This window comes from Pyrus communis, chromosome 12 (genome assembly GCF_963583255.1).
Source record: "Pyrus communis chromosome 12, drPyrComm1.1, whole genome shotgun sequence".
NCBI classification, from domain to species: domain Eukaryota; kingdom Viridiplantae; phylum Streptophyta; class Magnoliopsida; order Rosales; family Rosaceae; genus Pyrus; species Pyrus communis.
The window spans coordinates 3,219,945-3,292,033 of record NC_084814.1 but is presented as its reverse complement, the minus strand read 5'-3'; the positions used below and the strand labels follow the sequence as shown (position 1 = coordinate 3,292,033).

Genomic DNA, 72,089 nt, shown 5'->3' with positions numbered 1-72,089 from the left:
TGAGTCAACACTCTCAATCACACTATTATGGTATTGTTACTTTATGTCAAACCCCTAATGTGATTATCCTAATTTATATGATTGAATTGAGACGTATAAGAATGCCTTCCTTTATTCCGCTCGATTCTTCGACCGAAGATCCCGAATCATATCTTCTAGTATTTTTGCTATCATACTGAGTTTATTGATTCCATGTTGTACATTCAAATGTCTCTAAGAATAAGTTAGCAACCCCCAACAATGCAAGGAACACATCCAAGATGGAATTTGGTCATGTCTTATTGTCAATTTATCAATAACATATCCTTAAGACAACTATAATGTCTCAGGTTAAAGGATCACTTGCATTATTCCGCCTTGTAAAGTTACTTGTTGACATGTATGTAGAAATCCATGCAAGTACTCTAGTTTTATTGTGTTCAATGAACTCATTGCATTGATGAGTACTTACATACTTCCCTAGTGCCTCTACATGAATGATTTAAGGCAAGCTATCCTTCGTATTGAAGCAGATATAATATAGACTGGCATATCTAGATTGTCAGTACCCCTTTGACAATCCTATGACCAGGAACCCTTTAGGACATTATGGTCAAAGAAAGAAGTTCTCAGTAGTATAATCTCTTTAGATTGGTTTCTTCATGAATCCATTGTCTGTGGATTCACTATTTGGACGTGTACTGATTAATTGAGATAGTCATAATTATTGGTCTTCCCCGTTGGTTGTATTAGCCATAATGAATCATTATGACATTATTCTGAAAGGCTTCTTCTCAAGTTGACTTTCAAGGCATATCTCCAACACAAGTTGAGCCAAAGAATCTCGATGACAGAGCACCACTATGAGAATGAAAGATGACCACCCTTAAACGACCACTCATAGCCTTGGGTTGTCTATTAATAAAAAGAAACGAGAGAAAAACTTAAAAGTACTTTCTGACAGCTCAAGACAATTGGTAAACCTGACATGAACATAAGTTTTTGAAGGGACATAAATACTGTCAAACCTAGCACTCGAGTAAAGTACGTACTTTTAACCACTCTTTAACAAAAGCTACACTCATTACGCATTAACCCGAAAAATCATGCAGGTAGCTCTGTGTAAATGCCACTTCCTCTCCACGTGTCGAGTAGATAATGAAGAAATAGCTTATAGGTTGTCTTTACACGTTCGATGTTTTAAATGACAGGGTGGTGAGATAAATAAGAGCCTAGGACTTCTGTGGCTTACTTAGGTCATATATAAAAGGGCTGAGTACCCCTAATAAGCGGTCGGATTCACAAGAACAAAATTCCATTACATTGTCTTCAAAGTTATTGTAATCCACATCAAATATATATAACCACCACAGTGGATGTAACCCAATTTTTAAAAGTGAACCACTTAAATCCTTTTTGCTCATAATCTAGTTTTATATCGCGAGCCACCAAGGGTAAACCTACTGGTTTTTGTTGACATCCTAATTTTGAGCGTTTATGTAAGAAATGCATACTATTTGATTGCATTTTCTACCTGGTTGAGCATTTTTCGTACTGAGCCATCATTTATGCTCCGAGTATTATTACGAGCAGAAGATAGAAGAAGAAGGGTTTGTCTAGTCCTCGAGAAGGCTTAATTTGGGCTTTTACTAAAATTTGATTTTTAACTTAAATTTGTATGTGGGCTTTCTGCTGAATGGGGAGGCAATGGCAATTTTTTGGTAAGTAAACTGAAACTTTGAATTCTGACAGAAATGGGTAAGAAAAGTTGGCTACCGTTTGGGGCATGGGCTGGAAATTTATTTTTAGGGTTTGCTCGCTGGGCTAGCTTCGAGCGGTTGGGCTTTAATTGTTTGGCATGTTCTCTTTTCGCTTGTGCCCTTATGATTTAATAAAAGTTTATTATGTGTTTCTCATTAAATTTGTTTTGTTAAGTTTTTTTTAATAAAGCTCTCTAATTTTTTTCTTTAAAGTTCTGAAATGAAATTAGTGTGTAAGCTCAGGTAACAAGCCAAGTAGCAGACTTTACTGGGAAGTGTTCTGAAGCAGGACTCCACACCAATCCATATTCAACAGAGATTCGGTGCAAGGCAATATCAGAAATTTTGTACAGAATATTTAAATATTTGTCTTTCATCAAAAAACTATTATCAATAAAGTAATCCACATGTCAATTCCAATGATATTTTTCCTTTGATGTTAATCAAGCAAACAATCCATCTGATGAGAATGAAGACATAATATAGTATGAAAAATATGATAAGTATAGCGTTACTCTTCTTTTAATTACGCTTGCAGAAATTGCCAATTAAAAGAAACTTATATTCCTTAATCAAAAGAAAAATCAGCTTAATTATATTATATATTTCCGCATGAGCATTCAAGCCATAATCATTTAGTAACTTAACATAATGGCAATTGCACGATAGTTGGGGTTCACTTCACAATATTTCTCATAATAGGAATTCATAATTTTTTAGGTTATCACTAAAAGATGAAATCTGCAAAAAATCATAGAAATCAGAAGCCGTTTAGTTATCAAATTCTCAGGGCTGTCTATGAGATTTTGGGAGCTCTGTGCGAAATTTATAAAAGGGACCCTCCTTAAGATAGTTTTAAGTTTTAAAAAAGTATGACAATATATTGATACTAGAAAACATTCACTTAAATTAAAACAAAGTCACTTAGTACTACAGTTTGGTGGTATTTCTCCTCACTTTTAAGTGAGAGGTCTTATATTCAATTCTCACCAAAGGTTAATTTAAATCACGTTATTGTTAGCTCACTCCCCCAGCCTCTTAGTATAGATAATATCATTTGTTCAAAAAATAAAAAATAAAAACAAAATTTAGCACTCACTGATTGCATATTTATAAAAATCCTTAATGATAAGTAAAAAGAGCTACAAACTTATCATTCACTAAATAATCAAAAGCAGATTTATCTTAAACAACCAAACATGAAAAAAAAAAAAATCAAACCTGTAACTTTAAAGTTTCACTTGAGTGTATAACGTTATTATATAATAAAAGTAAGAAACTGCCGCATTTCAGGATGTTATTATTGACACTCAAAATATCTCATTGTACTCCAAGTTTTTGTATTTAGAAAGAAAAAAAAAACTCTTATAAGGAGTGCACAATGCGGTTTAAAGTGCTAATAAAAGCAATTCTTTTAAATATAGAACATTATTACATGATGTTAGATGGCAAAAATTTAGAGACCCTGTGTGACTGCACCTTTCACTCCCCCTCAACGCCTCCTCTGCAAATTGTGACTTGATAAATTGACGAATATAATGTTGTGGATAAACATTGAAATGTTCACAATAATAGCTAAACAACTAAGCGATTTCAAGTTTGAGTGTGTTTTTTTTTTTTTTTTTTTTTTTCGAATGGTTCCAATCTTGAGATTTTATTGTGGAGAAGGCCGAAATAAGTATTTAGCGTTGTGTTAAATTATTAACTAGTTAGCGTTTGAATGCTACTGATATTTCTATATCCAAAAGATCTTCATGCGTCAGAATGATGTTAGGCAAAGAAGGCTGTAACCAATTACCAATCTAATAATAACCCACAAGCGTGAAGAATATATAAAGGCTCCAAGCAAAGTGAGATGGATTGGTCCCATCCATCAGTTCTACAGTGAGATTTACGTGCACACACTACCTAAGCTAATTAAGCTAGCTAGTAACAAAAACAAATAATGCGGCACAGGTTTTGTGTCATTTGGATCGAGCGCAGCAAGCTAACTCAGACAAGGTCAACGGTATCTTCGATCTCATTGCTCAGACAAGGCCAACTTTAAGAATTAAGAGGGACGAGGAAGCCCCATTTTATTAAATTTGAAGTGTTGTAATTCACATGCCATTCATTGTGGATGATCACCTATTTCACTACTAGTTCACTGTTCATCCCATCACAACTTTGTCTAAAGCTTTGTCTATAAAATGGATGAGAAGGAGAGCAAAGATACATAGATAGACGTATAGCTGAAAAGTGAGAAAAGAAATAAGGAAGAAGAGAGGAAGAGGAGAGAAGCCACAAGGCTCATGGCAGAGAGAAGAAAAAGAGAGGAGAGAATAGAGAGAGTTATCTTTGTAATCTTATTACTTCAGATTATAAATGAAAGCATCACTGCTGCTCCGATGACGTATTCCAGTCACACTGATTGTAGAGGAACCTCGTAAATTTTGTGTCTTATTTATTTATTCCACTGCACACACCGTCGATTTTATAACATGAAGGAAAATTTAAAATTATAAACAAAACGTACAGGCACCAAACCATAACCTGATGTTATAACGACCAATCACATAGCTCAATTTTTTGGTCTAGTTCATGAACATCCTTATTTTTTAAATAAAATCCAAAACATATTTAATTAAAACATGTCAATTCAGCCTAATAAATCAATGTAATTAAAATTAATAATTAATAATCATCATACTAGTTAATTTTGCTAGAACTACCATAGTAGTGTGTCCTCTTAAGTTCTAACTAAACCCAACAGTGAAATTAAATAATGAATTAATTAACTTTAAAAACCATGAGTGACACCTAAGAACATTTGATGGCTAGATTAGTAGAAGTGTACGCGAACTAATCGTGATACTCTTTCGAACCTTGATTTTAGTTACAATTCAATTCGGTTTTTCCATATCTTGTCCAAGATTTATGTAATATGAAATAATAAGAAATCACATATAGATACCTATAATCACCATTATGCATCTCATATTAAAATCTTTATTACAAACTATTAAGTTCTAGGTTTAATGTTTGCCTTCCCTTGTCAAAAATTGCAAATATTACCACACATGCTCATAATTTAGAGTTAGGATACGATGTTGATCTGAGATTTCTACTGGGATTGAACTTGTCAAAGCACCAGCCTTATACACTACAAAAGGTTTTGAATCATACATTTGCATTTGCATATCAAGCTTATTTTTCCAGATTCCTTTTGTTTAGTGCAGTTGTCTAGTTAGAAATTTCATCTGTTATCCAGCTGTCTAGGCATGCAAATTAAGACAGCCCACATGGGCCATCTGACACTTTTTCTCGAAAATGCATTTTTAGCCTTAGATCTTTCCAAATTGATTTTACACATGACATGTCACTTTTCATCCCCTCTTTTTGTCTAAAACGCATCCCTCTTTATAAAGTCATTCTAGGGTTCATTTGTTGCTGAGGTTTGAGATTGGAAAAGTTTTTTAGTGTTTTATTTTTATCTCTATATCAGATCTCATACGAGCATCAAGCATATCTTATAGGTAATGTTATTCACTGAATAATTCTAAACCTATCCTTGAATTTGCTTGCTTAAATTTGTTTTATATGCTCATTTGTTTTGGCTAGGAGTTTTACATTTTAGAAAAGAGTTGATTTCAGCTTTAAGCTACCTATTGTGTTCTTACTTGAAAACCATACCCACAAATTCACACTCATACACTAAATACCCATATCATTGCATATTAGGGTAGCATTGTTTTTGTGATTTTGATTTCTATTTCAGGTCAAGTTTTTCCAAGTTTCAAATATGTGAACTTGCCTGTTTTGGATTCTCATCGGTTTCATCTTTCAAGTGTTTGACTGGTGAAACTGACTAGACATCGAATCCAAATTTGCATATCATTGTCATATCATCTTATGCATAGTTTGTGTATTGGTCTCGATGCCACAAGGTGAAGAGTTTAGGAGGAGCTGCCATTTTGTGAAGACTGGAGACAACACTATTTCGGTGCCACAAAGTGAAGAGCTCAGAAGGAGCTACCACTTTGTGAAGACCAAAGGAATCCATCTTGTGTAAGGTAAGGTTGCACAAGGGTAAAGCTGCTACGTAGATATGGATCTAGGAATTGAGCTTGTGTGGTCTTTGTAACAACCTTGATTATACTCGTGGATTGGACTCAGTGGAGAGTCCTCGGTTTTTTAACCCAGAGGTGGTTTTTTCAGGCCAAAAAACTTCCTTGTGTTCAATACTATACATAGCATTCTTTATGAACAAATAACCATTGCTAGAGAAAAGCATTGTAGAGTTTGCTAGTATTGACACGTTGTTAACCAAGTAAACATAACTCAAGAATCAAGGCTAAAACATAACTAAAGATCATACTGTCTTGTTTTAACTTTATAAGTTTGCTTGGTTTATATGCTTGTGGGCACCTAACAATCTGTACTCAGTTGACTAGTAGGTTTGACTAGTTAGTACAGTTGATTTCAAAGTTTACACTGCATATTATGAGCAATGAACTGAATTGGTGTTGACTAGGATAACTTGTAGTGAACTAAGTTTGATTCATAGATTTACATTTGTTTAACTGATACGAATCTGTACTTAGTTGAATGGTGAGCTTGACTAGTCAATCCATCATGTTTTAATTCATAATTGCTTTGTCATTGTTGTTTGTATAATGAACTGATATGTACATGTGTTCAAGCATATGGATTATTGTCGTGAAACTAATCTGGACAGACTCTGATTAGTTGAACCTATTGGCCAATTATGTTTTACTCCTGCAATTGCACTTTGTATCACTACCTAACTTGTAACTAGTTGACTAGCTCATTTGACTAGTCTACTGTGCAAAGTTAAATTTTTATTTGCAGGAGATTCCGCCTAGTACCCGATTTCACAAACATAGCTTAATCAACAAATACTATGTGTATAAAGCCAAACACCACACTATGGGGCCCTGCAAAGCACAAAGGGCCTTGAGGTGGAACCAAAGTTCATATCTATAAACATAAGATTCTATGATGCCTCAGGTATAAGAACTATTTGAGTACTGCAACCAGAAGCTTTGTCACAATTGAGTCTTTGGCATGTGGTAAGCATCCATATGTTTAAACTTCTTCATTAGTCAATAATCAATTAACTTGTTTAATAGACAAGCACATGTATATCCACCATATATCTAACGTGCGTAGCACAAGACCATGCTAACCCTTATGTGATAATAAACCGGTATTTCGAGACAATCAATATCCAGTTGACTTTCCAAATGACTAGGAACTTTGTTAAGGGCTAGGTGATGATGGAATATAAGTCTCTCTACTCTAACCTCGTTCAAGAAAAATTGTCCATACCTTAATTCCTATGGACTCATTCATAGAATATTATCTCTATAATATAGAGTCAAACTCAAGAATGAATAACATATAATTAACTAATATAAAGTAGTTACATAATATTTAATATTTAAAATGACTTGGGGGGCACAACTCCAACAAATCTTTCATAAACCCACTTCATTGTCGTTCTGCAAGAACTTTGGTCGATATATGTTTCATCATTCTCAACTTAGATTTAAGAATAGCAAAGAAGACTATCATGATAGTGACAAGAATGGTTGCGATCTCATGAGTACCCATAAAACTAAAAATATTTGCTTACATTCAAAACTGAGACCAAAAATATAAGTTTCTAAGAAAATAACAAGGATACTACACAATTTTTCAAAATTGGCAAGGAAGTTGTTTTATTATTTACTAATGTTCATACTACCAGCAAAAATATTAATGTGTTAGAACTTAAAGTAATAAGGTGAAGTCAATTCATTGAAATTTTATTCAAACTCATGAAATGTTCCACACATATTTAGCTAGGAAGCAATATAGTTCATCTTCTAATAGGAAGAAGAAACATGTGCGATCCTAGATAGAACACAGTGATTCCAAAGTTGTTGACCCCTTGCCAAAGCCTTAGGTCTTCTGATTCTAGAGCTCCCCTCAAGGGTCCAGTTCAAAAAAGTATCCTGACATTTTTTTCTCAGTGCCACAATAGCCCGACAACTTTTGTCACTAATCGCCCGTCCATAGAAAATGTAGTTATATGCATCCCAAGTATACTTTGTGGAGAAATATTTTTTGCACAGCCAAAACCTTGCCATCAATTTCCTCCAATATTGGAAATTTGTTGCTCACCAAAACCAAAATTACCATAATCCCAAATATGTTTATTCCGTCCATGCTTCAAAGAAGAGTAACTTTTTATTTTCTCAAAGAATGATCTATTTGGTGGTGTTGAAGTTTAAGGCATGGGGCTCTATACTTATAAAACATGAAGTGAATATACGAGTCATTCTAAAATAAAAAATGCATTTGCCTTTAAAACTATGTAAACAACATATTGAACTGCTATGAGATAGTAAATACAAGAGTTTGAAATTTTGGTATTTATGTGGTGTGATAAAAATAATGGACTGGGGAAATAAATTACTTAAATTTCAACTATCACAAAATACATGCTATGTGTCACAATATTACTTCATTACCGACTAATTTTTGCAGTGAAAAGGTGAAAAATATTTTTACTTTTATATGATAATGACAAATGGTTATGAAATTTATTAATAAGTGAAGAATTGTTCAAATACAATCAAATAAGTAAATAAGAACCCTTTTTAGAAACTTATTTTAGCACAAATATTATATCATGCCCTTATTTAACTTCTTACACGTGGAATGTAGCATTTTCCATCAATTTAACATGATCATTAAGATATATTTTCTTTTTGTTTATTCAAAATACATATATAAAAAATAATCAAGATATGAATAACTATGAAATGAATGGATTTTACGAATTTTAGTATGTACATCTACATATAACATCCTTTTTTTTTATGAATTTTAGTATTCGAGATGAATAATGGACCTAGAGAAAGAGTGGAAGTTAGTGCACTCTTTGCCTAATAGAAAGAGTGGAGAAGGAGATGGATTTTCACGCTTAATTTCAAGCCTGATAGAGCATGAACTTCTCTCTAAGAAAAAGCTTTTCTTTATTCTGGTTGCTTTAATTTTTCAAAGGCATGCATCACTTATAGAGAGATGAGTGGATGAGTGAATATATAGAAGTTTGTGTCATGACAAAAAGCCATCTCCCTCAACAAGTTTCGGCCAAAATAGGTTAATGGGTAATTTGGACCAATTTTGAACTTTAAGATATCTTGTAACTTAAAGTAAACACCTAATAGGCTCATGCCTATGAGCTTGGCTAATCCCAAAGCTATTTAGGGGGTCCATTTAAGAATTACGATGCCTAAACATTAATATGTTGAACATTTTCAAGAAGATTTTGAAAGAGAAGAAAATGGAAAATGAGGGGTGGAAAAGCACTTTGGTGCTTATCTAGAAGAATAAGGGTGGCATACAAAGTTGCATGAGCTATAAAGTTATTAAGTTAATGAGGCATATAATGAAGCTTGGAAGAAAGTAACTGAGCATAGACTTAGGCAAGAGACATGTATGGAGGCAATCTATCTTTTCGAGAGATCAATGGAACGATATAGTGATATGCAAAAAGATTTGCATATGGTCTTTATAGATTTGGAAAAAATACATATAATAGGGTCCCAAGATAAATTATTTGGAGGATTCTATAGAAAAAAGATTATGAGCAACATATATCTAGGCAATGAAGGATATGTATGATGGAGTAAAGACTGCAATAAAAACTCATAAAGGACAAATTGAAAGATTTCTCATAACCATACGGTTACACCAAGGCTCATCTTTAAGTCATACCTTTGTGCATTGGTAATGAACGAGTTAACCTGATATATTCAAGATAATATCATTTGTTGTATGCTTTTTTCACATGATATAATGTTGATAGATGAAACGCAAAAGAGATTAAATATGAAGCTTAACATTTGGCTTGAAGTGTTGGAATTTAAAGGTTTTCGCTTAAGTAGGTCAAAGATAGGGTATATGGAGTGCAAGTTCAGTGGGATGGAGGTTCAAATAAGATAGAGGTGAGGATTGGAGATCAGGAAGTACCGAAGAGTAAACCATTTTGTTATCTTGGATCTATAGTGCAAAAGAAGTGGATGGAGATCTCAACCATAGAATACAAGCTAGCTAGATGGATGAAGTGAAAGGGTGCATTGAATGTGTTGTGCAACAGACTTATGCCACTAAAGCTCAATGATGAATTTTATAGGACGACTATAAAGCTAGCAATGCTTTGGCGCACAAAATATTGGCAATCAAGCATCAACAAGTGCAAAAAAAGACTGCAGCAGAAATGAGAATTGCGTTGTGGGATAGGTCGTCGCACGAGAAAAGGTAGGATTAAGAATGAAGATATTCGAGGTAAAATAGGAGTGGCCACAATTGAAGATAAAAAGAGAAAAAAACAGTTAAGGGGGTTTAAACATGTAAACCGAAGACCTACAAATGCTCCAGTTAGAATATGCGATAATGAGATGGGGCTAATGTAAAACAAAGGCCTGAATGGATTGAAGAGGAAATGGACAGTCGAAAGACAAGATGATGCAGTGGGAATTTACAAATTTGGAGTCCGAGCTCCAATTTGGGCCCATGATACCTTTTCGAAAAAGGGAACGACATCATAGTTTAAACTCACAACTTTTATGTAATTTAAGTGGAATTTTAGCCATTTGAGGCTATTTCTGCCTCGAAAACGTTTAATTCTATTATAAAAATCGAAAGTTTAAGTTGCCTTTCAATTAATGTGGATTCATGTCATTTCAATTTCCTTTTAATTTGCTAAGCTTTTGAGTTGCACAACAGAGTTGTAAATGAATGGTTGATATTATCATTTTAACACATCATTATCAATTCAATGTTAAATCAAGTTATCCTTTGGTACTTCTATCAAACTGGTATATTCCAGAAACTTTGGTTCTTCAAGTAATTACGCTTGCAATCATTTTGCTTCATGTTATGTTAGAGGCTTATGGCAAAAGAGTAGAGAAAGATGTAGGAACATTTGGAAATAGACTCTAAGAAAAGACATGGAATACTTTGAACTAACATAAGACTTGGCGCAAAATCGAGTGCAACAACGTACTAAGATTCATACAATCAACCACACTTAGTAGAATATGGTTTTGTTTGTATTAATGCTCCACACCTATTAAACTAATGAAGCAACTCTATATTTTTGACATGGAAACAAAGCGGATTGACTATGTGGCCACAGTTTCACCTAAATTAGGACCATAATGAATTGAAACCCCCAAAATCCCAAATTGGTACCACACATTGATAGAACGAATAAAATCAAATAGGATAACTGATGTAGAATTGGAGTTAAAAATCAGAATACGTATATCAATATAAAAAGAAAGGATATAAATTTATTAATTGAAAAGAAAGAATGTCATGATGATTGCAAACCAGAAGACTATATAGTGACTAAATTATTCTTAAAGAATTACATAACATCCTATTTATAGAGAACCAACTCTAGCCCTTAATAGGCAAAGAAACGAAACAGGTGGGACTATGATTTTCTAAGGTTGAGTAAGGCTAATTGGGATACAGTTACCTCAGAAGTCTAGTCATGGACTCAACGGTTCTGAGTAGAGCTAGACTAACGAAGCAGTGGTTCCACCATCACTCTGTTCTAGGGCAATGGGCTAAGTTTGAGTGACTTCGCTAGAATGACCATGCTTGTTCCACAAGACAAGGGATCTGCTTCGGTATAGAATAAGCCAGATTTCGATAAGTCTTGGAGTTCCTACAATCTAGTTATTAGTGTGTACCACAAGTAATCATACTCCTGAAGATGATGTAATATTTACTTCTAGATATCCTCTAGGATTGTCTTGGCTTCGAACAAGGATTCTATCCTAAAAAGGTCTCTCCTGGTTGGTATAAATACATCATTCTAAGCTTCGTCTTTGGTAACCCAGTATCTGTACTCTGATTCTCTTACCCACTACTTGAGGCTTATAGTTGCTTACTAACTTGACTATCAGAGAGCCTTTGGCCAACATATCCCTTCTCTGGTCTTAGGCTTACTCACGATTGTTTTCTATTTGATAAGTTACTCAGATTTGTGCATCTAAACCACTAACGGCAGTGCGCAAATTTGGCTCATTTCTGGAGTAATGGAGACGTTTCGGATTCGAATGCATATATCGAACTAAGGATGAGAAAAACTTGTATTGTACCTGAAATAACTATGAAAAAATATTTTTTGTTTCTTGTCATGCCTCGTTTCTTGGGCCAGGGAATTTAAGGTTTGCAACGCGATGCTAAGATAGGATTTCATCCTTAGTTCCAATTGCATGTCCATCCCCAGTGAATCTTAAACAAAAGTTCTTTAGAGACTTGGTCGCTTGCATATGGGTTGAAAATACTTTTAGAATCCTTTTGTCAGACCTTATGTGTCGGACCTGAGCGTTTTTTATCGGACTACCTTGGCTAACTTGGCTAAAGAATTTTAGCATATCGGAGCCTCTTCGAAATAAAGTTCCTCTCATGGATGCCTAGTTTGGATGCCCTTTTCAGACCTGCTAACCACATGGTGTTGTAGAACACACTTAATTGAGTATGTTGATCCGAGATAGAAGTAGTTGTACTTGGGGTTAGAGTTCAAAGCCACCTTCAGATGATTTCCGGATCTGCCTTTTGATAATTGCCTTGAATAGCGTAGAGCCTAGGTTTGACTGATATAACCCACAACTTTACTAGTTGCGTAATCTTTCCAGAGACCGAATGGTGCATTGGACTTCCGAGTCAGGGCGCCATGTGCTCATGCTCGTAGCTCGCGGAATCGTACTTATTACGACTCAAACCTTTCAAGCTGGTGACAGAACAATATGGAATGAGCTAAAAGAGACTCATCTGACAGTGTTACTTTGAACTTTTAAACTTGCAATCACGTAAGTTTTCAAAGTTTGTGCTTTGTTCGAGTGAGTGAGGTATATGCATCGCCGAAAAAAGGAAAGAAACAAACATTGAGCATAAGATAAACAAACTTCAAAATCTTTTATTGAAAAAGGAAATAGGGTTGTTTGACAACAGGGTGTCATTGAATCTATGAAGGATTACCTATATATCTCCGAGAAGGAGAATCAAATCACATGTGTTGTTCTAAGAAATGATGATACAATATAGGAATTAGATTAGGCATCATCTTTGACGATAAGCCTATTGTGGGGCGTTAGGAAATGAGTTCTCCATGGACTTGTCTTCGCGTAGATGGTAGCGTTGCGATTGAGTCTGGAATGGACGGCCTACATATCTAGGGAAAGGAATCAAACCGCGTGTAGTTTGGAAGGTGCGTCTAAGGGTATTATAGCTTAAGCTTAGCGATGTTCCATTGTTCTGTAATCGAAGTCTCACCCATGCATTGCAAATAATAAGTTCCTTTATCTCCTACTCCTATGATCTTGTATGGAATACAAGTCTCTCTTCCTTAACCTCGTTTAAGAAATCTTTTCCATACCATAGGTCCTATGGACTCATTCATAGTATATTATCTCTATAATATAAAGTCAAACGCATGAACGAATAAAACTTGCACTTTTATATAATTAACTAATATAGAGTAGTTATATATCTAAAACTAAAAAAGACTTTTAGCGCACAAGTCGAACAAATCTTTCATAAAGCTATTTCTTTGTCATTCTGCAAGAATTTTGGTCGATAGATGTTTCGTCATTCTCAACTTAGATTTAAGAATAGCTAAAAAGATTATAATGATAGTGACAAGAATGGTCGCGATCTCAAGAGTGGACACAAAACCGAAAATAGTTGCTTACATTCAAAACTGAGATGAAAAATATAAGTTTCTTAAAAAAAATAAAAATAAAAAAATAAAAAAAAGGATACATCAATAGGATTGTTGTTGCAATAACGGAATATAAAACCTAGTTAAAGTTTAAAATGTATAAATTGATCTATTTGAGGTAATATTGCTCAATTTTTCAAAATTGGCGAGGAAGTTAAAGTAATAATGTGTTAGAAGTTAAAGAAATAATGTGCTAAAAGATAAAGTAATAACATGAGGTCATTTTAATGCATTAAAAAATGCATTAAAAGTTTATTCAAACTCATAAAATATTCCACACATATTTAGCTAGGGAACAATATAGTTCATCTTCTAACAGGAAGAAGATACCGGTGTGATGCTATTTAGAACACAATGATTCCAAAGGTTTTGAACCCTTGCCAAAGTCTTAGATCTTCTAATTTCATAACATTTTTTTTTTTCGACAACTTTTGTTACTAATTGTCCTTCCATTGAAAATATAGTTGTATGCATCTCAAGCATACTTTATGGAGAAATGTTTTTTCCACTTAGCCAAAACCTTGCCATCTGTTGCCTCTAATATTGGAAATTTGTTACTCACAAAAAAAAAATAAAAAATAAAAAAAATAAAAAATTTACCATAATCCCAAAAGATGTTTATTCTGGCCATGCTTCAAAGAATGAGTAACTTTTGATTTTCTCAAAGAATGATCTATTTGATGGAGTTGAAGTTTAAGGCATGGGGCTCTATACTTATAAGGCATGAAGTGAAAGTACAAGTCATTCTAAAATAAAAAACGCATTTGTCTTTAAGTCTATGTAAGCAATATATTGAACTGCTATGAAATTGTAAATATTAGAGTTTCAAATCTTGGTATTGTTGTGGTGTGATAAAAATAACCAACTGGTGAAATGAATTATTTAAATTTTAACTATGACAAACAACTTGTTATATGCCACAATATTACTTCATTAACAACTAATTTTTTGCAGTGAAAAGGTGATAACTATTTTTACTTTTACATGATAATGACAAAATAATATGATTATGAAATTTATTAATATTCTTGATGTGATACCATCCGCCACAAAATTTATTTCACGAAACACATGAACCCAAGAGATACATTCAAGGGAGCTGGCAATATTCTTGTTGTCCTCAATTATATTCATCACCCGCCAAGGAACACTACTCATGCCCTGCACTGCATCAATAACAAGTTTTGAGTCACCCTTCACCAAGATCTTCCAAAAGCCTCTACTCCTTGCAATCCAAAGGGCATCCCTGAGCACAAGACATTCTACGACATTGATGGTAGTTTCGCATTTGGCTCTAGCAATCACCGGTTCTCCGTTTTCATTCCTTATGAAAAATCCCGCAACCGCTGCTGAGTTTTTAACAGAGCCATACGAATTCTAAAATGTATATCTATATATAACATCTTCTTTTTTTTTTTTTTTTTTTTTTTTAATTCACAGTTGTATCACAAAGAAAGTTTTGGTCAAAAGAGGCAAAACCTCTTTGCCTATCCGTACACATTTTATTTTCTTTCTGACACTAGTCATATTCACATCTCTTAGCGTGGTTGTGATGTAACAATTCATCGCATTTTGTCTTTCTTTTCGTTCATAACAATATCTTTATAAGTAGATGACTCTTAATTATCCTGACAGAAAATAATCATATTTATTCATATTTTAGTAATAATCTGATCCTCACTAATTTTCCTTCTTAACAAGTAACCATCGTTCTACTAAAAATATATCTCCATAAAATTGAACGTCAAATTAATATTAAAGATCCCACGGTAAAGGGGCACACATTCATTCGAAAAAATAAATGTTAATATGTACATGTTATGGGTTTGAACCATATAGAATGTAGACAAAATTTTTTTTTTTTCTGAGTATATATAATTTTTTTTTTATTTTAAATTCAGTTATTATATATTCTCAAGTTTTTTAAAAAGAAAAAAAGCTCGAATGGCAAGTGGTGGTTGCTCTAACGGTTAAGGCTTTCCTTTTCAACCCATTGTAATTTTTAATTTAATACTCTCCTAAGTTTAGTGTTTAGTGTAAAATATTACTTCTAACATAAAAATTAGAATTAAAAAAAAAAAAAAAAAAAAAAAGCTATGCATGGATAATATATTTGTCAAACATAATGTATATGAAGATTTGATCGAAGTCTTGGGCCGATAGACAATTTCATGATACATCCAAACAGTGCAAGATAGATCGGATTGGGTACTCAGTCACGTATGTAATATGGAACGACTGGAAGTATGGTTGGAGTTTTCTAGCTATTGTGTTGCCTACACGAGAATGAGCTTCTTCATCTTTCGATTTCTTATCTCTGATTTGAGAAGAGATTTAGACACATAAGTACACTGTCTTCTGCTTCTCCGAGTCTTCTCAAACAAGAGTTGTACTGACTGTGCATTCCAACAATGCTAAGTATTGGTACAAGTCTTCTCTGTTGATCAGCTTGGACAACAACGACAGACTAGATAAGTACTCCTTCCGCATTGTGAAAGCATTCTCATTCATCGGTCCAAAGTAGACTTTGTTCTTCTTGATGGCAGTGAAAATGATGGCTTACACATTCGTTTGGCTTTGAATCTCCTTCACGTCCAAGGGGACTTAAAGCATCAGTTCTTTCGATAGACCAATTAAATTAAAACATGTCAAATTGGTCAAAATCATAAATTCAATATAATTAACAACAACTTATATCTAATCATCATCCTAGTTAATGTTGCAAATACTACTATAGGTGTGTGACCTCTTAGGTTGTCACTAAATCTGACAATAAAATTAAATAATTAATTAATTAACTCCACAAACCATGAGTGACATCTAAAGACATTTCATGGCTACCCAATTGAGTAAAAGCATACACAAACTAATCATGATACAATTTCCAAGCTTGATTGTTGTTAAAATGCAATTCGGTTCATCCATATCTCGTTCAAGATTACGTGATATGGAATAATATCAAATCACATGTAAATATCTATAATCACCATTATGCATATCATGTTAAAGCAGCTATCACAAATATAGCTTGATGAACAAGTACTTTGCGCTTAGGTTTCTCATTGCGCATTCATGTACCTCCATACTTATACACATAAAACCAAACAACACACTATAGGACCCAACGAATCATTGAGGGCCTTTAGGTGAAATTATAATTCACATCTATAAATATAATGCCTCAAGGATGAGATCTATTTGCATACTACAACCAAACGCTTGGTCACATTTGAGTCTTTGACATGTGGTAAGCGTCCATACATTTAAACTTGTTCGGCAGTCAATAATCAGTTAACTCGCTCAATAGACAAGCACTCATATATTCACCATGTGTCCAAGACACATAGCACGAGGCCATCCTAACATTTATAGGATATTTTACTGGCTAGTCCGGATATCAATGTCCAATTGACTTTCCAAACTTTGTTTGAGGGCTAAGTGATATTGGATACAAGTCTCTATGTCCTAACATCATTTAAGACATTGTTCCATACCTTAAGTCCTTTGGACTTATTCATAATATATTATCTCTATAATATAAAGTCAAAGTCATGAATGATAAAACTTGTGCTTTTATATAATTCATTGTCGTTTTGCAAGAATTTTGATCGATAGATGTTTCCTCTTTTCAACGTAGATTTACAAATAGCTAAGAAGACTACAATGATAATCACAAAAATGGTCACAATCTCATGAGTAGCCATAAAACCAAAAATAGTTGCTTACATTGAAAACTGAGACGAAAAATACAAGTTTCTACAAAAATAACCAAGATATATCAGTAGGGATTGTTATTGCAACAATGGCATATGAAATGTGGATAAGGGTTAAAAAGTATAAATTGATCAATTTGGGGTAACATTGCTCGAATTTTTCAAAATTATCGAGGAAGTTGTTTTAATATTTTTTATCGTTCATTTTACCAACAAAAAATATTAATGCATTAGAAGTTAAAGTAATATGGTGAAGTCATTTTAATGCAATGAAATTTTATTCAAACTCATGAAATATTCCACACATATTTAACTAGGGAGCAATATAGTTCATCTTCTAATAGGAAGAAGAAGCAGGTGCGATAGTAGTGAGAACACAATGATTCCAAAGTTGTTTACCCCTTGCCAAAGCCTTAGATCTTCTGATTTCAGAGCTCCCCTCAAGAGTCCAACTCAAAAAAGTATCATGACATTTTTTTCCCACCGCCACAATAGCCCGACAGCTTTTGTCACTAATCGGTCGTCCGTGGAAAATGTAGTTGTATGCATCCCATGCATACTTTATGGAGAAATGTTTTTTGCACTTAGCCAAAACCTTGTAATCTGTTGCCTCCAATGTTGGAAATGTGCTACCCACCAAAAACAAAACTACCACAATTGGAAAGATGTTTATTTCGGCCATGCTTCAAAGAATGAGTAACTTTTTATTTCGAAAAGAATGATCTATTTAATGGAGTTGAAGTTTAAGACATGGGGATCGATACTTATAAGGCATAAAGTAAAAGTATGAGTCATTATAAAAATAAAATAAAAACGTAATTGCCCTTAAAACTATGTAAGCAACACATTGAACTGCTATGGGATTGTAAATACGAGAGTTTCAAATTTTGGTATTTATGTAGTATGTTAAAAATAACGGACTAGGGAAATAAATTGTTAAATTTCAACTATTACTTGTTATGTGTCACAATATTATTTTATTATCAACTAATTTTTGCAGTGAAAAAGTGATTTTTTTTTTACTTTTATATGATAATGACAAAGTAATATGATTATGACATTTATTAATAAGTGAAGAATTGTTCAAATACAATAGAATAAATAAATGAGCACCCCTTTTAAAAGCACAAATTATATCACACCCTAATTAACTTCCTACACATGAACTGTAACGTTTTCCATCAATTTAAGTGTTGGATCATTAAAAAGACCTTTTATTTTTGTTTATTCAGCCTACATATACAAGATAAAAAATAATCAAGATGTGAGTAAGTGTGAAAAGAATAGATTTCATGAATTTTAGTATGTATTGCTATATATATATATATTTATAATGTTTTCTATTTTTAATACATACAAATCTACATAAGAGGAGTGTGAGTAGGCTAAGCCTCATAATGGGCTAGCCCTAGTAATTTGGGTGGAATTCGCCTTTGGCGAGAATTAAATCTAAGACATTTTACTTACACATAGAAAGGAATATTACTAAACCGTAACACTAAGTGGCAACTAGATATAACATCTTGAATCAAAAGTTAAATTGGAGATGACCTAGAATAATTTGAAGTAAAATTGCTCTCTCTCTTGAGAATCATGCTTGGGATTTCAAAAATTTAACATTTACTAACATACATGACAAGATCCAATAAATTAACGTACCTCTTAATATAGTAACCAGTGGCTAAGGTTATCTCAAATAAATTTAACTTTCTCGATTCAGATCTCAATGGTTGATGTATCCACATGTTTCATTTTTCAAAATCAAAACCTATTACGGTTTGGTGGTATTCCTCTTCACTTAGAAGTGAAAGGTCTTAGGTTCGAATATCGTTAATAACGAATTCGATACCAAATCAGGCTGACCATTGTGTAGCTTAACCAAAGTCATGGATCACTAATAAAGAGATGAAGAAGGGAGGGAGGGAGAGAGTTGAGAGACAATTGGAGTTGGGAAAGAAGGGTGAGGATGGATAGGTTAGTAGGGAGTGGGCCCAATTTTTTATATATAAATTGTTTTTAATTTTAGATGGATAAAGTTGACTGCCACATCAATAAAAATATAGACTTTTGTATTTGCCACATCATCACATAACGGTCAAACTAACAGTTTGATTACTGGTTGTATCATATTGAAATAAAACAATAAGTAATGTATATGAATGAAATGTTTTAAAGATGTTGTATGAGATTGCAATTGCACCCAAACTTAAGGTGGTAAAATGTAATTTACCCAAATAGAAAATATCGTCACTTGCTTTGCATTGGAACTTCCTAGGCCATTGCACTGACGGATTGGAAATATTAAATGTAAAGTGATTTTCACACTTGTTTTTTTTGTACAACGATATATTTTACATTAAACGGAAGGGGAGTTTGGTTAAAACACATAATGAGCAACCTAATTTGGTATCGAATTCGCCATTCATGATATTCAAACCTAGGACCTCTCACTTACAAGTGAAGAGAAATACCACCAGACCATAGTACTGAGTGGCTTTCACAATTTTTTTGGCTTCTAATATTCTTATTTTTATTTCTAAATCATTGGATTGAATGAATCATATAGAATCGGCGATGAATAAATATAAGTGTGTAAGAGACTACAAAGAGTGGTTTTTTTTTTGGGTAAATTACATTTTACCCTCTTAGGTTTGGGGTCGAATTCAATTTCTTACAACATCTTTAAAACATTTCAATTTCATACATTTACTTATCATTTTATTACTTAACGGTTCACTTAATGGATTTTTTTAACAGATGTATGAAATTGAAATAAAAGAATACATAAATGTATGAAATTGAAATATTTTAAAGATGTTGGCAGGAATTGAAATCGACCCCAAACCTGATGGGGTAAAATATAATTTACCCTTTTTTCATATTAAAATTCTATGATTTGCTTTTCTTTTGACGATACTTGATTCTTAATTCAAGAGTTTTCTATAATTAAGGAGAATAACTTTAGATTATAAGTCCAAGACAGGGATAGGCAAAACACCCATGAATATGGATAATCGCATTTGATTATGGGTAACTGTTTACTTGTTGTGAACCCATTTAACCATTTGCTTTAATATTTGTGTTAAAAAAAATAATTGAGAACCCTAAAACCTATTCGACGAGCTCTCTCATCGCGGCTCCTCTCTCTGTCATCGATGCCCCCTCTCTTTCATCTCCGCCAAAACAGTTTCGTAGTTTTGATGCCCACTTCTAGTCGTAGGTATAACTTCTTCAGCTGTCCATTCTAGTCAACATGTTGAATTTGAGTAATCAAGACTCAGACTACAGAAAGAATAAGACAAACGAAATTGCTCGTACTAGTTAAATACTAGATCCCAGTTTAAACTGGACAATATACTATCTGTTTGGAATCATTCATTCCAAGTTCATGGATAATGAACAACAAAAAGAGGCAATCAACACTACTCTATCAAAACAACCAACATGAAAGTTGCCTGATGTTTGATAAGTCATTATATAGAATATTTGATGTTTTAATCGATCCATTTCTCAAATAGAAATTGTATATCGGCACCATTTGATGTTTCAGTGAATGGTTTAGTTTACCTAAATAGGTGTTAAAAGCTATTGGTTGCTACTTTACATCAAAACTGCAATTCTCACGCATACATATGCATTGCTTGCTCAAGTAATACAATTATACAATTTGAATATACACGCTCAAGTAATGAGAGGTCTTCTGTTAAGCACCTAATTAATCCTTAAAAAAATATATTATATTACCTTCATTGATAATAGCTAAAAATATCATCCGTAAATTATTATTTCAATTTCCTGAATGGTACGAGGACTTAAAGGTCTGAAATAGACAAATGCATGTTTAATTTACATATTACTACGTTCAATTGTCATAAATATAAAATTCTCACAAATTTCTTTTTTAATTTTCAACTTGTTAAAAAACAGGTAAACAGGTTAAAAAATTGGGTAAACAAGCATGCAATTATGATTAAATGAGTACACAATTATGGGTGTAGTTAACCATTTATAAACGGTTATGGGTATGAGTATACCCGTTTATGCCCATCGGGTAATGGTTACGCAGAAGGGCTTAAACAGTTATGAATAAATAACCACGGTTATCCCCTCACCATAACCGTTGCCCATCCTTAGTCCAAGATTCATGCTAAATGTCAAGGTGTGTCATAGCTCATAAGCAATTCATTCATCATGCATCTGCTAATGGTGAAAGTGGGTTGTGAAGGAAGAGATTGATAGATGAGTAGAAGCATGGATTAATTCAAGGTAGGGAATTCCCACAAAATTGTTTTAACAGAAGCAATAAGAGTGTTTTTTTACAACGAACGAGTAGAAGATAGACCCGGCAGTTTCTGACACGACAACTAATCAGATCATTATCGGGTAACCTGTTAATAACGGGTTCTTAACGAGTATACACACGGGTAACACATGGCTAACCCGTTTCGACCCGTTGAGAAAAAAATTATTTTGATAATTTTAAAGTTTAATTACTAAAAGATTTATTATAAAATACAATAGCCATATTAATATATACAATATATTCTATATTAAATGTATAGTTTTGTATTATTATTCTATATAAGTTAAGTTTTAGTCATTATTTATTTTTATTATGAGAGGTCCTTATTATCATTACTAGGATAAATTTTACTTAACATGTTGTTGTCCAAAATTAAAATAAACTAGGATAGTATTTGTATAGGCAAGAACTAAGAAGACATACATACAAGTATGAAAAATGTGAAAGAATATATGAACACTCATGATTCATCATTACTCCTCCACGAGTAGATAATAGTTACACTTACATTATCATTTAGATTTTTAAAATCCTCCAAACCCTCATGAATAATGTTTTTTATTTGAGGGAAAAATTAATAAAATTAATAATAATTATTGTAGAAGTGTAAAAAAATGTTAAAAAAAATATACAATTACTCATAGTATGAAAAATGTGAAAGAATATATAAACACTCGTGATTCATCATTATTCCTCCACGAGTAGATAATGGTTACACTTACATTATCGTTTAGATTTTTAAAATCCTCCAAACCCTCATGAATAATGTTTTTTATTTGAGGGAAAAATTAATAAAACTAATAATAATTATTGTAGAAGTGTAAAAAATGTTAAAAAATATATATATAATCACTCATATTAACAAGCTTTACAACTTTCATGAAGCAGTCAGCTTCGAAATCCAACACTATAATCCACAAACCTTAAATTTATATTTAACCGTCGATTGTCATTTACGCTTATTCTTTTTACTGAATTTAATTTTTTATTTTCCTTTTTGAAAACATGATCATCTGGCGGATGTAAGAAGATGAACGATTCAGATCTTTGATATCACATTTCGATATTTACAATTAACTGAAATATGAGTCGATGTCATATAGTTTGTAGAAACTTTATAAACATCAAGCAATATTTTCACTAACCGTAAAACTCTAAATATAATATCAACGATCCAAACCGTTAATCTTCCTGCATCCTCTAATAGATCATGTTTTCAAAAAGAAAATCTAAAAAAACAAAAACAAAATTTGATGAGAACTATGAAACGTAAATGTAACAATCAACGGTTAAATTTTGATATATGATTTATATGATTATAGTGGCGAATTTCGAAGTTAAGCTCCTCATGAAAGTTGTAAAGCTTGTCATTACGAGCGTTTATATTTTTTTTTTTCTATATTTGTTACACTTCTACATTAATTAAAAAACTATTAAAGACTTTACTTAAATAACAGCCGTAAGATAAATGAAAGTAAATCTGTATCGTTGGATTCTATTTCACTTATATTATTAGAACTTTTTGGATGAAAAACCCCCTTCTCTATTCCAATATTTTTCAATTTTACCATTTGATCAAAACAAAAGCCCTAATCCCTTTCTTTCTCCCCACTCATGTAACCCTCTTTCCCAATCCCGCCATCTGTTTTTCCTAGCCCTTCTCTCCTGCCGTATGTATAGCTCCTCAGGTAGCCACTCTCAGTCTCTCTTTTCTTCTCCCTCATGCAATGGACGGAATCATCCTTGCCATCTCTGGTCGTCTCTACGTCTCCGCAATTTACTTGGCATCCCACTTCACCGTGGAGGTCATCAACGTTGATTATATGCCGGTCTACAGTGGCTTGGATGTTGTTCTCACCAACAAGGTCCCTCTGCATGAACAAAAAGGTCCTCACCTTCTTCCACCCACTCACTTTTTTATTTTGTTTTTGAAAAAGAAACAAAATTTCAATTGGGAATTTTGATTGTGGAAATGGGTTGGTGCATATAAAATGTCGAAGTGGCTCATCATCTGCTGGGAACTGTAAGCCCAAATGTTGAGTTCGCAGCGAAAGAGTTTCGGGACTTTGCCATTCTTGTAAGCAAATCCAATTCTTTTTTTTTTTGTATTTATGGTGGTTTTCGCTGTTGTTTCATGTATGTGTATTTAGATACCCGTTGTATGTACTTGGATGAAAATTTTACTTTGCCTCTTTATTTGGCTATTTACTTGGATGAAAAATATTTCCTGAATAAGTTCAATTTTTGCTTTTTCATTTTAAATTCCCTTACTGCTTTAATCAATCTCCACAAGAACAAAGTTTTACTGTACTTAGAATTGCCTGATGATGTTGATTTAGATTCATTGTGGGGAGCGAATTTAGAGGTTAAAAAAGGAAGAGGATATGGATTTTGGGAAGCCTAGGATGGGGATGCGTTTTTATGTTTTGGATTTAACAATATGGTATGTGTATACTTATTTAGTATTATGTTTTTTGTTTGATTATTTATTGGTTTAAAATATATTTTTCTTAACGGGTAATGAGTAACGGATCTGGTCATATTACCTGTTAATATTATCGAGTCAATTTCAGGTCGGGTCATTTTACCTGTTTATTTTAACAGGTGTTACACAACACGACCCGTTAAGATATCGGGTATGACATGAAAACGACACGAACACAGAAAACACAACATGAATGCCAGGTCTAGTAAAAGAGGTAAGATGGGTACATATTTTTAGTGAACAATTTCACGATCTGGAGATGATTCGCACAAAGCATCAATGATTGTAAACCCCTATATGGTTACCATAAGAGACCACTAGAAATAAGAGTATGTCAGAGCAGATTTATCACTAACGATGATAAACACGACAAACCTAGCACTGAGACCCTCACAAAAACCATTGCAAATAGCAATGTTAGAGCAGGGTCCTTCTAAACTTATTAAAATAATATATAGTTCCCGAAAAGAAGGGCCCAGAACGAGCCCACTAAAGGATAAGAAGATCAAGGCATTGAGATTGCAACTTGAAGGGAAATAAAGAGATTTAACAAGGGATTTCTAGTAACTAGGAAACACGTACAATCAAAATTAACATACATTTGCAACAGAAGCAATAAAAATTAAAGCTATATTCATGCAAACCCCTTTCCAAAAACATAGTTTTCGTTTTAGTGTGACAAAGAGTTGTGTTGAAAAACAAATAGAGGAATTTGGATCTAGACTTTGATCCAATTCAAGAGTTCCACTAACTTATTTGCTCCTTGAACTCCCTCCTCTTAGCTTCCTCCACCTTGAAATTTCTTGGTTCTCCTTGAGCTACAAAAGTCTCTAAAGATCTAGATCCATCAGTTTAGTGAGATGGATGATTGAAATAACCCAAGAGATAAGAGAAGACTAGTTCTTTAATTGTATTAGCGTACAATCGTTTTAGGTTCTCATTAGAGAGACAGTGAGGTGATTGATGTTAGTATAGTTAATTAGTACTCATACTATCACTTAGTGAATTCAAACATATTGTTAATTCTCCCTTATATTGACAACTACGTATTTAATCATCAAGAGGGACCCATAAGCCATGAGTGGCATCTAACCATGTGTCATGGCTACTCAAGCTAATGTAGAATTGACCTGAGAACCTATTCAGTTAGAATTACAATGTAATTCAATCTTTCTCTTTGTCAACACTCTCAATCACACTATTAGGGTATTGTTACTTTATGTTAAACCCCTAATGTGATTATCCTAATTTATATGATTCAATTGAGACGTATAAGAATGCCTTCCTTTATTACGCTGGATTCTTCGACCAAAGATCCCGAATCATATCTTGTAGTATTTTTGCTATCATACTGAGTTTATTGATTCCATGTTGTACATGCATATGTCTCTGAGAATAAGTTAGCAACCCCCAACAATGCAAAGAACACATCCAAGATGGAATTTGGTCATGTCTCACTGTCAATTTATCAATAACGTATCCTCAAGATAACTATGATGTCTCAGGTTAAAGGATCACTTGCATTATTCCGACTTGTAAAGTTACTTGCTTGACATGTATGTAGAAATCCATGCAAGTACTCTCGTTTTATTGTGTTCAATGAAATCCTTGCATCGATGAGTACTTACATACTTCCCTAGTTTCTCTACACGAATGATTTGAGACTAGCTATCCTTCATATTGAAGCAAATATAATATAGATTGGCATATCTAGATTGTCAGTACCCCTTGACAATCCTATGACCAGGAACCTTTTAGGACATTATGGTCATAGATAGAAGGTCTCTGTAGTATAATCTCTTTAGATTGGTTTCTTCATGAATCCATTATCTGTGGATTCACTATTTGGACGTGTACTGATTAATTGAGATAGTCATAATTATTGGTCTTACCCGTTGGTTGTATTAGCCATAATGAATCATTATGACATTATCCTGAAAGGCTTCTTCTCAAGATTGACTTTCAAGGCATATCTCCAACACAAGTTGACCCAAAGAATCTCGATGACAGAGCACCACTACGAGAATGAAAGACGACCGCCCTCAAAAGACCACTCATAGCCCTGGGTTGTCTATTAATAAGAAGAAACGAGAGAAAAACTTAAAAGTGCTTTCTGACAACTCAAGACAGTTGGTAAACTTGACATGAACATAAGTTTTTGAAGGGACATAGATAATGTCAAACCTAACACTCGAGTAAAGTACTTTTAACCACTCTCTAACGAAAGTTGCACTCATTACACGTTGACCCAAAAAATCATGCAGGTAGCTCTGTGTAAATGTCACTTCCTCTCCACGTGTCGAGTCAATTGAAGAAATAGCTTATAGGTTGTCTTTACACTTTCGATGTATTAAATGACAAGGTGGTGAGATAAATAAGAGCCCAGGACTTCTGAGGCTCACTTAGGTTCTATATAAAAGGGCAGAGTACCCCTAATAAGTTGTCGGATTCACAAGAACAAAATTCCATTACATTGTCTTCAAAGCTATTGTAATCCACATCAAATATATATAACCACCACAGTGGATGTAACCCAATTTTTAAAAGTGAACCACTTAAATCCTTTTACTCATAATCTAGTTTTACATAGGGAGCCACCAAAGGTTAACCTACTGGTTTTTGTTGACCTCCTAATTTTGAGCGTTAATGTAAGAAATGCATACTATTTGATTGCATTTTCTACCTGGTTGAGCATTTTTCGTACTGAGCCATCATATACACTCCGAGTATTATTACGAGCAGGAGATAGAAGGAGAAAGTTTTGTCTAGTCCTCGAAAAGGCTTAATTTGGGCTTTAACTAAAATTTGATTTGTATGTGGGCTTTCTGTTGAATGAGGAGGCAATTGCAATTTTTGGTAAGTAAACTGAAACTTTGAATTCTGACAGAAATGGGTAAGAAAAGTTGGCTACCGTTTGGGGCATGGGCTGGAAATTTATTTTTGGGGTTTGCTCGCTGGGCTAGCTTCCAGCGGTTGGGCTTTAATTGTTTGGCATGTCTCTTTTAGCTTGTGCCCTTATTATTTAATAAAAGTTTATTATGTGTTTTTCATTAAATTTGTTTTGTTACGTTTTTTTTAATAAAGCTCTAATTTTTTCTTTAAAGTTCTGAAATGAAATTAGTGTGTAAGTTCAGGTAACAAGCCAAGTAGCAGACTTTACTGGGAAGTGTTCTGAAGCAAGACTCCACACCACTTCATATTCAACATAGATTCGGTGCAAGGCAATATCAGAAATTTTGTACAGAATATTTAAATATTTGTCTTTCATCAAAGAACTATTATCAATAAAGTAATCCACATGTCAATTCCAATGATATTTTTCTTTTGATGTTAATCAAGCAAACAATCCATCTGATGAGAATGAAGACATAATATAGTATGAAAAAATGTTGAATATAGCATTACTCTTGTTTTAATTACTCTTGCACAAATTGCCAATTAAAAGAAACTTATATTCCTTAATCAAAAGAAAAATAAGCTTAATTATATTATATATTTCCGCACGAGCATTCAAGCCATAATCATTTAGTAACTTAACATAATGGCACTTGCACGATAGTTGGGGTTCACTTCACAATATTTCTCATAATAGGAAACCAACAATTTTTTAGGTTATCATTGAAAGATGAAATCTGCAAAAATTCACAGAAATCAGAAGCTGTTTAGTTATCAAATTGTTAGGGCCGTCTATGAAATTTTAGGAGCTCTGTGCGAAATTTGTAAAAGGGGCCCTCCTTAAGATAGTTTTAAGTTTTAAAAAAGTATGACAATATATTGATACTAGAAAACATTCACTTAAATTAAAACAAAGTCACTTAGTACTACGGTCACATTATTGTTAGCCCACTCCCGCAGCCTCTTAGCGTAGATAATATCGTTTGCTCAAAAAATAAAAAATAAAAGCAAACTTTAGCACTCACTGGTTGCATATTTATAAATATCTTTAATGATAAGTAAAAAGAGCTACAAACATAATCTTCGCTAAATAATCAAAAACAGATTTATCATAAACAACCAAATATGAAGAAAAAAAAACATCAAATCTCTAACTTTAAAGTTTCACTTGAATGTATAACGTTATTATATAATATAATTAAGAAACTGCCGCATTTCATGGTATTATTATTGACACTTAAGATATCTCATTGTACTCCAAGTTTTTATATTTCGGAAGAAAAAAAAAATACTCTTATAAGGAGTGCACAATGCAGTTTAAAGTGTTAATAAAAGCAATTTTTTTTTTAAATATAGAACATTATTACATGATGTTAGATGGCAAATATTTAGGGGCCCCTTCAAATTTGAGGTCTTGTGCGACTGCACCTTTCGCTCCCCCTCAACGCCCCCTCTGCAAATTGTGACTTGATAAATTGACGTATATAATGTTGTGGATAAACCATGAAATGTTCACAATAATAGCTAAACAACTAAGCGATTTCAAGTTTGAGTGTGTTTTTTTATAAAAACGATCTATGAATGATGATTTAAAAACTGAACGGTTCTTTTTTATTTTTTTTTTCAACGAATGGTTCCAATCTTGAGATTTTATTGTGGAGAAGGCCAAAATAAGTATTTAGCGTTGTGTTAAATTATTAACTATTTAGCGTTTGAACGTTGCTGACATTTCTATATCTAGAAGATCTTCATGCGTCAGAATGATGTAGGGCAAAGAAGGCTGTAACCAATTACCAATCTAATAAGCCACAAGCGTGAAGAATATATAAAGGCTCCACTAGCCAAGCAAAGTGAGATGGATTGGTCCCATCCATCAATTCTACAGTGAGATTTAGGTGCACACACTATCTAAGCTAATTAAGCTAGCTAGTAACAAAAACAAATAATGCGGCACAGCTTTTGTGTCATTTGGATCGAGCTCAGCTAGCTAGCTCGGACAAGGTCAACGATATCTTCGATCTCATTGCTGTGCTGCACTTGCTCACCACCATATCAGCTAGCTAGCTCAGACAAGGCCAACGATATCTTCGATCTCATTGCTGTGCTGCACTTGCTCACCACCATGCACTGTATGTATAACTTTACCTGCTACTTAGGTCATTGTTTTACATCATTGCATGCCATCTACGAACAAGTTGTTAGGGTCACAACTAAAAGTAAATCTAAATACGCTTCGATCGGTAAACCTTGTTAGCAAGTCCGATTCCAACATCAGGTTTTGTTAATTATGATTGTTAAGCTGTTACTTAGCGCTTAAGCTAGCTTGATTCATTTCAGCTAATTCTATTCTTCTTCGGTAAACAACATTAGCAATCAAGTTGTTGAATACACGGCCATATTTCAAACATGGCTTTAAAAATAACACACAAATATTCTGTTGATACTTATAGCCAACTTCATGCCATATTTCAGTTTTAGCATGTATATTGGTTTGAAAAGGGTTTCAATGAATTAGCTGGATTTATAATTAGGTTCCCATCCCTCTTTTTGCTACTGCATTGATTAAAATCCTATATCTTTTCAATTTTTGATCAAGGTCCTTGGGTATTAATAACATCATTAATTATTTCAATAATAAATACTTTTTATTTTTAAATATATTCCCTTAGTGTTAAAAATGTTACAATTAGTATATTTATATTTATGACTAAATTTTTTATCTTATATTTTTATTTTTAGTTTGTACCCATTTTTAATTTGCAATCCTTTTTTAATTTGTACCAATTTTCTTTTCAGTTTTAATTTGTACCCATATATTAATTTGTACCAATTTTCTTTTCAGTTTTAATTTGTACCCATATATTAATTTCTTTTTGTGCCCATATTTTTTAAAGTTTTATTTGTATTTGTGTTCATGTGTTTACGGTCACGTGACATTGTATAATTAATAAATGATAGAAAAATTACATATGGCATATTTATGTTTTATGGCTAAACTTTGTATCATATATTTATATTTTTAGTTTGTACCAACTTTTAATTTGCAACCTTTTTTTAAATTTGTAGTATTTTCTTTTTAGTTTTTATTTGTACCCATGTATTAATTTCTTTTTGCTCCCATATATTTTAAAATTTCATTTGTACTCATAATTTTTTAAACTTTTATTTGGACCCTAATTTATTTATAATGTACCCATTCTTCTTTATTAATGTACCACTTTGTTATATGTGAAATGTACCAATTTTTTTTTTTTTAAATATACCAATTTTTTTAACACTATGGATATATTCTTTTGCCATTTATTATTTCTTATTGTTACATAGTTTTTATCCATTTATTCAATCAAAACGTTTGAATTTTTTTATTGTAGCCGTTTATAATACTATTATAATGAGAGATTTTAAATTTATAGGATTATAAAACTCATAAAATATCAAACAATTAATGCCAAAACTATAAAAATACAAATATTAATGAGGTGTACAAAGTTAAGGGACTTTGATCAAACTTTGAATACTATTAAGGTTTTAGTCAAAGAGTGTTAGGGACTAGGGACCGCATCCAAAATATTATATATATATATATATATATATATATATATATAGATAAGGAAATTTTTATTTTTTGAAGGTAGCTAGATAAGGAATTAGGTCCCTATACAATCTTCAGCTTAACAAAAATGCTTGATTGAGTGAACATATAAATGTATATGGGTGACAGCAAACGATACTAGTGGGCGGGTCTGCTAGTGTAGTGAGTGTCTATACTTTATAATGGACCACCTTCTTTAGGTCACCCCAAATTCTCTCGATCTGCATGTGCTTCAACCACCCTGTGCTCAGCAGAGACGCGCTATAAGACCCTATCTCATTCCTATATATACCTGCCCTCTCTTCTCTTGCATTGTACTCCATTGTTGTTCATTCAGCTGCATTATTCCAATGACTACTCAAAATGCTCGTTCTTTTGTTTTCTTTGTGTTATTGGGTATGGGGATATGTTCTGCAGCTAGAACACTCCTAAATTATGAAGAGCCTGTCCACGTGCCTGCTGTCAACTATGGGGCAGGCCATGGCATTGGGGGCGGTGTTGGATCAGGGTATGGCAGCGGTGCTGGAGGTTATGGTGGCGGAGGAGGTGCAGGAAGTGGTGGTGGCTATGGAGCTGTAGGAGAGCATGGTGCTACTGGATATGGAGGTGGTAGTGGTGGTGGAGAAGGCGGTGGTGTTGCCTACGGACATGCTGGTGGACATGGTGGTGGCGGCGGTGGAGGCAGTGGTGGTGGTGGTGCATATGGTGTCGGGGGCTCAGGAGGGTATGGAAGTGGGGGTGGTGAAGGTGGTGGGGCTGGCTACGGCACTGGTGGAGAACATGGGGCTGGTGGTGGTGGAGGAGGAGGTGCCGGTGGTGGCAGAGGATCCGGATATGCTGGAGAGCATGGCGGTAGTTATGGAGGAGGAGAAGGTGGTGGTGCAGGTGGAGGTTATGGCGCTGGTGGAGAACATGGTGGAGGATATGGCGGTGGCGGTGGCCATGGTGGTGGTGCTGGAGGAGGTTATGCTGCTGGAGGTGCAAGTGGAGGAGGATATGGGAGCGGTGGAGGAGCTGGAGGTGGAGTTGGTGGTGGTGGTGGTGGCTATGCAGGTGGTGGTGGTGGTGGTGGAGGTTCTGGTGGCGGCAGCGGCTATGGTGGAGCTCATGGAGGAGGAGGTGGGGGTGGTGAAGGTGGTGGTCATGGCGGTTATGTTCCTTGAAATTACCTTCACTTCTTTGTCACTAAAGATTTGTATCACCTTACCTTATAAAGCTATTAATAGTAGTAAATGGGAAAACAAAATAAGGTAAACATAACGGTAAGGGGATATGTATTACTTTGAGCGTATTACGAATCCCAGTTGTATGCTACCAAAAAGGTTGTATCTATTCATGATATATGAGGATTCTTGATGACTGTTCTTCGAAATATAATAAGCCATGTTCTTTTTTTTAAGATTTGCCTTGCAGAGATATTAATTAAATTTAAATATTGATAAACTTTAACGTGGAAGATGAATCAAGTCATGAATAAATTTTATATTTTTATATTTTTATATTTTCATAAAAGTTTTATTTATAAATTAAGTTCCTTTGCCATTTCAGTTTAGTTTTACTAGTCTAATCAAGATTGATTTTGTTTCTAATTATTGGTTTAGCTTTGTACTTTATTTTTCTATAAATACCTCCTTATGAAAAAACTAACTAAATAAAGTGTTAGTGTGTGAAAACTTATATCCAAAATTTTCAAATACTATGTTAGAACTAAATTGTCCCCTCTAACCAACTAGTATTATGGTCTAGTGATATTTCTTCATTTGTAAGTGAGATGTTTGGCTCACATGTCAATTTCGTATTATATTTGTATTGAATTCGATACTTAATTACCGGCTGGCCCATTAATGTGATCTGATATCTCCCTCCACTTAAAGAAAAATATCCCCATCACTTTCCTCTTAGAGTAGAATACCGTTGTATAAATAAAATGCCTCTCACATCTCTCACTCTGAACCACCACTATCCCACCCATTTTATTCATGTTCTTCCAAGCTCCATGTAAAAGCCATTTAAATCCCCCCCTCCATTGGTTTCCTCCAAACTTGCTTCTCCTTTGCTACTTCCGCGTCTTGTTGCTTCCAAACATGGCTACAATCTTTCAAAAATTTAAGGGATGTATATGGTACCAGCTACAAATAGAAACTCTTATTTGATCACTAATTACTACAGTCTAATGATATTTTTCTCTACTAATAAGTAAAATGTTTTAGGTTCTACTTACATGAATGGTAAATTTGAACCAAATTATTATAGTTTGCTCATTGTGATTGAGCACATTCCCCACCATCTGGTGCAAGTATATTGTTGCATTAAAAATATATATAGTAAAACAGCTGTCATGTTTATTTAACATTACAATTGAAGTGTCCAGAAGTGCCCTAATAGGCCAACTTCGATTCAAGGATAGGCCTTAAAAATAAAAAAAAATTAAAAAAAGGAGGTGCTGGAATAAAAACACTTAAAGTTGGTTTTTGAACAAATAATTTATCTACACTGAGAGAAAGGAGAATGTGATAGGTTTAGCCTCATAATGGGTTAGTATTAATGTGATTCAAATTTGCTTTTTGCGAAAATCAAACCTAAAATCTCTCACTTACAAGTGAAAAAGAATATTACTAGATTGTAACACTAAGTGGCAAAACACTTAAGTTGATTAGCTCAAATAGAAATTTTTAAGATGTGAAATGTCTGCAAAACCCTTCCATATAAATCCTCTGTGCCGCCTTCATCAACTCATTTGCTCTACAACTCACTCTCTCTCCTTTGTTTTTCTTTTTTCGCTCTGCTTCTTTTCCATTCTCTTTTGTGCATCAAAATCAGCTTCAACGAGTGTCATGACAACCCCAGATCTCACGACAAATTCTAACTTTCCTTTTCCCTATTTCTCCGAGTGGGACATTGCGAACCGCCGTATCTAAAGTCACATGAGTCAAACTCGATCTCTCTGCAAATCTCACTCTCTCGCAGAGTAGGACTCGATCTCAACTCGTTCCAATTCGATCTTTTGCCAATCTGAGTTTGTTCTACCTTTGTGAATCATTCTTGTTGTGTCTGAAAGTAACCCATTGTTATCCTCTTGCTTGAACAATATCAACAATAATTAAATAATGGTACAAATAGACATCATTATGGATGTACTGTTATAATATAATATCATCTCAATGTACTATCTGCATTATCTCAGGGTAATCGATCGAGATCGTAACAATATTATCTCAATACATTACTGTTGGACTCGATCTCGACTCGTTCCAGTTCGATCTTCTGCCAATCTGAGTTTGTTCTACCTTTGCGAATCATTCTTATTGTGTCTGCGAGCTGATAGGAGCATATTTATGCAACTTAGTTTGCTTGTTTTCGTGCATTTATGTTATTAGTTTTTAGTTATTTTAGTTCTTTAAGTTTCTTTTGTGTGTTTTCAGGTTCATAAGACGTATTTGGCGAAATGATGCATTTTGGAGCCTTTTGGAGCACTTTAGGGCACAAATTGGATAGCTTATGCTTAGAGCAAAAGGAATGGACGAAATTGAAGAGTTGATGTCACAAGGATTCCTACTACGACAAGGATTCCTACTACAACAAGGATTCCTACTACGACGAGGATTCCAATTACGAGAAGGTTTCCAAATTGAAGGAGGTTTCCCACTCACATGAGGATTCCTAGTTGGACGAGGATTCCTAATCGCACAAGGATTCCTACTTGAAGTAGAAAAGTTAAGCCAAAGTTTCCTATTTTGGTTGACCTTTCCTAAATCAAGAACGCTCTAAGTTTTAGCAACTAAGATGGCTCCCGAGCACCCTTGGACAACAAACAAAGGTTCTTTGCAACTTTCCCTTCCTTGCCATGCAAGGAAGGTTGTTTCCCTTTCTTTGTGTAAACTTCCCTATTTTCCATCTGTGTTAGGACCTTTCCCTTATTCTAATACCTCTTGCTTTGTGTCTTACCTTTCCCTAAACTATGTGCCGCACCCTTCCCTTGTGTTTCCTAATTTCAATTTCCTATTTCCTAGTTTAATTCACTTTCCTAGTTCTAAAACTTTCCCTAAAGTCCTAATTTATTCTAAAAATAATTAATACTTTAAATATTTATTCTATAAATAATTAATACCTAAAATATTATTCTATAAATAATTAATGCCTTAAATATTTAGTCTATATATAATTAATTGCTTAATCCATACAATTATTTTCAGCATAAGTACGATATTCATTGAAGATTGTAAACACATATAAACCGAGGATAGAGTGCTTACATTAGGTTTCAAAAAAAAAAAAAAAAAAACCAACAGGAATTGAAACCTAATTAAGTCCAAATAAAACATAATTAAGTCCGAATACATAACATATAAAAACCACCTTAAATTTAAATATTGTCATACAAAACATAAATTTAAAACTACTATTTGGATGATCCTGGTCCATCCCGTAAGACTTCATAACACCATCAATTGTAACCTCCCTCCAACGCATTATCCATCAACTTCATCAACTGTTCATTCATATCATCCTAACCTACCTATAAATATTCGTTTCTGCTGTCCTAATTCTTCACAATTCTATTACCTTTGTCGCGCAAACACCTGTATTAAATGCGGTATTAATTCTTCGAATTCACATTCAGTAAATGGTCAAAATTGATAGGAACTTGCGTGACGAATTATTGGTAGCACAAATTCTCCTTTTCGTTGCACAAGTTGTTCGAGCCAAACAAAATTACCCCGTGTTTCCTTGCTCACTTTACGCGACGCAAGCGATTATTCGTCGCGCGAAGTGTTCTTGCGCGATGGAACTCTTTGTCACGCAAATTATTTTTTTTCTCCTCTCTTTTCTATTTCGCACGACGAAGTGTACTTTTCGTCGCGCAAGTACGTCTTGTGTGGCGAAATATTGTTCATCGCGCAAAATATCGTCACGCAAGCTGTTTTTTCTACTAGTATGTCCCACACCAAAATTAACTACTATTACTATCATCCAATAATAAATCAGAAAGTACATCAAGTGACTCATCGACTTGCGAGGTTTAGTCGAACTATTGATCACTAAGTTTCGTTGACATTTTTAAGTTTTTTAGTTGTTTTATATTTTAAATAAATTCCTATTTATTAAGAAGTCAGTTGCTTTACCCATTCCTTAGGAGAATCCCATTTGATTAGGAGATTTCTTTTACCCATTCCTTCTGGATATGTGCAACAAGGAAGTGAGGAGAAAGTTTACAAATTGAAGAAGGCTTTGAACGGACTGAAACAAGCGCCTAAAGCTTGGTACAATTGTATAGATGCCTATTTCTCAGGATTCCAGAAATGTCCACATGAGCGTACTTTGTTTGTCAAGTCTGAGGATGGAGTTAAATTTTTAATTATATGTTTATATGTAGATGATCTTATTTGCACAAGGAATGATGGCATAATGTTTCAAGAGTTCAAAAATTCCATGAAGGCTGAACTCGAGATGGCTGATTTGGGAATGATGCATTATTTTCTTGGAATTGAATTGGTGCAATCATCAGCAGGAATTTTCATTACATAAAAGAAGTATGCAAAGGAAATTTTGGAAAGGTTTAATTATCAGAATTGCAATTCAGTCAAAAATCCAATTGAACCAGGTTTGAAGTTGCATAAGGATCTTGGTGGCTAGAGAATGGATAGCACCTGCTACAAACAGATGGTTGGAAGCTTGATATACTTAACAGCCACTAGGCCAGATGTCATGTGTGCAGTAAGTCTCCTAAGTAGGTACATGGAATTTCCAACAAATCTTCATTTTCAAGCTGCAAAAAAGGTGTTTCACTATCTACAAGGCACAAGTGATTTTGGAGTCTTTATAAGAAAGGAGAAGTTTCAAGACTTATTGGATTCACTGATAGTGATTATGCAGGTGACTTAGATGATAGAAGTACTTCTGGTAGTGTTTTTATGATGAGTTCACGAGCTATGTCATGGTCATCAAGAAAGCAGCAGCTAGTTACTTTGTCCACAACTGAAGTAGAGTTTATAGTTGCAGCAACATCTGCATGTCAAGCTATATGGCTTAGAAGAATTCTTGAAGAGTTACACTTTCAGCAACATGAACCTATAGTAATCTATTGTGACAACAGTTCAGCAATCAAGCTCTCTAAAAATCCAGTTCTACATGGAAGAAGCAAACACATAGATGTGAGATATCACTTCCTTCGTGATCTTACAAATGAAGGGACCATTGATTTAGTTTATTATCGAAGTGAAGATCAGGTTGTAGATATCTGACCAAGCCACTCAAGTTGGATGCATTGAGAAGCTGCGTGGTTTACTTGGAGTGTGTTCATTTAAACATCTTAAGCAAGAAAGGTTGGCTGCCTTGGCAGGTTTTGTGATGGTAGAAGCTGACGAGCTTGATGATGAAGCCTTTATGATGGTGTCTAAACCCTAAACTGTTTTCATAGAAATCAGTTTAACGGCGGGTGTTAAGTTTTTTAGTTGTTTTTTATTTTAAATAAATTCCTATTTATTAGGAAGTCAGTTGCTTTTGTAGACATCGAAATTTCAGTAAAACAAATGTTCACCAATGCATTAAAGTTTTGACGTGTCAAGGCATACATGGCATACGCCACGTGTTGTACAAATTGTACACATGGCGTGTGACTCAACAAAATAGGAAGAAATACCCTTGAAGGATTAAACAAGTTTTTCTTCTCATTTTGGGCAATGACAAGGCAAGTACATTTCAATCCATTGAGGATCAAAACAAGTTTTTCTTCTCATGTTGGGCAATGACAAGGCAAGCACACTTCAATCCATTACGGATCAAAGCAAGTTTTTCTCATTTGGGCAATGACAAAGCATACACATTTCAAGTTTAAAATGGTATTAAGTGGGAAATTAGGCCATAACTTACACCACTTCAATTTCAATATTGCATTAAGTGGGAAATTAGGCCATAAGTTAGACCACTTCAAGTTTAAAATGGTATTAAGTGGGAAATTAGGCCATAAGTTACACCACTTCAATTTCAATATTGCATTAAGTGGGAAAATTAGGCAATGGTGCTTGGAAAGGAAAAAAATATTTTGTGGTGGTGATTCATTCTCAAAGCCTATAAATAGGCTTCTCCATCAAGGTATCAGGCATCAACCAATTCACAAATACATTTCTCTACTCCCAAATTGGAAGAGAATTCCCCAAATCCTTGAAGCTTTGAAACTCCAAAGCTTCCAACCATCCAAATTCCCAAGAAAAGCCAACACACACCAAAACCAATTCACAAATACATTTCTCTACGCACCAAAATCTTGAAGCCTTAAAGTTCTAAAGCTCTCAAGAAAATCCTGAAGGATCAAGAAAGCACTCTTCGTTTCTTCGTCAAATCCTCCTTCAAGATCAAGCCCCAACGGCCCTTGAAGAACTTCCACCAGCTCAAGATCAAGCCCCGACGGCCCTTGAAGAAAGTGTTCATTGTTCATCAACTGTTCATCCTAAGATCAAGCCCCAACGGCCCTTTGGATCAACAACCTCAACAAATCCACACATCCAATCGTTCTTCAAGATTAAGCCCAAAAGCCCTTGAAGATCCGCTCATCCATCAACCTTCAAGATCAAGCCCAAAAGCCCTTGAAGAAATCCACACAACCATTATTCAAGATCAAGCCCCGACGGCCCTTGAAGAAAGTGTTCATCCGTTCATCAACTGTTCATCCTTAGATCAAGCCCCGACGGCCCTTTGGATCAACAACTCATCCACAAACCTACACCCTACGAAGATAGAATCAGATGACCAAATTTGAGAGAGATCGTAACCCCAAAATCATAAACACAAAAATATTATTTTTGTACACGTTATTCTTGTTTCTTGTTTCAAGGAATCTTTCGTGTTCACCGCTTTTACCCATTATTTAGGAGAATCCCAGTTGATTAGGAGATTGTTAGTCATGGGATAGTCGTTGCTATTTTTTCTACAATTTAGTTATTTGTAATTCTATTTAAGTCAAACTCATTTCAATGAATAGTATGCAATTTAAGTTACACCGCCTTCATTTCTTACTTCACAGTAAGTATTCTAATCCAATCGTCCGGACCAGGTTCAAATAAATTTAAGTTATCCAATCTAATCCCTGCGACCAGGTACCAAATGGAACCTAACATTCTTAGTGTATAGTGTGAAATATCGAGTCCACAGCCGGCGGCGCTTCCAGATGCATATACAGATGTGGAGGACAGCGTAAACACACTACAAGATTAAGTGAGTGAGTGAGTGAGTGAGTGAGTGACATTATAGTAGATTGAGTGGGTGCATCATAAATTTAATCGAGCATGTGGGTGCCCACATAATCCCCTTTCTTCTTAATTTGCATGTGCTTTCGTTCACGCTCTCCCTTAGTGGACGCGGTTTTGAAACCCCATCTCATTCGACGTTCCTATAAATACCCTCCTTCCCCTGGGTTCTAAGCATAAGCTTGTGGGATTCGATCGAGTGGCAGTAACCTCTCAGTCCCAGTCATGGCTCCTCCTCAAAAGATTGCTAGCGTTGCTTTCCTTGTGATGTTAAGTTTAGGAATTTGTTGTGCCACCAGAGCCCTTTTTACTACTGAACAATTTGGAGCCCACACCCTGTCTACTACTGATGCTGTAGGAGGGGGATATGGTGGCGGTAGTGGAGAAGGGGGTGGTGCTGGCTACGGAACTGCTGGTGGGGGAGGACACGGTGGTGGAGGCGGTGGCGGTAGTGGTGGTGGCAGTGGTGCTGCAGCTGGAGGTGCTGGGTTTGGAAGTGGGGCTGGTGAAGGAGGAGGTGCAGGGTATGGTGCTGGAGGAGAACATGGGGCTGGATATGGTGGAGGTGGCGGTGGTGGTAGCGGTGGTGGTGGTGGAGGAGGTGTAGGTTCTGGAGTAGGGGGTGGTGAAGGAGGTGGTTCTGGAGGTGGTTATGGTGCTGGAGGAGGAGCAGCAGCAGGTGGTGGCCATGGAGGAGGAGGAGGTGGTGGTAGTGGTGGTGGTGGAGGTGGTGGCGCAGGTGGTGCTGGATATGGAAAAGGTGGAGGGGCTGGTAGCGGAGCTGGTGGTGGCTATGGTGGTGCTGGTGGTGGTGCTGGTGGCGGAGGTGGTGGCGGCTCTGGTGGTGGTGGAGGTGGTGGAGGTGCACATGGCAGTGGTGGAGCTGGCTATGGAGGTGGTGCAGGGAGTGGTGAAGGTGGTGGTCATGGTGGCTATGCACCTTGAAAACACCTTTCTTACTGCTTCAGTCACTATGGATCAAACCTCTTTTTGCCAAAAATATTATGAAAAATAAATTTCCCGGGTTAAGAAGATGGTTATTATTAAACCACTGTAAAAATGGAACAGATCGACTTCTGTGGTTGGATCAAATTGATAATCGACCAGGAATATTGATCTTCCATATTATTTGTACTATCTATATTGTGGTTAAAATTTCAATTTAATCCTTCTCAATAAAGATCTCTAGAATTTATGTTTGGTTGATGAATCAAAAACAAAATTTTTTGGTCCAACAACATGCGTGTAAATGAAAAATCCGACTAACGAATCTTTAACGCCTGATTCATGTCAAAATAAAAGAAGAGAGATGAGGAAAGAAATCTGTCTTTACATCTTGAAGTACTACTTTGTTTTCACAAACTTATCACTTTAGTGAATGACCTTCAATCTTCTCTAAAAATCTCTTCAGAAAAAGGAATTCATGCCGATGCATATGAGCCAACATGTTCCAATAACATAAGGAAGTTGAGATTCCATCATAGAACTAATTAACATTAAGAAATAGAAGCTCAAAGTTATTTAAACCATACAGAGGTTTTTTTTTTTTCCCAATGAGGGACAACTCTCAAGTCTCTAAACAAAATGTACATAGAAGAGTACACAGTGGAAACCAAAAACCTAAAAATTAAAAGGAAAACTAATGAAAATGGCTTGAAAACTTTAAGTTTTAAAGATAAAGACAAAATAAGAGGTAAAGTAAATAGTACCAGGATTAACTTTTTAGTGTTAAAATGTGATTTTTCATTAAAGTAAACAGTACAGGAAACTTTTCGTTAAAGTTCCCAAAATTAAAAGCAATTTTGTTGTAGGTTTTCTTTTCTAATTTTTGTTTCCTACTTTCTCTTCATGTATTTCCACTCCCTTCCTCATCTCTTCATCCACCAGTCTTTATTTTTCCTCCTCCCTCCTCCTTGTACATTTATCTTATTAAGAAGTAAAAATAAAAAGCAAAACGATTATCCAACGAGCCAAAATTCATTTTCATGTGAATTCTAGATTACGACCATGATACTTTAAAAGCTTTCACAGATACATGATAATGGAAATTACATTTTGTTTTTCTGTCGACCTTTTCTTCATCCCCATTTTGTCAATGAGTTTGCTTTGCGTAAAAATTCGATTTTGTTTTCTTCTTTTTGTTTCAATAGAAAGGTATCCCAAACCTAGAAGATCAGCATGTATATATGATATCCAACAAGAAGCATATAGAGATACCAAATTCTTATTCCACCAGAAAACTATCTTGGCAAAGTACATTTTCCAAACAAAAGGTGATTAATTTGATGGCCTGACTCTCAAGTGGAACAAAGTAAAGAAAAAAAAAACCATGGCCAAGTTATTAGTTATTGCATCTCTATCCTCTATTAGTTTCTGCCTGCCTAGGTGATCATTTCAGGTCCTTCCCATCTTGATCCTTTTCCTCAGGGTCTTGATCTTGTGCTTGTTTCTTAAGAATTCCCTTTAAGTGGTCGGAAATCGGGATGTGCGGAGCAGGAGCACTGTCCATAGTTTCTATCATCGACCGGCCTCTAATCATGTCAACCTCCCCATCTTCATTCATCATTACCATATTACATTGAAGTTTTCCAGCGTAAAATTTTCTGTCATTTTTCTGGTGCCTGCATTTGTAGACATCCTATTAAAATGTCACACGGAACAGCATAATTTTGTGAGGGTATATAACTATACATCAATTGTTTAGTATGCCAGTATATTCAGACTTATAGGCTGACTATTTTGAAATGCTAATAACAATTATTTGCGGAATAACTTGCTAAAGAAGTATAAACAAAATCCAAGATCTTTGATTTAATGCTTGCATATATACCTGTCGAAAACCACCCATGTCGAGTGAAGGGCTGCAATTTGCTCAACAACCAGCGAGCGTGAGGGATAACCCATTATAACTTTCTTCTGTGGAAAAACCTGCATGAACATGCGATACACAAGCAATGATATGTATACGGAGACTCAGTATGATACAACATGATAGCACCGTCTGTTCATATAGGCTTGATTGTTATACGTACCCCATATTTATTGCAAAGGTCTACGACTTTCTGAAGCTTTAGATATTTGATGTCACTCCTCGACTCATTTTTCTCTTTGAAAAATGATAGTTCTTCTAATCCCACCGGCCAAACATCCAGCCATGTCTTGGAAGAGACTGCAGATTTCCACCACCCAAGTATTCCATCTCACACGAGGCAAAATCTAGTTTACGTATAGCTAGCTATATAGTTCCATATGCTAATCAACTGTTAATTTAATTAACACATCAACTGACGGTATGCGTGTCTAATTAATTAAAATGCGATCCTGACTGATCCCTCTATCATAACTATGAAATATTCTCTCCAAATGAAAAGGCATACATGCACTTAATTAGCTAGAAATTGCGTTAAAAACTGCTATGCATTTAGAGCTAATTTGCACACAATACATATACTCACGGGGAATGTTAAGCCATGGCATGACACCAAGAAGAGTGACAGTAGAACCGGCGTTGATTACAATATTCTCGAGCACCCATTCAAGTGGCTCCGTTGTGAACTCTTTCATGCCATCCATCACGATAAGTACATGTTTCGGAGTGTTCATCGACTCCGATGACTCCTTCATAATGTCTTTGTCCATTGCTTTCCTGTTCCGGCTGAGAATAGATTTTCCCATTAGTTTCTGCTTCTTACCTCCTTTTTCGAAGCCAAGCTTGTTGTGCAAATGCTCAGCCCGGAGAAAGAGATGGAGTACCCAAAAGGGAGTAGATACAGGAACTTCATATTCCTTAAATAGTTAATCAAACTTTGTTTTAAAGGAAAAAACCAAACCTAAGGGCTTGGTAAAACCAAAACTACGTAAGCAAACTTTGTTTTCAAGGGAAAAACCGAAATTATGGGCTTTAAAACCAAGGAATGGGCATAGTTATGGTACGTATTTTGACATAAACAAAGATTTGTGGCAATCTCCATTCATGACAAAGGATTATAGGATTATTCAATTTCAGGTTTTGATTTTCCCTAAGATTTATCAAGATGCTCATTCTTAAATCCACGGCCATATTATTTAGCTATTAACAAGAAAGTTGTAAGCTCACCAGCAAACTAATTCTCCTTAAACATATCTCCATATAATTTGAGTGGTGAAGCTATACAATTTGTGAAGTGATTATGTTTTTTTGTTTTTTTGGATATTCATGCTTAGCCAAATCAAAGATGAACATTAACACCCGCCTCAGCGGCTAATACACTGAACAACCATTTTTGTAGTAAATGTGTTAGTATTTAGGGATCATCTGCCAATTTTCTCCTTACAAGACTATACTAGTCTTCTAATCCTAGCCGTCCATATAAACCCAGCGATTGTGATTATGCCATGTTCAAATTAGTTTTATCTTTGACGTTCCCGTAATTTCCTAATCGAGGGTACTTTACAATATTTTGCACCTGGAATAGAATGCACTCTTTAAACTAGTGTCTCCAGCATGTCTACTTTTCTAATTTGTGACAATTGTGCTTCAACTTAACACCAATTTAACATTGCTTAAAAAAATTAAAAATAATAAAAAAGGGGACAACTGGTGACAAGCCACGATTATTCACTCCTTCGGGGGTCGGGAAGACTCACAAAGGCATTTCAGCCTCTCCCTGAGGACAAGTCTGGCTTCCACACCAGCGGGTTTCGAACCCGAAGACCTCCTGTTTTTAGTTTGAATAAAGCCTCGAAATCCACCATTTACCTCTTGACCACCAGCTTATGATTACCGATTTAACATTGTTAACTTTTTCAAAAAAAAAAAACTTACAGCATCTCACGGCCAATAACTGAAATCACCTTACCCATATCTCCGCAGCCATAAGAAGCAATGTTGTTGCAAAGAGCCTTATCTGATCGATCTAGCCATCAACAATTTTTTTTGGTATTTTGGAATTGAGGATGGCCACAATTCATTTTTTCTAGGTTCTTTCTGGAATTTGATGATAGCCACAATTCATTTTTTATGGAATGAGAATAGCCACAATTCATTTTATGGGTTTCTAGGTTCTTTCTAGAATTTAAGGATAGCCACAGTTGCTTAAAAACCAAAGAAAGCCCAAGATTTCAATTCCTTCAAGAGCATTGTGTTGATTTGGATTTCGTAGTTGATTTTGTATGCTCCCAGACTCGGATGTAGTAACAAAAATTGCAAGGAAATGGCCGCCGACGAGGTTGTGCGTGGTTTGGTGGGTGGCTATCGAGTAGGTGGACACTTTGGCTCCTTTTGTTTTTCTTTAATTTTTATTTATTTGTTATATTCGCCTTTAGAAAAGATAACACTATTAAATTAAAAGTTAAGTTCATAAATAACTATCAAAATATTAGACAAAAGACAAATGAAACACTGAATCTGGGACAACAAACCCGCAACCCCTTGAGCTACACTCAAAAGACCTACCTTTTGCTTCTTTCGTTACCAAACACGACCACACGTTGAAAGTTGCGGTGATGTGAAAGTAATAAGAGGATAATTTTGCAGCCGACGCGTTGGCTTCTGGAAGGCACTCCTCGGATCCTTCTATTTGGCTTAATTCCCTGCCTATAGAAATTTTGAACAAACTCGTCTTTACAATTGTTGTCTAACTGGAGAAAGCTTTGAAGGCAAATGATCGATCAAAGCAACTCTGCAACGTAAAAACTGACACTCAGCGTAATGCAGCTGCCACAGGACGCATAGTGTGGTTGGTTTTAAGGCTGCCACCAGCACGGCTGACCTTTTTGCACGGCGAAGATCCCGCTCTCTTCCTTTTCTTGTCCAATGAACTTCCATTCTGAGGTCCTACCATGGCCGCTAGGAGTTGGCTTGCCCTGCCCTTAGTCAGACTTTTCTTTGAAAGATATCTGACAGCTTCAGTTCTCTCTGCATCATCTACAACATTGTTCGACGCTCTTTTACACAAGGCATTGTCTGCTGACTTCAAATGATCCTTTCGAATAGCATTGTTCAATGATCTTTTACAGGTCACATTGTCCGCTGACTTCACATGATCGCATGGAAGATGAAAACTTGGTTCTGCAAAAATTCCATTCACACTCATTAAGTTGGTTGCATTTATAAAATTCATGAGAAAGCCAATAAATTTTTCTGATCAGATTGAATTTGCTTACCTGGAGACTCAAAAACCAAATCCAGACTTGGAGATCTGGGTGGCGTCATAGGTTGGAGAATAACTTTAGCAGACCTTTTGTGGCAGCTATTTGCAACGGGAGTTGATGTACTACATATATTCTCAGTGTTGCCCAACGTTTTATCAAAATTGTTTCTTCCCCCACCTGGAGTTGAAGAATCAATGGCAGCACCAGTATCTGTAGTCTCCTGGGAACAACCAGCATCACGCCTAGGTCCATTAATCCGTTCAGAAAGTTCACTAGCTTCACCTCTAGTGTCAGAGACGTCAACCTCTTTAGGTCTCACTTGATGCAACGAAAGAGTAACCGTCTCACAAGCATCTCTGGGTTCATTGGCAGCACAACAATCAACATAATTCACAATCGGGGATAAATTATTGGTGCTCTCAACATTCTCTAGAACTGACTTAGGTGATGTACTCATAACAGCTGGATTCAAGCATGGCTTTAGTGCTTCCACTACACTCAAAAACCAGGGAGTACCCTTCCTTGCATAGAACAGAATGTATGCCTCCTGTGATAGAACAAATTCTTCTCGTACCCTAGTGACCTGTAAAGAGGACATAGAATGGACCCTTTAATGTTTATTTTTGTTTTCTTTTGGTCTAACAAAAAAAATTAATATTTAAACAAGAAAATTAATATTTAAAATAAATAACGGTTGAGGGTTAAATAATCCAACTATACTACCACAGATCATCAAATTCATCTATGTGGTAAGGAAAACCTCAAGGGAAATTATGCCAAAAGAGGTACAATGAACCTTAAAAAAAAATTACCACGTATAAACATATAGCAAGAACAAAGGTCAGAAGTTCCTAACAGATTATAGCAAAACCAACACACGGTTCAGGCCAAAAAGATCATTAATACGAAAACAAATAAAAGACATGAATGGCCCCAACCACTTCCACACACACACACACACACCAGATTCACAAGAATTATAAAGCCGCGGAGGTAAAACAGTTACCGTGAATACTAAAGAATTTATACAGGAAATATTTACCCTTGAGTCATCCAACCTATGCCATGTATCTGGAGAGGACCGAATGAAGCAAAAGTAATGCCCAGAAGTAGATGAGAACCCAACATGCTCCACAATTGCATAAAGTTCGTACTTCAATTCCACCTATTGAAAAGAAACAGGGACTTAGAATTTGAGAAAAACATCCATTTTTTCATTTTGGTACATTAAAAGAGATTGAAACCCTTGATGTACCCTAATCCTAACCCATTACCCCTACCTTTCTCACCAAACGAGCCCACCCCAAGGGCTTGAGAGACAACACACAATTAAACATACCTAACTGGTGACATAACATTCAGCAGACCTTTTTTGTAAGATCATCTGATCATTATCATGTATTAACAAACCCTACATTTCTTGTAACTGATCTCAAGTTGGCTAATGAGGTAATCAGTAGTAATGTACATAAACTAATAAACAGCAACTCACATCGATGTCACTGCCACCAGTGTAGGGCTTCAAGTCCAACTCCAAAGGAAATTCTACATGTTTTTCAATCTTCTGAACATTAGATCCGTCAGTCTTAAATCTCTTCAGGTGAAATGCAGCAACTTGAGGGGCCTGGTCAACAACAAGCTGCTTCTCCACTGATACTTTTTCCATGCACTTCTCACATGTAAACTTTGTCTCCGAGTCATTGATATTTTCTATCTTAGTGAAGGACTCCAAGGCCCTTGGAAGAGTGTCTGCTTCTTCAATCTCCAGACTCAGATCAATCAGAGGTTCGTATGTGTCAGAACAATGACCGCAATTGCAACATCGGAGCTGAAAGCAATTCATACATATAAAAATCAACAAATATAAATTAAAGATTAATTTTCCAGGTTTCCAATCAAATTTTAACCATAACAGGAAAAACAATGGCTGCCAGATCTAGTCATACTTTGCTTACGAGACGACCACCAAAAACCTTTTCCACAAGGTTTTTATCTTGCACAGATGAACTCTCGTCCTTTTTCATAGAACCCATGGAAGATCTCTCAAGTTTATCTAAAAAACATTGCAAGAACTCATGGGCATCTTCTTGCTGGTATCTTTGGAAGTAAGATGAGATGTCTAGTAGCATGGGGGTTAAGAATCACATTCCAATGTAAAATTCTCGGCAAAAACTCATTTTCAAATCTACAAGTAATATTACAAACTCTACAAAAATTGGTGCAATGAAAAATCAAAATTTTACAAATAAAAAGCCAAAGTTGTTTTTGCACATAAATATAAATTCATATGAACGAAAGGATACGATTCAAATTGTCAACAAGTTTCCATGGCGAAACAACTTTTCCTGAAGAAGCTATTGAAAGATCAATGTGGTCACGAAGAGCACAAAGAACGCAGAATCTTTCACTACCACCTAAATACTCCCAATTTCAGATTTCAATCAGTAAAATTGAATAAGAAATCTCCATAAACCAACTAGCTTCACAATGCTTCCAACAATTGAGATAAATTAATAAATGATAATATGGGAAAATTACAAATAGAAACTAAAGGTCGTACGATCACACGGCATCAAATGATTGGAAGAACGAAGACCCTCCAAGAGCGGCACAGTGTGCGTAAAGCATTGCAGAATCGCATTCATAAAGCAAGTGTTACCTAGATTTGCAAGCCCTGCACTCTGCAACACCAAAACCACAACAAATCTCAACATCCCAAGATTACTCAAATCAAGATTAAACCCAAAAATAAAATAAAAAATAAAAAAAATAAAAAAATAAAAACAAAGAAATAATGAAAGAAGCATTAAAACTAATAACATACCACCATAGAGGGCTTGGTTTCTTCCTTATGAAACTGTGATTCCAAGGAAATCGGCGATCCCTTGGCAGAAGACCATGAATTCCACGGAGAATACCAAGAAGAAGAAAATCGTGAAGAATCGGAAGAATTCAATTCATAAATTGATAAATTATTACCAACAAGATTGAGAGGCGAAGGCGGTGGAGAAGGTTCAGCTTCTTCTTCTCGTACTTGTTCAAAAATTGGTGAAGACCCGCTAGGGTTTGGTAAAGAAGAATCCAAAGATTGGTCGCCTAGGGGTTTCAGAGTCGAAGACGGCCAAAACCCATCTGCCTTTTCTGGCATACAAACCAAAGCAAGGTCGTCCATGGCGTCAGACTGCGAAAATGGCGGAGACCCATCGAGGGCTTCTGCCATTGAAGCTGGAGGAGATGGAGTTCCCAGTTGGGTGCTTGGTTTCTGAGAGATGGATTTCGATTCGGGACTCCGAAGAGATGAAGGGATGGGATTTACAGAGAAATGAAAATTGAGTGTGAAATTGGAATTTGGGTTTTGGCTCCACAAATTAGGAGGGAAATGGGGATTTGGCTTTTTAATTTTTTGAGAGGTTTTGGATTTTCATATTTTTGGGGGGTTTGGAATTTGAGGAGTCGGTTGGGAAGGAGAGGGAAAAAGTTAAAAAGTGGTTGAAAAAAAAAATTAGGGTTTGGGAAAAGGAGGGAAAACTCAATTTTGGGGCCAAATTTGGCTAGAGTGGGAAAGAGTGAAAGACTTGAGCTTCTCCACCACTTTTCTTCCAACTACGCAAATATTAAAAAAAATAATAATAATTAAAAATCCTAAAACTTAGAGAAGAAACTAGCTGCTTCCACTAAAGTCAACTGCGCCTCCATCACAAAGCCACCCCTACTAAGAGAATGAACAAACAAAACGATTGGATTAACGAAAAATGGGGGTGAACGAGCCACCCACATAGTGAGCAGTCATATAATTCTACCAAATAGTATTAAAAGCACTTTAAAACCACACAACATCAAAGTGCGCTGCCGAAGAGAGATGCCCAATAAGTTAATTGACGGAGGTTTATGATGAAGACTTATGCTATAAAACAACAATTGAGTAAACGAGGACAAGAAAGCCCAGATCTAAGACAAGCTCGTAGAATTGAGACAAAAGCTCAGGGCACCAAACAAGGACCAAAGCTAATAAGAGAAGATAAATAAAGACTAATGATACAAGGCTAGAAGGAACAAGAAAAGTTAGAGTTGACGCTGACCCCAGCCCTGGGACTAGAGTCGGCAGCAAAGAGAGAGAGAACTACGTTTTTGCCTTTCCACGAGCAAGAGAGTTGGGGATTTTTGCCTTCTTGCACACACATGATGTGTTAGCCATCTTGTATTAAGGAGTGTAGAATTTTCATTTTACAAAAAAAATTGTTATTGGTATTCTAAAAATTTTCATTTTGCACTCCAAATTTTCTATAATTAAAAAGAAAAATACACTTATAAGGAGTGTAAAATGAGATTTTTTCAGTGCTAATAACAGTTCCTTTAAAAGAGTTATTAAGAGTTAATGTTACGCCAACTTGCACAAATAATCCACACTGTCATATATGTTTACATGTCAAATTTTTTTATTATTTATGTAAGATTAAAAATAATTCATAATAAATTGCATTGTTCTCCCAAATGAAAAATAATTCATAATAAATTGCATTGTTCTCCCAAATGACATTGTGTTGAGAGTTGAATCTCAACATCGAGAAAAAAAATGGACATTGAATGTGCTTATAAGTAATTAGACTATTCTTCATATTGTTAATTGAATTATGATTGAACCTCAACTTCTTCACATTGTTTCTAAAGTTTTGCTTATTCGTTATCCTCTAGCTGAGCATGAATTTATTTGGGCTTCTTCTCCTTCATCGGTCTCAGCCTTTTGACACTAAAGTCATCTCCAATCGAAAGGGCTACGTTTAGCCTCCGCTCATATTATAGCCTTGCAAAAAATTATTTTATAATGAACAGTGGCATATCATATCTATATACAATCTCCAACCGAATGGGCTATATTTTTAGCCCCCTCAATAATTTATTATTTCAAGTTTGTTTTTTAATTTTATCGGTTAATTGAATTAAACTACCATATTAAAATAAGGTTTCCGAACATATTTTGAGGGTCACTTGTCGTTAAATGTTGTTTTAATTTTCATGTTATTAAATATTTTAATTTTACTTGCATGTTAACAACTTAGACATTAAAATGAGATAAGATAATATAGAAAGGAGAAAGGGGCATGAGAAATGATGTAGAATTGGCTAAGGTATTTATAGTTAGAATTTTTTTTTTTTAATTTTGTCTTAAAAAATAAATACAAAAAGTTATATGACGTCAGCTAGCAGCATAGCTGGGCCCAACTTTTAGAGCTAGCTGGTTGGCTATGTTTGCTGTTTGGTCAGCCCTCTAGCCATTTGACTATATTTTGGCTTGGTGGGTCCCAAATTTTTTTTGCCCAACCCTCCATTGGAGATGGGTTTTGTGTTAAAACGGACTATGTTTTGACCTATAGCCCTATGGTCGGCTTGGTTGGAGATGACTTAATGGCTCGTTTTGAAGCTCTTTTAAAATGATTGAAAGTGTTTTTAACAAAAATATTTTTGAGGTTCTAAAACTGGGACATGTAACTAATAACAACTACCAAAACACAAATTGTACGTTGTACAATCAAAGCACATCAATTCACTTCGCTCGAGAGGCCACAATTACTGCAGGTCTACGAGGAACATGTTATGCAATATAAGATGTTAACGTAACTCAATCGTAATTGTTCAAATAGGAGGGAAAGGAAGATGAGAGAGATTAGGAAGTGAGACAATCATCCTCCGGAAAAGGCAGGTACTTGACAAAGGACACAACTACATCAAGCAACTTGACCCGACCCAAATTACAGTTCTTAAAGTCAACCCTGTCATTCAAGCAACACATCTTCCCTTCGATAACTTAGCCTTCAACGATATATTTCTTGCAAGTTCACTTATAATAAAAGATTGAATTAAAATTGGGCAGGGACAGAATCCACAGTTTCAACAGAATACAGGCCTTGCTCCCTTGGCACAAAGCAGTAATGTTATGGTGGTTTTACAAAAACACGAGCACATATAATCCACAATCTCAGAACAATAATAATTCCTGTGCTACAAAATAAAACACCCGCCACTCTTAAGCCCCGAAAATTTTTGTAAGTCTTACTGGTCTTTTGAAGAACTTTATCGATAAGTCTTACTGGTCTTTGGAAGAATTTTATCGACTCTCTTTACAACCCCTACATATGATATTGGCTGGTGTACTTACTTTAACAAATGAACAGAAAGCATATCAACATCACAGGATTCTGTCCTGAAGATCCGTCATTAAATTGGATGCCAAGGAGCTAAGCTTCTTCCCCGTCTCTCCAGCAATATTCTTTAAGGAAGAGATATCCTGTTGTGCCTGGAAAGCATCACAGCAATTAAACCCAAATTAGTAACCAAAACTCAGAATGGAAAAAGAAAAGCAAATCCAGATTAACTTTTGGTGAGACACAGGCCAAAAGATGATAGGCATACATCACACAAAAATGACGGGCAAATTTATTGCCTGCCACTGCCAGACATACCTGAAAAGACAGTCGGTTGATTAGGTCGCTTGCATTAAGATCAATAGCTGGATCTCCCCTGTCACCAAATAGATCAGCACTGGAGATGGCAGCAGAACCCTGGAAGTAGAAAGACAATTGTGTTATCAACAGCTAAATTCATTCTCTAAGATTTCTCTCTATCTCGGCATATCAAATATATTGGCAATTTGGTATTGGCCTTCAATGCTAAAGTTTCACATGAAAGTTTTATATTCAAGCACCCCCAAATTTCATGTCCAGAACAAGAAAATACATATAAGATTTGTAGGAACTTTAATTGAACCATATGTTTTGAAGAAAATAACTAATAAAAACAATTGTCAGTAAAATAGTAACTCAGTACTGTTGATTGATCGTGAAATATAAAGATCACAAGTTTATACTAAAAATGGTTCCTTTTAAGATTTTATTTTATTAAAACAGAAAAAACATGGTTTAGGATAAATATAATTTGCCAATATGAGGTCTAGCTGAACGATAGTGGTAACCTGACAAGACTTCAACCAGAAAGTAAAAAACCAAAGACATGGTACAATAATTCAAAAGAAGCACATGAACATGAACATGGTATTATAATGGTAATGACACACACCGAGAACTTCTGCAAGGAGGCTTGAGCATCAACATCAGCAGATCTGTTCTGGTCACCAAAAAATTGTGCGGAAGAGATAGATTTTGCATTTGTGAATTTCTTTCTTGCTTCATCAGTTTCCTGAATTTGAAAAAAATAAAACCTGAATATTTAACAAAAGAAGAAAAGGAACAGAAACGAAAACTGGTTTTCAGAGTGTGCTGAAACATGACATAAAATAAGTCTTAACATGTCACAAGTCTCTTCTTATAGGTCTCTCCAGTAATCAATATCCAAGCGCAAAAAGACAAATGCAAACATATCCATAAGTGTGAACACTATAAGACTCAAAAATTTTAGATTGAGGAAATCACCAGCAGTAAACATTCTTCTGAAGAATATTTAAGTGCTAAGTTTTCCTAAAGAGGTTTGTAGTTACTACAATCTCACAAGGCAAACTTTATTTCCACCTCTGAAAATTATATGGCCGGAGCCAGGTCAGGCAGGAGTGATTGGTATTATGGGAGGATTGTACATTCCAACTGTCATAACAATTTTACTCTGGAGGCACCATTTAATAAAACAAGGCCTTACCATTTCAGGCATATGGTTTGCACTTAATAACAACATAGAAAGGGAATGGATGAAAAATCTACAAACCATTTAAAAAGACTCAAGTAACACAGAAAATAATCTCATTCACCTTTTTAAACATCATAATCTGCCTATTTGTCTTGCAATCCATTCTTACTTTGTATTAGAATTCTAGAATACGATAGACTAATTTTGTATCTGACTATTTTTTCTCTTCCCTAGTAATATAGTGCCCGTCTCTTTCCTTAAAAAGATGATAGGAAAAGTTTAACCCATATGGTTCTCTTCGATTCATCAACCTTATACTTCTAAATCATGTCAACTCGTTGCTCCTGGTTTGATAAGTGAAACATGTATCTAGAGAATTGGGCACATAACATTTTTTTTTAATTGCATTTGTTAAATCCACAATTGAAGGCATGTCAGGAACTTTATATGATAATCATAAGCGACACGGAAACAGAAACAGTTACTTCAGTCGTGACGTATTTGAACTAGTTCTCGTGGAAACTACTTTATATGTTAAAGTCATAGGTCATAAATAACTTACTTGAACTTTTGAGGTATTTGAACTAGTTCTCTTGGGGAAACTATTGTCCATTCCAAAATCCGAAAAGAAATTTGATGACTTTGGTGGAGCAATATGGCTAATCACATGAGCACCAGTGGGATTTGTCTCAGTATTTTGGACAATTTCTACATACTCAAATCGAGATGCAAAGGATGATCCAGCTGTTGGAGTGCTGTTAGTTGAGGAAGGCACTGGAACTGGGGCAACTGGCTCTTCAGGTTTCTGATCGTACAGGCTTTCACTTGGCTGCATTTGATAAAGTTAAGATAAATGCATTTTGGTTAAACATATAATCAAATAAGAAACCGAATCCAAAGATACTACATCTGATGAATAATCTACCCCAATTTTGAATAAGCAATCACAACCTTTGTAGTAAGTTTGCGAGCACCAAGCCCCCCGGTCTTCCCAGTTTTCTTAGCACCACCAAGAGGCTTCTTAACAGTACTGGTAACATATGTATGAGGGGCTTTCGGGGAAGCAGCGATTTCAGGTGTTTCTTTCCTTGCTATAGAGTTCTCTTTTGGAGCTTCATGGGTCTTGACATCAGGAAGCCCATTAGATGCTTGTCCTGACTGAGATGCAACAGGAGATGATGGAAGACCTGCCTCTTCTGCCATACTTTTGGCAACTTCTTTGGTAAGTATATGCCTATACAACTCGGCAGCTCTTGATGTGTACTTAGCCTCAATTTTGCCTCCATCCGTCCATCCATGCTGCTTAAAGAAAACTTGTGCACGGTTGTTTCCTCCAAAGCTCATCGTTCTCAGCTGTTCAGGAGTCCATGAGTCTAAATTTGTAGATCTATACCAATAGAAACAAATGTAAAACTGTTAGTCATTGTCGTCGTTGTTGCTTTTGCAGTTATTTGTTGGCCATAAGAATTTCAATATCATACATTATCAAATACAGTGTTGTTTAAATTTGAATATCTGACTTCAAATTCAATTCAACATCAAGTTTTTGAAAAGTAAACAATCTTTCACTTGTACTTTCCATTGTGAAGACAAAATATAAATTAAAAAGTAACTTTCTTGTAAACTTAGAAAGTTAGAATCACACTAAATGGGGAAATAAGATTTTAACAATTTGATTGAAATGAAATCTGAAATCAAATTATCAGATCCACCCATGATGCTACTGTATTTTTATTCTAAACATGGCTAAATTTGGAATATGGAAGATTTGCCTCTGTATTTGTTGGGCTGGCTGCCTTTATCCCGTACAAACAAAATACTAGGAAGCCCTGACATCCTTAAACAAGAGGAAGATTCCTCCGGCCTTAACAACAAGAGGCCGCATTGTATACTACAAAACACTAAACTCGGCAAGATTTGCGAATGGACAGCTGCGACCATCAATCCATTGGCCATTGACTAGAAAATACATCAAAAATCCAAATGGAGGCTTTTGAGGTTAAAACATAAAGCTTACCTTTTGTTATAACTTATTAAGGCCTCATTCATTAATAGAGCTAGTTGGCAATTTACAATAACTATACAGGGAAAAAGTAAAAAGGCTCCCCTCTTTAAACCAAAATTCCTCTTTCTAATAAGAAACAAGTGCAAAGATTGTCCGAAAAAAGCAGCGTGGCCAAGTAAGTCAGAAAGTATCAATCAACAAAAGCATGTCACTGCAAAAAAAAATTTAGAACGACAACAACTGCATTCTGAATTACACAAAACTAACGGATCCCTCGTATTTGTTTGTTTGTATGTAACAGTTCATGGTTCTATAATAAAGCAAGATCTCGTGCACTTCTGTCCTATGCCACACCCTCAATTCAATTCGATCAAATGTCCATCGTATCACCAAATTCAATTCGATCAAATTAATAAGACAAACCATTGCTTGGATCCCCAAAATTCAGGATACATCAACCCCTTCACCATACTTATACATAAATACATACAATATATGTACTCAAAGCCAACACAGAAAACTTGAAGAATCGAAGACTGAGAGAATAAAGAATCCGTTAGTGCTATAAGAAATATACCTAACAAAGCTGATGTGAACGCCGAGACTACGATGAACGGCGGAGCAATCGATGCAGAGAAAGATCCCATATGTAACCGATGCCCAAGTCGGGTTCTTCGCATTACAATCGAAACACATCTGAACCACATACACACAAAAAATAAATAGAAAAAAAAACAAATAAAAGATCTAAGCGAAGAAATCACAGATCTGAATCAGATCTCACAAACCCATATCGAATTTTTCACAAAAATCAAAAACCCATATAATTTTTATCCAAAAACACAACCAAAAAAAAAAGAATAAAAAAGAAAAAAACAAAATGGAAAATGAAACTAAAGAAAACCCACCTTGTTTTCTGCCTTGGCTTTCAGTTTTCTGAAAACAGCGGTCTTGTCGTTGAAGATTTCGGACGCCATTGGAGAGGCAAATCAAAACCCAGAGAGAATATCAAACGAATCCGAAGAGGTGCTTCAACACCTCCTCAGGCAAAAGAGAGAAGAGAGGGAGGACAAAAGGCTGAAGTGAAATCCCCAAATCGATTTCAGGTTTCCGGTTTTCGGTCTTTGGAATTTTTGTTTCGTGGATTTTAAACGGAAGCATTTTATGATGGCCCCGGTTGGACGAAATGACGACATTGCCCTTGCGTTTTACGGGCATTTGCGGCTTTGGTGCTGTGTTGCTTTCGAGTAGTAATTATTTATTTGAATGGAGGGCAAAGGTGGTGGCAAGTGTGGCGGTCTCCACCAACCGCTAACGGCTGGGGGGTGTTAAATAGATGGGGGAAGCTGAACCACCAGTTGGCGGTTGCCGATTTCTTCAACCTTGAACCTTTTGTTTTCTAAGAAAATTCTTGAAAGTTAAATTTAGTCCAACACTCTGCCCTAATTTTGAAAGAAAAAAAATATCTTTTACTGTTTTACATTGAAAGGGTGCAATTTGGGTTGAGGATGAGGATGCATTTTTCCTGGACTTGGATTGTCTGCCCTTCCCATCCTATGGATTTGGATTGTCTACCCTCCTCATCTCATACCCTTTACATCCCTTCCTATTTCTGTAGTCACGGTTAAGCCACGTTAATATTTTATATTCTTATTGTTTTTTGTCTTATTATTTCTATTATAAAAATCAATATAAAATGTTGACGTGGCTTAACTGTGACCATAGAATATAGAAAGAGATGAGAAGGGTATGGGATGGGGACCTGGATTGTCTGCCCTTCCCATCCCGTACTCTTTTCATCCCCTCCTATATTATGTGGTCACTATTAAGCCACGTCAACATTTTATATTGATTTTTTTATAGAAATAATAAGACAAAAAGTAATAGGAATATAAAATATTGACGTGGCTTAACCGTGACCACAGAAATAAGAGGGGATGGAAAAGGTATGGGATGGGAAAGGCAGACAATCCAGATCCTTTTCTCCCAAGGTCTTAGAATAGTACTTACCTTTATCCAGCTTCACCCTTTTCACTATTCACAAATATTTTTTTATGTTTTGAAAATAAAATGATTGTTTAATTTATTAAATTATTTCAAATACAAGGAAAAAGTATAGTACTACAACTAACATAATTAATTCAAAAAAAAAAATCGAAAAACTTCCTTAATAATATAAACAACTACGAAATTGAAATAATCTTATTCTTTCATTTTTTTTTGGGTAAATTACACTTTACCAACACAAGTTTAGGGTCGATTTCAATTTCTTACAACATTTTTAAAACATTTCAATTTCATACCTCAAGTACTATTTTATTTCAATATGACACATACATTTTTCATCTATTGATCCGTTAAGAACTGACGTGGCTGCCACAATTGTGCCACTTGGCTGTCAAATTTGTGCCACATGACAAAAAAAATAATTTTTTATTCATTTAAAAATAATTAATTAAAAAAAAAAACAAAAAAAAACAACAACAACCTAGAACCCATCTTCCCTCCACCTTCTCCCTTTCTTCCCTCTTCACCTCCCCGACCTTCGTCCCTTCCCTTCACCACCAAAACCTCAACTTCTCCCTCTCTGTCACTTTCCTTGACAACAAGCTATTGACTTTTGTGTATACTCCTATAATCTTAGGATTCTTAGCATAGTATGATTTCATGTAATTATTTCTTTCCTTATTGATATGATTGTAACATCCTATAAATTCCTCCTTGAGAGATGAATAGACACATAATACTATTCCAAAAGCATTCTTTTCTTGGTATCAGAGCCTAGGTTAATACAATAATTATATAGAAATCACGTTGTGCGCAAAACCTAGAACAACTAATTGTGCAGCCAATTGTGCAGCGCACCGTCAGATCAGCGAGCGACGCCATCATTGCTGACCCAAGTTCGTTCATGCATCCACCCAGATTAGTGAGCGACGCCGTCATTGCTAATCCGAGTTCACCGAGCCGATCGTTGCAGCCACTCACCACTACCCGCTGTTGCATTACGCGGCCACAAACTGAGGTCCAAATATTGGAAATGTGCCCTAAAACCAATCATATGATGATACTTTATGGACATTTCACATGTTAAACTAATCTAGTTTAATGTAAAGGGCAAAGATTATTGTTTGAGCCGTCTCATATAAATGTTATATGCTTAAACGATAAGTCCAAGGAATATGTGATTGGAAGAATGCGATCTAAAGAAGTTAGATTCATGAGACCATTCTTTCGTTGACACATCCTAAACGTTCCTGATCATAGGATTGTCAATTGGGCATTGACAGTCCGTTAAGATCAGTACGTGCTATGTCTTCTCTCAGGGAGAGTGACTAGTCTCGAGTCATTGGTGTGTGTGACATCAAGACAAGTACGTAGGTGCTCAATAGAGAATGAGTTCACTGAACACGATCAACGAAGAGTTCTCATATTCATATCACATGAGAACTCATGGTTGGGATAATGCAAATTAGTCTTTTGACCTGAGGCATCACAGTTGTCTTGTGGTTAGGTCCTTAATCTTTGATTATGTCAAAGTCACTCCATCAGGAGGGTGTCCACGGCATCGTTGGGGTTAAGCCACTTAGCCATGGAGGCAAGTGAATGCGCAACAAGGGATCTCTAACCTTCAAACTGTTTGAGGGAGAATACTCTATGATATGATTAAGAATCTTTGGCCAAAGTATGAATGAGATTTAGGAATGTGTTCCAAATCACATTCAAGGTAATCATATAAGCACAAGACTCACATTGGATAGTAGACATGAATAAACTATCAAACCAAACAATGTGGTCAAGAGTATTGTATTAGAGAAAGACCGTATTGCATTTGTAATCCTAAAACTGAATAGGTTCTCCACCTCTTCTGATTAGCTTGGGTAACCATGACATGCTGCTAGGCGTCAACCATGGTTTGTGGAAGCCCTAAAAGTGTATTATCACTAACGGGAGAATTGAAAGTAAGTTCTAATTCACAATCGATTTGAAAGAGTTTGAATCGCCCACTGCCTCGCTAAAAGGAACCTAATGGATCGTACACCGTGTAAGGTAGAGATTGAAGATTCAACGGAGATGAGTAAGAATAATTAAATGGTTTAATTATTTATGGCAAGGATTAATTAATATGATTATTAATCAAACGAATAAGTTCGTTAAAAGACCTCGGGATAGTTTTGGACCTTAAGGCCCAATGGGCTTCGAACGTCAAGTCCATTGACTTAAGTTGTGTGACAACTTAATGAATAATGATTCACAAAGGCCCAAATAGCCCAATAAATCCCATGTTAAAGAAGGAGTGGTTTTGGACTTATTTACAAGTTTGCCACTCAAATGAATTAAGGAATAAGTATGACTTTATAGCCAAAATTCATTAAGGGTAATTTTTGGGGGAAAGGATGAGAACACAAGCTCTCATTTCTCTCTAAAATTTCAGCCACCTTGGAGGGATCATCTAGCAATCAAACTCCTCCAAGGTCACTCATTTCTTCTACAATATGCCTTGGTGTGGAGACTTAGAGGTTTTCAATTTTGGGAACTTGGAGAAACCTTTTCATCCATCCAAATCCATGGATCTAAGATGCAAGGAATGAAGGCCCTCTCTTTGGGTGATTAGCCTTTGCTTATGCAAAGAGGAATCTACAAAGGTATTGATTTCTCAACTCACTTTGTTTTGAGTTGAGTCTTGGTTCACCTATCTACTAGGCTTTGAAGTTCATGGGTTAAGTTTTGTTTTTGAGTGCATATAAACATGATTCCGCCTTTTAATTGTTAATTGCATGTTGTTGATGTTGCTCAAATGAACTTGTTTTCCTTCACCAAAACCCAGAAGTTCTCGCTGCAAATCCCGATTGAGAACCACCACTATCACTCCCACACCCACGCCTGATCTGTTCTAGTCACGCCTTATTTGTTCTGTTTGCAATTTTTCTTGCTTTGTTGTGCTTTAAAGGAAGTCCACATAATTGTCCTGCTTTGCCGTGCTTCAAAGGAAGTCCCAGGCAGGAAGTCCTCACAATTGTCCTGATTTGTTGTGCTTTGAAAGAAGTCCCAGGAGTAAGGAAAGAGAAAAGAAAAAAGAAAAAAGAAAAAAAAGGACAAAAGAAAAAGGAAAAAAGAAACGAAAAAAAATAGTTTATTTATTTATTTGGGGTTACTATTTGTTTTTCCTGGGTCTCGCATTGTTTAACCTAGTTGGTTTGGAATCTTGGCCCTATCAATCACCTTAGACGTTGCACTCAACTCACGCGGAGCAATGACACCCTGGACTCGTCATCCCTGCTGTAATGAGTCGTGTGCATTGATTGGCGAAGTTAAGGTAAATTCTGATCATATAAGTAATGATGGTAAAGCTTTAAAGGTTTTTGCATCTGTTCCGAATAATATATGGATAATTGATTTTGGTGCTATTGAACATATGATTTGTGATTTTAGACAGGTACAAACACTAAACCTATCCACCAAAACTAACATAAGTGTTGCTAATGGTAATATTGCCCCCATCATTGGGGAAGGTGCTATCTCTTTTTCTGATACCCTTAATCTTGATTTCGTATTTGTTGTTCCTTCTCTTGACTATAATTTATTATCTGTTGCTCAAATAATTGTCGTCCTACATTGCCTTGTGATTTTTTGGCCTTCATTTTGTGTTTTTAAGGACATTTGGACTCGCAAGATAATTGGTTATGATATTAGGAAGGGAAAGCTCTACTACTTAGAACTAATATCGTATAGTACCCAAATGTTGACTCAAGTTCTTGTTGTGGAAGGATCTCACGGGGAGAAGAAGAAAGCTTCAGATGTTTGGTTGTGGCATCATCGACTTGGACATGCTTCTTTCGATTATCTACGAAGGTTGTTTCCTAGCTTATTTATTCATAACGATGTTTCTAGCTTTAAATGTGGTGTTTGTGAATTGGCTAAAAGTCATCGTACTTCGTTTCCGTCCAATTTGAGTAAAAGTTCAGTTCCATTTATGATAATTCATTCTGATGTGTGAGTGCCCTCTAAAGCTGCTACATTTGGTGGTGCTCATTGACTCGTTACTTTTATTGATGATTGCACACATATGACTTAGGTTTGTTTAATGAAGTCCAAAAGTGAAGTTTCTTCTTTGTTTCAACAATTTCACAAAATGGTGCAAGTACAGTACAAGTCAAAAATACAAGTTCTCAGGAATGATAATGGTGGTGAGTATGTGAACTCTGAACTTCGTGCCTTTCTTGATCATCATGGTATTGTTCATCAAACTACATGCCCATATACTCCACAACAAAATGGAGTTGCAAAACGCAAGAACTGTCAACTTCTAGAGGTTGTTCATGCTTCCTTGCTTGAGGTGTGTCTCCCGTTATCTTATTAGGGAGAATCTCTCACTTCTGCTGCGTATCTTATTAATCGTGTTCCATCTCAATCAGTTGATTTTCAAACACCACTTCAGGCTCTCTCTTCACATGTTGATGTTTCTACAATCCCCAATCTTCCACCTCACGTGTTTGGCTGTGTGGCCTTTGTTCATCTCCACAAATAGCAAAGGAGTAAGCTAAAACCTAGGGCCTTACGGTGTGTGTTTGTAGGATATGCCTCCAGTCAAAAGAGATATCGATGTTATCACCCTTCAACAAAATAACTGTTTATTACTATCAATGTTGTATTTCATGAGCATGAGTACTTTGCCAGTCCTGAGTCTTCACTTCAAGGGGAGAATCAGATAGAAGTTCAAACTCTTGATTATATAATTCCAGATACAGATATTGTGAATGATGTGGAATTAAGTGGTAATGTTTTGGAGACAAGTGGTGATCATTCACGTGGAAATAGTGATGTGAATGATGTGGAATTAAGTGGTAATGTCTTGGAGACAAGTGGTGACCATTCACATGAAAACAATGTTGAAAGCCTTGTAAAGGACGAGCTGACACAACCAAACAACTCATTGCCTTCCTTACCACCGGACAATTCAGTGTTGCATGCTATATCACAGTCAGTCTCACTACTCTTGAGCCCTAACGACCATAACCAATCATCTTTGATCCCGGATGCACCATCACCACGTCAACTCCCTAACCGTGTCACTCGAGGTATTCTTAAACTTACTTACGAAGCTTACCCTAAATGCAATACTAGATATTCAGTGAATAAACCCAACCCTGAGCCTAATATGTTATACCCATTAAGCAATTATGTGTCTACAAGTTACCTGTTAGAATCAAACAAGTCATTTGTGCATCAATTATCGACTGTATCTATTCCTAACATTGTGCAGGAGGCTTTAGCTGATCCACGTTGGCAAGCAGCAATGAATGAAGAATTGAAGTCTTTGAAAAAGAATGTTACTTGGGAGATCACAGACTTATCAGCTACCAAGAAACCTGTGGGATGTAAATGAATTTATATTGTGAAGTATAAAGCCAATAAGACGGTGGATCGCTTCAAGGCACGACTGGTAGCAAAAGGGTACACTCAAAAGTATGGAATCGATTATACAGATACTTTTACTCATGTGGCCAAAATCAACACGGTCCGTGTTTTGTTGTCTTTGGCTGCAAATCTTAATTGGCCCTTACAGCAGTTCAATGTGAAGAATGCCTTATTGCATGGAGATTTGACAGAAGATATTTATATAGATCTTCCACCAGGATGTAATGTTCCAGATAAATACAAAAGAAAGGTTTACAGGTTGAAGAAATCCTTATATGCTTTGAAGTAGTCCCCTCGAGCATGGTTTGGAAGATTCACAAAATCTATAAGAGCGTTTGGTTACAAGCAAAGTGACTCTGATCATACTTTGTTTCTTAAAAGAAGAAATGGAAAGTTGACTGCACTTATTGTGTTATATAGATGATATGGTGGTAATAGGGAATGATCCGGAAGAACGTGTGGCCTTGCAAAGATACTTGTCTACAGAATTTGAGATGAAAGATTTTGGATCCCTAAAATATTTTTTAGGAATTGAGGTATCGATAAGTAGTTGTAGAATTTTCTTGTCACAGAGGAAGTATGTTATTAATTTGTTGCATGAAACTGGTATGTCAGCTTGTTAGCCAGTTGCTACACCATTAGAGAAAAGATTGAAGCTTTCTATTGAGCCTAATCAAGTACCAGTTGACAAAGGGAGATACCAAAGGTTAGTAGGTCGTTTAATGTACTTGGCACACACAAGACCAGACCTTACTTATGCCTTGAGTGTATGAAGTCAATATATGCATAACCCTGGAGAACAACACATAAATGCAATCATGAGGATTTTGCGATATTTGAAGGGAAGTTCGGGCAAAGAAATCTTGTTTAAAAGGAATAACCATTTTAGAATTGAAGGTTATACTGATGCATTGGGCAGGTTCAGTTGACGATAGGCGCTTAACATCTGGTTACTTTACATTTATTGGAGGTAACTTCGTTACATGGAGAAGTAAGAAACAGAATGTGGTTGCTCGTTCCAGTGCAGAAGCTGAGTACAGAGGTATGGCCTTGGGGATTTGTGAAATTTTGTGGCTTAAACTTTTGTTAAGTGATTTGGGTATAAAGCATGATCAGCCCATGAATTTATTTTGTGATAATAAAATTGCCTGGGACATTGCATATAATCCGGTACAACATAACAGAACAAAGCATGTTGAAGTTGATCGATTCTTTATTAAAGAAAAATTGGAGGACAAAATAATTGAGGTACCGGTAATAAGAATAGAAGATCAATTGGCAGATATCCTCACAAAGGCTGTTTCAAGTCAAAAGTTTTTAAGTTTCTTACACAAGTTGGGCATGTGAGACATATATGCACCAACTTGAGGGGAAGTGTTGACTTTTGTGTATATTCCTGTAATCTTGGGATTCTTAGCATAATATGATTTCATGTAATTATTTCTTTCCTTATTGATATGATTGTAACATCCTATAAATTCCTCATTGAGAGATGAATAGACACACAATACTATTCCAAAAGCACTCTCTTCTCAAGCCCCTCCTCAACTACCTCACCAGAAAGATCTCCTCCTCCGACTCCATCGAGTTCCTCCTCCTTTCTTTAAAACCCTAAACATTCTCTCCCTTTTCCATTACTCCAAGACCTGTCACATCCGCATCGCCGACATTCTCGTTAATGAAGAATCGGGATCCGAAACCGACGACTATGATTGCTCTGGAGACTTCAATATGGTTGGACACCCACCTCGCCTCCTCGAGGACAACGATGACGACGGATCATGGCCTTACAATGGTCCTCCCCGTGCCGTATCATTTCTTAATGGTTGTCGACTCTGAAATGAGGCAAACGGAGGCGATGCGACACTGTATGAAGCTAGAAGAGACCGAAAGAGGTTGCAACAATGGAGAGGGAGACTCGAGACGATTCAACGTATGCCGCATGTTTGACGAATGGATTGAACGGCGGTGGCGAGGAAACAGAACCAAGTAAGCAAATCAAAATTTGAATTTCTTGTTATAATCGTCAACTACCTCATCGGAAGGAATGAAGGGTGCAAGGAGGGAGGAAGGTGCGTGGAGAGGGAGGGATGAAAGGTGCAGGGAGGGAAGGAGGCAGGGGATGAAGATTATGGGTTTCTGGGTTTTCAATTTTTTTTTTCCCAATAAGGTAATAAAAAATTATTATTTTTTCCACATGGCATAAATTTGGTAGCCACGTGGCACAAATGTGGCAGCCACGTCAGCTTTTAATGGATCAATGGATGGAAAATGTAACGAATGTATTATATTGAAATAAAATAGTACTTGAGGTATGAAATTGAAATGTTTTAAAGATGTTGTAAGAAATTGAAATTGACCCTAAATCTAAGGTGGTAAAGTGCAATTTACCCTTTTTCTAATTTTTTTTTAAAACTCAATTAATAATATTGAGTTGTGAGGGAGAAATGAAGAAGATGGTTGACCAATCCAGTTTTTTTGGTCAGAGCCTAATGCAATTGTATAATATTTCTTTATCAGAGCTCGGTTTTGTCATGACTAGGAGTGCAACTCGTGCAGGTTGAAAGTTCAACCCACCCCTTACCCAACATTTACGATTCGGCTCGGATTAAAGTTAGAGTTTCATTCGTGTTCATTCGAGTTTGGGTTTAATTGGGTTTGAGTTGCCCAACTTTTATGAGTTTATTAATGAAATAACTTATTTTTGCATAAATTCTTAAAACTTAAGCCAAATAGCTTCAAAACTGGTAGTTAAATTTCATACATCAATCAAAACTTAAATTTAGTTCCACAAATTGATATCCGCTCAAAAGTTAAACCAAGTGCAAGAATTTCAACCATGCAAAGTTTGAATTAAAATACCAAAAAATATGTCAAAGCTTGTACAAAAAGAAAAAAAAGGAGCAACATTTCATTATTCAAATGTAACCAAGCACCAAACTCAAGTCTTGTCGTCCAAAATTCAATCTACATTCCTATTAAATAATAAAAAATAGTTAGTTGTACATCATATATTCACAACTTTAATTATAATCCATTAAAACAAAATACATGAGAACATAAAAAATACCAAATAGAATCAAGTCTATGTAGTGCTACATGAAACCCCAATGACAAAAGCTTCAGAAGTATTAGCCACACCCTTAAGCGAAATAGAGTTGGTGAGTTCCTTAACCAGTCTCGTGCACGAATCAAACCTTCATTTTTGGAGTCAAAGAACTACTAAATTGGTCAAGTACTCAACCCTCGTACTAAGTGCGGATTTGGAAACAACCGTAGAGATAGGACTTGACATACAAGAAAAAGTATGATATGAAGTTGATTATTCTTTTCACCAACCTAAACAATCAAAATCAAACATGTTACTTTCAACTGATTCTTCTAAGTAACGCTTCAACTCAAACTTTACTATGATTTTGTTTAGAGTATTAATCCCTCACATCAGGAAAAAAAAAAAGACCTTACATGTGCTTATAAGAAATTGGGTTACTCTCCAATTGGTTTCATAGTGAAATCTCAACTTTCTTCATATTTCTTGTACTATCATAAAATTGTCACAACATGTACTTTCTTCCTCAATGAGCCCATCCACTTCATTCAAACTTGAGACACTAGAAGTTTAGGAAAAACCAGTATCCAATGATGGCAAGTTCTCTTACAAATATAATTGCCAAAGCTTCACCGATTGACCTTGAGCCTTAGCAATTATATCAATGACTTTTTTACAGTCATAAAATTTGGCATAACACCACTTCACGTACTTCCAACTTGTAAAGAGAATCTAGAACCATCGCAATGATTAAAAAACGTATTCACTTTATTAATGTTGCAATACTTATCAAACTTGGGCTACATTTTCAAAGCCATGTCATGGAAGTAAGCACCATCACTCTTGGTCCAATTAGAAGAAGCGTTTGAATCATATTCACTTCAAGTAAATAAGAGTTAGAAGTAAAATAATGAGACCCTGATACACGATCTCTAACAATATGCTTTGTAACAATATAGAAATGCTTAAGAAACTTTAACAAGTTTTTCATTGAACTCCAATCATCATTAGTCATTTCATCTTCGCTCTTGAATTCAATACTAAAGTTCGCGTTTAGGTCATGCAAACGCTCAAATATACTTTGAAAATTAAAAGCAGCATTTAGCATTTGAAATGGGTCTAGTACGGTTATCGTACTAAAACTTTCGTACAAATTACCATACCAAACTTTTGGTAGGGTGAATCTGGTACCATTACCATACGAAATTTTAGGCATATAGGATTTGGCATGTAATGCAATGGCATTGTACCAATTTGGTATTGGGCTAATGTTTTTGGGCCCGAAATGTTTTTTGCTTCATTTTTTTTGTTTTTTTTGTTAAGCAAGTAGCCTGCATATTAAGATGAAACTTAATATCACCTTTAATTTTTGAAATAATCCAATATACCCATAACTTACAACCAAGATTCATCATTCATCACTATTTCACACACATTCAGTAAGTCAAACCATGCTTAAAGAATTAAAGATAAAAATGAGGGTTACAAACCAAATCATTAAATATAAGTTAAAGATTTCAAGTTGTAAACTAAATGAAATATGTTAAAGATAAAAGTTAGTAATTAGTATTATATAATATATATATATATATATATAGAAATTTATATATTTGGTACAATACGGAGATATCATCAGTATTGGTTTTGAATACCAATACCATACAAATACCTTTGGTCTGTACAATTACCGTACCATTAACGTTAAGTCAAACCCACCATTCTTGCTTGTGTAGTTGCATATAGATCTAACCTCAAAATTTTTTATCTTGTTCGTCATTAGACCCACAACACCAACGTCTTATCTTTTGATGTAGCTCCTTCTAGCATGATAAGTTATGTTTTTTTTTTTTTTTTTTAAAGTACCAGCTGGTGGCTTCGCTACAACAGTCCACTCTTATAGGGCAAGAGAGACTACCCGGTACTTGCGCGAGAGACCACTAGGATTTTCATTTTCAACTTAAGTGTATCATCTAATTGTTTTCGAAAACAATTTTCACTTAAAACACATTTCAATTGTGAGAAAAGAATAAAAAATAAACGTCTTCTTCGAGCCAATACCTCTGGTTCAAACTCGCTTGTTCTTCCTGGGCCTCTGTCGTCAAATTACATTTATTCAAATAAAGAAACTCTAGCCTAATGGATGAATAATTAAAACGCGTCCCTAACCAACAATTTAATTTTTAAGCGGCCAATCACATAGCTCAATTATTAGGTCTAAGTTCATGATCAACCTTCTAACAAATAGAATGCAATCTAAAACTATTGATTTCTTAGGCACATGGAAATTAATTGAACTTCGAGAACTTATTACCAAACAAAAATAATCTCCATTTACTAAGCTATAACAATTAACTTCGGACATTTTATTAAATTAGGATTTTCGAATAACAATTGCAATTAAGGATCTCAACTATATTACAATTGCACCAAACGTCCAAAACTTTCGTAAAATTGCAACTAGGCCCCATCTCCAATTACAAATCCTACAGCTGTGTGGTTTTTACTTTTATTAGTTTAGTAATGTTTTTTTTATAAACAATTAATACAAGTACTTCCAATTTATACACTAGAAGAGGGAAGGGCTTGAACCAAAACGTAGTAAGCTGAAGTTGAATATCCTAACCATCAAGATAATCCGCCGCCTGCTTTTAATTAAATTATGTTGAGTTGTCTTTTCGTATGCATTTAAGTTCACAAAACTGCAATTCTTACTAAATAGTTGGGCAGAAATGTTAGGCCATTTTAATTGGGTAGTTGGGTAGAAATGTTTGGGCCTCAAAAGCAGTAAAAAGACATGGGTTTTTCCTTTGCCATTTCGGGAAAAAAACAAAGGCATGGGTTAGGGTCCCTATTTTCTCTTAAAGGCTTCGGCCCAGCAAAAATGCCTCTCCAGGCTCTCCCAATGTCCAGACCAGCAGGCGAACAGCTCAAGCATAGTTTTTTGAGACAAGTAGTGAACAACCACGCGATCCCCTTCTCGCATATCGGAGTAGTTTAAAATATCGTGTTAAGAAAAAAAAAAAAAGGGTTACAACATAGCAGGTGACTGCTAAAATAAAACCAAGGCAAACAACCCAAAAGAGAATAGTAGAAAAGAAGGCACTGGTTTGGGTATTGTTTATCGAATTATGGGACAATGTGTCTATCCAACCACCAAACCCACTAACTAATGAAAGTAATAAAACAGAATCTTGATTAATTAATCTTAACCTTAATTAAGAATAAAGCAAGCAGCCAAATCCCAAATGGCATTGGTGGACGACATGTCGGATGAGCGTGGCATTCTGTCACATGATTCATAGCTCATGAAAGGTTGAAAACAGCGCAAGTTTTGGTATGAATCACGTGCTTTACCTCCTCGTCCATATATACAAAGGCAAAGCAGGCACAAGACCCATGCCTAAGAAACATGAAGGCTGCAGCGGAGCGCCTCCACACACTTTGCTTTCAACTTTCAACCCCTCATTAAATCAAGAGCAAATCAAATGGCTTCGCGCTTTGTGAGCTGTTAAAAATCAGTTATGGGAGGAGGAGGGAAGGGAAGGACTTCCAGAACCACGTGATCGTCAGTTGGGGGTTAGTTATGAAGGAGGACTTACATGTTATGAGTACTTCGTCATGATGACTTATTATGCCAATAACATAAAACTGTTTATGTTTTTGTTCACATGTCCTTGGTTTTTTTTATATCGGGACGTCAGGTGATGGTGTACATTTGTCACATACGTTGTTCACATACTTATGAAGATATTTTTTCTTACTTTAGTGACACCAAATAGCTACTGTCTAATAGGCGAATGGATATGATTTGAATACATGACAATCATATGTTATTGATAGTCACTTTGGAGGGGCCCTCCGCGCTTCGGCCCTTGTTTGTTTGGTGTCATGTTGTGGATATGGATACTAATCTAGACGAACCAAACGTGTGGTCCAACGTTATATGAATGGTGGGAGACCCCTTATGTTCATGTGCAACACGCACATCATCGTTTTGTATTTGGGGTGAGACCACTTGTTGACCAACTTGACCATTATATATATATATATATATATATATATATATATATATATATATATATATCATTTCTTTCTCGCCTTCAAATGCATTTTTGTTAGAGAAATTATTCGTGTAATTTACTAATTTTTTTTAGTACAAGCTTTCATTTCAACTTTCATTACTATAATTTGTGTGTTTAAAGTCTTGAATTTTAATTTGGAGAAAAATCATATTAGAAAATTGAAAGAACACCTAAGTAGTTCTTCAATTAAAAAAATAATAATCAACGTCATCTCTAAATATATATGTGTGCCACAATGAAGAATATAAGATAACTCAAATTACTCAATTGTGATTTGTCGGCGTCGATGGCATATCTAATGACTCGAGCTGCAAAAGGTATCAAGGTGCATAGTGGCAATAGTGACAACGGCTTGTGTTGACACTCTAGTCACCACCACCACTCTCTTATCACCACATTGGCATGGTGGTCACCACACCAGTATTGGCCGTTGTCATCCTACTACCATCACAACCACCATCTTTATACCACCGCATCATGCCACAACCGTTATCGCTAGATTCACCACCACCAACCCCAACACCATGTCACCACCATCATCACCATGCACCACTATCGATGCCATCACCCACACCTTGGTGACACTGAATAAATTTTTTTGTCTAATTAAGAACGTTTGAGCATACAAGCATACATAATAACTCTTAAAGTGGGCATGCACTAAAAACCAATTATATAACCCATGAAATTCAAGCTAATCCTTGTGTTCTCAAGGTTATCACCCAAGTGGAGGGCCATCAAGCTCACTCCATGCTCGTTGGATGCTTCCTTGTGTTTTGGGGGCCTTCAAGTTCTCTCCTTGGATATTTGCTTCTCTTTTCCTCCTTTGAGGATTTGAGGAAACGATCTGCAAAGCTTGCAAGGTTGCAAGCCTCTAAATCTCCACACTAAGGATGAGGTGTTAAGTGAAGATGGATGGATGACTTGGATGAAGGAAGATTGATAACTGTACTCCACCCAAATGGCTGGTCTCCTTAGAGATAAAAGAGAGAAATGTTTCACTCTTTGTCTCAAGAAAACCTTGATGAGGTCAAAGCTATAAAGTTGCTTTTATACCTCATTTCAAGTGAATGGCAAACTTGTAATAAGTCTACCATTCTCTCTGTGGTTGGCCTTGCTTGTTTAGTTAGGCTAATTGTCCATTTCGTTTTAGTTGCCATACAAATTAAACACAATGTATCTTATGGATCAAAACCCATTTGGGACCCAAAACCCGAAACTAACTTAAAGCCCAACAAGACCCATTTGTATGATTAATTAACTAATAATTGACCATGCTTAATTAAGCTTTTTAATTGTTTTTCTATCTCATTGATATTTCTTCACATTCATACTTACTTGGAGTACGATCCATTAAGTTCCAATTAGCGAGACAGTGGGCGGTTTTAACTCTTAAAAATTGATTGTGAATAGAGACTAACCTTCAATTCTCCGTTTGTTGAAGATTAGTGTTGGCAATCTTCAAGGCTTCCATAAATCATAAGTGACACCTAATGGTACGTCATGGCTACCCAAGCTAAGTAGAAGTGGATGGAGAACATATCCAGTTACAACTACAATCCAATACGATCCTTCTCTAATTCAATATTCTTGACCACATTGTTTGTTTGATTTTGTTTCATGTAATCCAATGCGATACTTCACTATATGATTCTACTGAATGTGATTTGAAACATACATCATAAATCTCATTAATATGCTTTGGCCAAAAACTCTTGATTATATCACAAAGTATTCTCCTTCTACCATGGAAGGTTAGAGATCCCTTGTTGTACGTTCACATGCCTACATGATTAGGTAATTTAACCCCAACAATGTCGTAGACATCCTCAATGGAATGCCTTTAACATAGTCAAGATCAAGGACCAAACCATTGGAAAACTGTGATGTCTCAGGTTAAAAGGACTACTTTGCATTATTGCAAATTATGAGTTCTTACATGACCTTTTTTTAGAAATCATTGTGATCGTTGTTCAAATGTACTCACCCTTTTAAGCACCTATGTGTTTGCCTTAATGTCTAACACTTAATGACTTGAGACATTCATACTCCCCCTTGAGTAAACATAACACATACTAATCTTAGTAGATTGTCAATGCTCAACTAACAATCCTATGGCCATGAATGTTTTAGGAATGAATATAAGAGAAGGGTCTTGTTGATCTAACTTACTTAGATCACTTCTCCTCTTAGGTTGAATACATTCCTTGAATTTTGTTATTTGATTAAACATAAGATACAATACATAGTGATCAACAATAAGCTTTACTCCTAGCAGACAAAGAATTATGTAAGGAAGAGAGGTGTGATGTATCACGCATTCTCCCAGCATCAATTGCAAGTGATATATGTGTGCCTCCTCTTGTTGAAGTCTCTTGTGAGCAGTGGCAAAGCCACGTGAGGGCAAGGAGTGGCTGCTGCCACTCCCCTCGCCAGAAAACACCATTGGAGAGCTCAGTTCATCCCTTCCCCTCGTCGGAAAACTGACTAGTGTAGCCCCTCTGTTTCCAGTGTTTTGTTTTTGCTGAGCGCAGTAGTAGCATATTTGGTTTTTTATTTTTTTATTTTTTTTTGTTTTTTAAAACATCCAGGCTAAAATGACGTCGTTTTGGTCCTGGTAAAAAAAATTTAAAATTTAAAAATAAAATGGCGTCGTGTCCCCCTTTCGCTTAATCCCTTCAACCCCTTGTCCCCCTTTATTGTTTCAACCTCTCATATTCACCAATTAGAGACAGAGAGAGAGCAGCTTTGCCCCCAAAATCCTAGCAGCTAATGCCCAACGGAATGGAAATTTAGGAAAGATGATTCCCGTTGGCTTTTTGCAGCCATCACTAGCCATTCTTCAGCCACTGAAGTCTGAGCCGCTGGCTTCCAGCCTTCAATCAAAGGTAAATATTTTATTTCCTAAATTTATTTGTAATTTGTTTGTATTGATTAATTATGAAAGACATTACTATATAAAAAAATTTAGTTGTTGCCATTTTTCTTTGACCTTGCACTCTTTTA

The 72,089-nt window shown here is 35.6% G+C and overlaps 4 protein-coding genes across 5 annotated transcripts; 2 read left to right on the top strand and 2 right to left on the bottom strand.

Moving 5' to 3' along the window:
• The first annotated feature begins 30,919 nt into the window (after positions 1–30,919).
• LOC137711317 (glycine-rich cell wall structural protein 1.8-like) lies at positions 30,920–31,684 on the top strand. Its single transcript, XM_068450546.1, has one exon. It carries the CDS (start codon positions 30,920–30,922, stop codon positions 31,682–31,684), a length of 765 nt encoding a protein of 254 aa, XP_068306647.1.
• A 7,305-nt stretch (positions 31,685–38,989) lies between these two features.
• Positions 38,990–39,709, top strand: LOC137711316 (glycine-rich cell wall structural protein 1.0-like). The gene has a single exon (XM_068450545.1). The coding sequence runs from the start codon at positions 38,990–38,992 to the stop codon at positions 39,707–39,709; it is 720 nt and encodes a 239-aa protein (XP_068306646.1).
• Positions 39,710–44,082: 4,373 nt separating this feature from the next.
• On the bottom strand, positions 44,083–48,466 carry LOC137711038 (ubiquitin carboxyl-terminal hydrolase 20-like). The gene is made up of 8 exons (XM_068450234.1): positions 47,721–48,466; positions 47,457–47,577; positions 47,200–47,310; positions 46,843–47,015; positions 46,389–46,724; positions 45,939–46,061; positions 44,909–45,479; positions 44,083–44,813 (listed from the first exon to the last, which is right to left on the bottom strand). Exons 1-8 carry the CDS (start codon positions 48,114–48,116, stop codon positions 44,446–44,448), a joined length of 2,199 nt encoding a protein of 732 aa, XP_068306335.1. The 5' UTR covers positions 48,117–48,466; the 3' UTR covers positions 44,083–44,445.
• A 2,270-nt stretch (positions 48,467–50,736) lies between these two features.
• On the bottom strand, positions 50,737–55,674 carry LOC137710936 (probable ADP-ribosylation factor GTPase-activating protein AGD9). Of its 2 annotated transcripts, none has more exons than XM_068450104.1 (7): positions 55,442–55,674; positions 55,111–55,229; positions 53,480–53,915; positions 53,091–53,357; positions 51,968–52,087; positions 51,355–51,453; positions 50,737–51,188 (listed from the first exon to the last, which is right to left on the bottom strand). In XM_068450104.1, the coding sequence occupies exons 1-7, from the start codon at positions 55,508–55,510 to the stop codon at positions 51,081–51,083; spliced, it is 1,218 nt and encodes a 405-aa protein (XP_068306205.1). In that variant the 5' UTR covers positions 55,511–55,674; the 3' UTR covers positions 50,737–51,080. The 2 variants fall into 2 exon arrangements, with proteins under 2 accessions (XP_068306205.1, XP_068306204.1); XM_068450103.1 differs by having other exon boundaries at positions 51,968–52,098; positions 53,096–53,357.
• Positions 55,675–72,089: the final 16,415 nt, after the last annotated feature.

Excerpts from the sequence above, each read along its gene's own strand:
- LOC137711317 (XM_068450546.1), top strand. The coding sequence starts at position 30,920 with ATGGGGATATGTTCTGCAGCTAGAACACTCCTAAATTATGAAGAGCCT.
- LOC137711316 (XM_068450545.1), top strand. The coding sequence starts at position 38,990 with ATGGCTCCTCCTCAAAAGATTGCTAGCGTTGCTTTCCTTGTGATGTTA.
- LOC137711038 (XM_068450234.1), bottom strand. The coding sequence starts at position 48,116 with ATGGCAGAAGCCCTCGATGGGTCTCCGCCATTTTCGCAGTCTGACGCC. Across the intron at positions 47,311-47,456 it reads TCATTTGATGCCGTGTGATC|GTGGTAGTGAAAGATTCTGC; the intron begins GTACGACCTTTA and ends GGGAGTATTTAG. Across the intron at positions 46,725-46,842 it reads GTGGTCGTCTCGTAAGCAAA|CTCCGATGTTGCAATTGCGG; the intron begins GTATGACTAGAT and ends AATTGCTTTCAG.
- LOC137710936 (XM_068450103.1), bottom strand. The coding sequence starts at position 55,510 with ATGGCGTCCGAAATCTTCAACGACAAGACCGCTGTTTTCAGAAAACTG. Across the intron at positions 55,230-55,441 it reads AAGCCAAGGCAGAAAACAAG|ATGTGTTTCGATTGTAATGC; the intron begins GTGGGTTTTCTT and ends TATGTGGTTCAG. Across the intron at positions 53,916-55,110 it reads GTTCACATCAGCTTTGTTAG|ATCTACAAATTTAGACTCAT; the intron begins GTATATTTCTTA and ends CTATTGGTATAG.